We start from the raw sequence: 69,909 nt of genomic DNA, 5'->3' as shown, positions 1-69,909 counted from the left end.
GATATTTATTCTTCGAGAGAGTTCAATTTTTGCTAGAGTTATTTAAAGTTTTTGTATAACTGCCGGGTGTAATAGATAATAATTTATGGCTAATTAGGCATGTGTTTCTAATGACTCCAAGAACGAAATAAAGATCAGAGTTTTGATGTAAGAGGTACTGTTATCGTTCTTTCGACTCAGAACTGTTGATATAATGCTAGAGAGGATTTTCCGTCGAATCCTTGATTTTCTATACCTTTCAAGGTGAGCGAATAATTTGGAAGCGGCATCACCATTGTCATATGGGCTCTTTTGTGTAATTCCACTCCACATATCCAGCCTCGCATACTGAGTGAATGACGGGGCTTTCATTGAAAAAGGAGCCATGATGTTTTGGATTGAAATTTCGGGTACCTGTTTGCGCGTCTCAGCCGTAAATTGGAGGCTGAGTAGGGCATATTTTCAAGTTTCACATTCGGGTTTTCGAAAAACAATATCAACTTTTTTTTTTTTTTTTTTCTGCGGCTCTCTATAAGTCAAAATCTATACTGGGCAAGTTACGTATGTGTACTAGGTGTGTGTGTATGCAATATGACCTCATTGTGTGCCTTGATGCGTCTTGCAATATAATTTTAATACTTAAAGTGTTATTTTGAAGTGAGTAGCGTCTTCCTTTGATCAAGCGCTCAGTGCTATTACTTTGTTCCACTTTGTTCCACTTTGTCCTCTCTCATCTTAATTCCACGACACATAGGTCGAGCAACAAAGGCAATGCTTGGCGGAGATCATCGTACGCAAACTGTACTGGAATTGGTCTCGTGCTTGTTTTGTAAGGTTGTACACTATTTTAGTTCCTGATATTTGTACAGAGTCTTGAAATTATTTCTGGTATAATATTCTGCATTCTAGACTAAGCAGTCGTCCAAATGTCCAAATATGAAAGTGCCGAACACACAAATCACCTTTGATTGATCTTTATAGAATCCTGTTGGTATTTTTTAACCTAACCGGAGAGAACACATGTAATATTGTAATGTGTTCACCCAGTTTAATTATATTTCTTAATTGTACCACCAAATTGAATCTGACGATTCAACTCGCAATTTATAGTTTGCAATCTATTGACTAAACTGTTAGTTTAGCGTTAACTATTTCCAAAGTGAGTACGAAAAAAAAATAGACAAGACGAGACGACTTTGTGATTGGAATACAGGACTTTTTAGGGAGGTTGCGAGCTAGAGCTAACAATAGCTACAGTCGATGCAGACCATACTTTAACAAGCCCCACTCAGACTAAATAACTCAGACTAAATAAATTACGATAAGTGTTGATTGATTAGCGGTCAAAACTTTAAGGAGCCATGTCTGTGTTTTATGCAAAACTTCTAAAATTTCAAAGTTTTTTTCATTTGCAATCTCTGCCAATCTTCCCTATCAAGGCAAGTTCAAGGTCTTTTCGTACTCAGCTAGGTCATTTCGCACCCAGTCAGTTGAGTCGTTTACTCGACTTTAGTAACTAGTCGTGTGCAACAACAGACATCTGCGCGTGAGTTTTTTCGAAGACATGCATATTTGGACGAGTCAGAATCAATCGATGGTTTGGGTACAAACCATCTCAAACTTGGGTATGAACTGACTCAAATTTGGGCACGAAACAACTGAATTTGGGAATCATACGACTGGTTACGAAACGACCGGATACCCCTATCACTGGCCATTTTCCTCTGTTTTCAGTTCAGTTTCGATACTTTCTTGGTGTTTTAGCTTGGAAGGTAATTTTGCGCAGAGTTCTACTAAATCTGTCTATTTTATAAGTACATTATAATGGCCACCGAATATCGTCAAGTTTCAAAGTATTCGTGGAGCAGAGATTTCCAGTAGCGCTAGCCCACAACCTTTGCGTCCTGGGTTCGTTTCTCCGACCTAGCTTTACATGTGGGTTTTGTTTGTTGTTAGTTAGGCTCGTCCTTGCGCCGAGAGTTTTTGTCTGGGTTGTCCGATTTCTCTCCCTGTACAAAAACCAACACCCTAATTTACAATGTCCATTAGGAAAGACAGTGAATGAAGTGCCACCACCTAAAATCCAATTTGTTTATTCCGTTATATCCTTAATTTTAATTAGAGATAATTCACTGCTGAAATATTGCTTATCTTTCAAAAGAATTTGACGATGTAGGAGTTTCTGACTTGCTTTGCAATCAACCCAAATCTGTATCGACTGACAGATTGGATATCCAATGTTCAGTGACGGAGCCGATCCTAAAAAAAGCTGTTTACACTGGCTGAATGGAACCCGCTGGAAAAAAACCCTAGCTGGTATGATATTCATCACGGAAAATTTTCAAGGATTTCTGTTTAATACACGCAGGACGGCCATCAATTCATAAAGCAAAAATACAAGAACTAACTAACAAGGAAAAGAAACTGTTATCGACTCGAACTTGTCGGGACATGATCTTACTGGGATTATGTCCGAATCCTTCGGTGCTCATAGCGTAAATGAGAAAGTTAACGTTCATCCGGTATTTTTCGAGAAATATTGCAGCACATCTCAGCGAGGAGTAATCTCTTATTCTGTTTTCTGTTTGGGTTCGGCGATTCTTGAAACAACACTCTCAGTTGCGTGCTCCTGCGAAAAGGGCAACATTTTTGTTTTTCCATATTCCTTTCACGGCTCTACCAAACAAACTTTATTTACGATCGAAACCGCCGAACTGACTTAAGCTTCTGCAACGCGGAACACGACAAGTGCTTTGAAGACATTTGAGATTAGGCTTAGAAGTCACGTCAAAACATTTTTATTTTGATCCTGAAAAAGTCCACAGCAATATCAGAACTTTTTCGTTCTCTATTCACGGCCACAATCGCCACACCGAAACTTGAACAGGCTTCCCCAAAGCGAAATCCGACAAGAGCTTTGAAGACATTTGAGATTAGGCTTGACAGAAGTCCCGTCAAAATAGATCTTAATTTTGCTCCTTAAATAGTCCACAATACAAGTTCAAGACAACAGTCCGGCCCACCACTTGCTCTTAATCCAACCACAAACCTTTATCTAAAGGAATATGAGAGTCACCCTGAAATAATCCCCGACATAACATTACTCCTGGAGTACAGCTCTGCCCCCTACACGCCCTCTAATCGCATAGAACGCATATTTGTGGAAATTTAAGAATGAGCATGAACTAATCCCCTCTCTGTCTGCTTACTAACTCCTCACTATATCTAGTAGACGTACAGGCTTAGAAATATAAGTCTAATCATGCTATTGTTTAATCCTGTTATTAAAAGCTCGATCACGCACTCAGTACTATAATCTTCTTACGATATCCCTTGTTTTAATAACAGCAGACTTAGGAGGCTGTCAGTCAGATTTCTGATCACGCAAACTAATTTTTTGACCTGTTTTCGTCCTGATTTTGTGTGCGGAGAATTAGCCAAACAGTGAAGAACGCCATATGTTTATGCCTCACTCTTCTTTGAATTTTTTTGCGATGAACGATCGATAAAAACATCCCCCTCAACAGAAAGTAAAGAAATCGCGTAACCGGAGGAAGGTTTGCCCTTTTCAAGACTTCAAACCATCGAACTTCATACAGAGGCCTGGTTGCGGCCCACCAGATCGAAAAAAAAAGAAACTGGGATATGCTGTTGTATAAGATGGCATTTTGACGCGTGACTTCGAAAGACTTACCTTTACAGAGAATACGTATTTTGGCATATGTTTCACTACAAAAAGTATTTAATAGACAATACTGTATCAATACTGTATGATCGCCTTCCTTTCGGTAAACTATTTTCTGTAAATAAAAACTGAGAAGAATATTTAGATTTTAGAATTAAACGAGCGGCAAATGAAAGGCTAGAAGCAGTTAAATATATGCAATGCAACAAGAGTAACATTGTATAGTACAGAGAACCTAAACAAGTTGCATCAGGGATCCTAGCCAGCCATAATGAATTGCGCGCTTGTACCAATTTCTTCCAGTTTTATCTTCAATTCAGTTTATCTCCATTTTCTCTGTTATGGTTCTCAATCTTGGTGTATCCTTGCAGTTGTGCCCTATCCAAGACTTAAATTGTCATAATTGCCTCGTGAACATTTCCAAAGCTTTATCTTAATTCGCAGTTTAGGTTTGTGTCGATTATCAAAAGCAACTTTTGTAGTTCGCCATACTGAACGAAATCAGGGGCGCGTGTCGATCGACTAGCATTGTCCAGAAAGCGATTTGAATATCAAAACCGAACGAGCTGTTTTTGTCCTTCATGCCGGATTTCGACCTTGTACTGCATCAAGCAGTATATGCGGGTGTTACTTGGATACAGGTCAACATGAAGAGATTACTTATATCTCTCCAATTTATCTTGTATTTGACTACTATTTAACACAAATTTAATCGCCTCCGTAAATTAAACCAAGTTTATACTCGTGAGTCCAAGACGAAACCATTATTAATTTTTGAAAATAACTACACCTCAATTGTTTTTTTTTTTTTGTTTTTTTTAATTGTTTTTGGTTTTAGTTTGTAATTGAGATCACTGGGCTTCCGTCTGTTTCAGGTGGTGACAAGTGGAAAATATTGCTCGGTTGGGAGAAATATGGGTGTTCGGAAATTAACGGAAATGCATATTTTTGACCCAGTTGTACCAGAAAGGAATTGGCTTCAAATGTAATTAGTACAGATCCTCCCCGAAGCTAAAAAAATGAGGTGGTTTTCGCAATTTGGCGCGAGGGGCAAAATAAAAATAAAAATAAAAAACAACTCGGCAAGTCAGAGTGATTCAGGATTACCTAAGGGTGTACTCAGCGAAAAGCCATTAATAATACTGTAAAGTTTCTGAATCTTGGCTGTATTTCTATATATAAAATCTTGGCATGTTAATAACGTTGCATATCTTTAATTGCCTCTTCACATTTGGATACTCTTTCGAATTAATTTAAGTACTTTAATTTTCATTAAAATTCCCGGCACGTTTCTGATTCGAACTGAGTGCACTCTTCACTGATTTCAAGATATTCGATGAAAATTACACCGCGGATCGATCGCCCTTCACGCAAAGCTTCTGCTGGCTCAATTTCCTGTAATAGATGTTAGAAGGGCGGCATCTCCGACCGAAAAAAGATATCTCGTTCAGTTTGAGTGTTTCTCCGGAGCTTTATGCTAATTACCTTTACAAAATCTTTCTTGAGCTTTGTCGGTTGTTTTAATAGAACTGGTAAGCCAATCACATTTAAAGCAGTAGTATATCACTCTCAATTCACTCAACACAGACGTGACTTGGTTTTCCGGCGTTATGCTTGACTTGGGGTAAAAAAAAAACCAAGTTTGTTATTGTGGGTTTTCTTCTTGTCGTTACTCACTTGAGATTTGGACATTGGTTTCCTTTGGTTTCCCGAAATGCGAAAACCAGAAAATGCTGCTATTTTCGCTGCTGGGAATGTTTTGTTGTGATCGCTGTAAAGACGGATGACGGATTTTTCTGATTAAGTCATATTCACAGAAACGTTGTACGATTTTGCTCCAAAAGTAAACTTCAGGGAGTCTCGTTATTTAACATCTATTAATCTACAGTCCCTGCTCAACGCAGTGCGGAAAAAGTTCGGAGCAGAAATCCGGCAAGCGAAAATTGTCTGCTCACTTACGTTCTTCTGTTTCATTAATGCTCACTCAATGGATTCGATTCGAACGGAAAATCAGAAAGTTTTGGCCACTGCTCCACCTTATGGAGTTATATTTTCAATAACTTTTTAAGATAGTTGCTGTCTCCAGGTCTGACGAAAAGAAAAAGTCCTCATTATACTGCTGTCTACACTAGATTCATTCACTGATACAAACATAAGTTTATTCGAAGGTCGCTTCACAACGCGAGGCAGAAAATATTATTACCTATGAAAGGCGGAAATTACTGCTTCAATTTTTAATTTACTAAGGATTTTCTCAGCGTCGCCGGCGTTTGATAGATTAATCCCTACTGTTAAACTCTCAAAACTGAGCAAAAACTGACTGGCAGCTTTCTTTTGTCTGCAGATTTAAGCACAATTTAAATCATAACAGATGTCTCGGGATAGGTGCGAGCTCATAAAACTTCATCAAGGTGACTTCTGCCCTCGGACAATACTCCTCAAGAAGTGTAAAAGGATCAATATTCAGAGGGTGTTTCCTCCGCGGTTTTAACTCCCTTTTTATGTTCTTGTAGCTCTTAAGCTTCAGTGAGGTATTATGGTTTGATGGTAAATTTACGCGCTTTATCACAGCCCGAATGCAATCAAAAACGTAAATTTTTCGCTTCGCGTGACAAACTCGCTCCTGTTATATGACTGAGCCACTAAATGGGATTTTGGCGGTATTTTGAGATGACGCCAATAATTTCGACGCATCACGCATGCCGAGAAGAACTCGCTATGTCATCGTGATAAATTGGTTATTCTAAGTGCCGCGGTAACTCCTGATTGAAAATGCACATGTTTCATGTAAAAATATGCCGCTTTATAACTTCCTCCCACTAAAATTTCCACGGTTAATGCGAAAGCCAAGTTGCATTTGGCTAAGACGCTCTTTAGTTCTGACGTTTGTCTAATTTACGGAATAGATCCGTAGAGAACTTAAATACGAATATATATGTATATATAGCGAATATATTGCGTTCGTAGATTGTTCGTAGATTCGTAGATTGATCGCTTTTGACCGGCTCCTTTCGATTTACATATATGGCTTTTCGGTTTTTGAATGTCACGGACAGCTAAAATCAAAGCACTTTTGCAGCTGTTCAGAAATAAATAAAGGAATGAATTTAAAGGGATTTTTTTTAGCACCATTTATTTAGATGGTAAGTTCTACTGTAGTTTATTATGCATAGAGATTGAAAATTCATTCTGTTAGCCCATCTTCATTTAAATTCTTACAAGGGGTTTAGATCACAAAACATCATTAATAAATTGTGTTTTGATAATTACGGCATTTGTTTCAAGGAGAGAAAAAGATCAATATTGATTTCTATCGCCGGAGGCCTTACAAACTGTTAAACGGGTACGGCCAATACCTTTTTTTGCCGATGTTATTTACATATTAAACTTTAGTTCTCATCCTGTGTAACAATGAAATGTCTCAGAAGAATTCAATAAAATGGCGCGAATTTATTTTTTAATTAAAAGATTGCAGTCATTATTGCATAATTACAACTCACTTCCAAGGTAGTGCACGGTTTTATATAGAAAATCGCGATGGTCTTCAGAGCATAAACTTGTGAGTAAATAGTAAATATCAGATTAAATTTGCTGGTATCTTAATGCTCTACATGGGAAACCGAACATGCAATGTATCTAAATGTCATGAATGATGACTCTCTTCCAAACAAGGAACAGTTAGATAAAAAAATAAAGCGCTTATTTGCGTCCATATGTTGCCAAGGAGGTCAATTGGCCAAGAGAATTCAACATGTCGCGGTTACCTGTCGAGTTAGTTTTCACCTCGGAGCCCTCAGGCAATACACTCATATTTATGTTTTGGATTAGGTGGAATTTCCACGGTGAAATATCAAGTATCAGTTAACACAAAGCCCTCTTACCGAATTATTACCGAATGCTTTTCGATTTTTAACCGCAAGTGCACATGTAATTTGAATATTTACCCACCAACTTTGCTCACCTCTCTGTATTTCCTGTACATTCTTTCAACTGTTGTTAAGCAACAATGTAATTCATGATTCACATAGCCAATTAATCGATTTAAGGCCGTTGCAGCCAATAAGAGGCCTTGTTTTGACAGCTTTTGTTTTGTGATGCGTCAAGAATTTACCGAAATAAAAATAATTTTTTTGAGTGAGCTAATGGCCAACAATTATATATATCTGACAACGGGGTAACTCATTTCATAGAGTGGTTTGAAATTCTTCTTTCGTCAAGATATGTTTGGAAAGATGTACTTGTATTGTTAAACTACTCAATTGCTCTCTGTTCCATATTTATCCTGGCGGAAAAGCCATTAACATCTGTCATTCGTCGTGTTGTAACGGTCCTCTCTCTTGGGAATAGTGCTATTTTGCCTAGACAATCCAAACAGAAAATCAAGATCGCAGAATGAAGAAAGTTAAAAATTCCCAGCTGGAGGCTACACAGTGCCGCTTGTTCGCAAACTTGCCTGTTTTACGGCGGGCGATAATGTTTTCTTCACACTGACATTTCATATCCTAGAAAGCCACTGAAGTGTCGAACTATTTGGTTACAACTAATTCTATCACGTGACCTTTGCATTTCATACCGAACGCTGACCGAAGTTCTGAATATCATTTCAGTTGAATAATCAACGATTGAAGAGGGAAATTTGCAGCGTATTGTTATTTCAGGTTCACTCGGGCCGTTGTAAGGAACGTTTCTGTGAGGATTTGTTCGTGAACTTCAAATCTTCAAAGCTATTTTCGTCGTTCTAAGCGCCGAACGGTTTACTTTCCCGAGTCCATTGTTGGTGACTGGCGAATCGAGCTGCTAATGGCGTCGTTTAGTAAACTCAAGGCTTAGAATTCTACCCAAGGACCTATGGATGCGCCTAAAATGTTCCAGAAATCTTTAGAAATTCTACGCAGGATGTAAAGTGGCCTTCTTTTCCGGGTTTTGGGAGGAAATGCACCATGTATGATTCTCAAAGGACTTGTATTCTTCGGAATGCATGCCAATTTAAAACTGAACGATTGCGGTTTTACGTTGCGATATTATGGACAGCATGTGTGTTTGGTCTTCATCGTTGTTCCGTCAGTGCATCGATAACAAATTATAATAATTTCAATGTTACTGAAGGACTTCCAAAGGGAACGTTTGTCGGCAGTATAGCAAACCAGCAATACGACAATCTAATTCACGTTTATCCTCACGATGACTTGATTTTGGATCCAATCTCCAAGAACATTACTACAAAAATTGTTTTGGACCGCGAAAAGATTTCGGTGTACATTATTGATCTACTGATCCAGAACCCATTCGAAATAATAAGTATTTTTATAAATGTCACTGACATAAACGACAACATTCCAACCTTTCCAATGAGTGGTTACGATTTTAAATTTTACGAAGGAAACCCTGTTGTGGTGCGTGTCAGAGCAGCCGATGACGATCTTGGGTCATATGCGGTGCAGAACTATAGTATTGTCTCTGGAAATACAGACAACATGTTCGTTCTGACAGAATACATCGACACTGTCGGTCGTTTGAGAGCAAAAATAGAATTACAGCCTGGAAAACAGCTCGATAGAGAACAGCGCGATTTCTACAGTTTGACTGTGTCTGCTGCGGATGGCGGTACACCGCCACAAACTGGCTTCGGCTTAGTCAATATTACTGTACTGGACTTGAACGATAACGATCCTGTTTTTAACCCAAAAAAATACAAAGCTAACATCACCGAAAACTCCAAAGCGTTCACACCGATAGTGGAAGTGTACGCTACTGACAAAGATATTGGTAGGTACGGAAAAGTTGAGTATGCCATTATTCATGATTCCAGTTCAGACCCCGACTCTCATTTCATATTACAGACTACTGAGAGGGGGCTCATTTTAAATCATGCAATCCTCGATCGCGAGAAACAAGATAGTTATTCGGTTCGTGTGCTAGCACACAATCCAGGCTTACTTGGATATTACAAACAAGATTCTGCCTACGTTACAATCAATGTTCTGGATGAGAACGACAACTCGCCCGAGGTCACCTACACATTTTATCTAGACGATGCTTATCAAGTTTACGAGGATGCTAGCGTTGGAACCGAAGTGGCACGCGTTTGGGTCACTGATAAAGATGCTGGTAAGAATGGAGAAATCGAGTCTGTGACAATTCAAGGAGGAAATGGACATTTAAGAATTGCCTATGATGCACAAAATAAAGTCAACATTATTTCACTTGCTAAAGAATTGGATCGAGAAAAACAGCCAGCTTTTCCAGTTTATATTTATGCTAAAGACAAAGGTGATCCTCAACAAACCACACAGGATGGATTCATCTTAAATGTTGGAGACATCAATGATAACCCTCCAAAATTTGATCAAGATGTGTTTATTGCTGTTGTGTCAGAGAATGCTACCATCGGCACAAGTGTTGTGGTAGCTCATGCAACTGACAAAGACATACGCTTAAATGCAAAATTAGTTTATAATATCTCCTACACTCCACAAGCTGCTCCTTACAAAACTTGGTTCCAAATTGATCAAGCTACTGGAGAGATTCGCACAGGTGCAAGGCTGGATCGAGAAAAATTTCCTAGACTGGAGTTCCTTGTGACTGTCACAGACTCAGGTGTACCCCCTTTAGGTGCAAACTGTACAGTCATTGTGAACATTACTGATGCTAATGATAACAATCCAGTCTTTACAAAGGCTGTGTACTCTTCAACAGTTAATGAGAATTCAGCCAATAATACCTCTGTTGTACAAGTTTTAGCAAATGACATTGATAGTGGAATTAATGGTATAGTGCATTACTCCCTGGAGACTCAGCACAGGAGAGTTCCTTTTTCTATAAATCCAAACACTGGACTTCTTTCCACTTCAGGACAGATTGACTTTGAAGCTCAGTCGCTGTACATGTTTAATGTTGTGGCATCTGATGGTGGAGGACGTTTTGATAAATCTATTTTGAACATTTCTGTTGTGGATGAGAATGACAACTATCCAGTTATAAACCCGACAACATATGATGTGTCAGTCTATGAAAACCTGACAATTGATGATGTCATTGCTACAGTTATGGCCAAAGATAATGATAGTGGCATCCTCTCACAACTCAATTTTGCTTTTTCAAACAGGAACAATGATGGTCTCTTTTTCATCAATTCATCCACAGGAATAATTACTCTGATTAAACCCCTTGATCGAGAAACAAAGGACTTTCACCGACTTGAAGTCCAGGCTACGGATGGTGGTGGTTTGAAATCTAAAAACTCAGCAGTCATACAAGTCACAGTTTTGGATGTGAACGATGAACCTCCTGTATTTGAACCAAGTTCTTATAAATTCACCATTTATGAAAACTCTGATGTCAACACACTGTTAGGTTCTGTGTATGCTTCAAGTAAAGACTTGGGGACAAATGCTGACATTTACTATTCAATCAGTGGTGGTGACATCTACAATGTCTTTACAATTAACTCAACTGGAACAATATTCACCCAAAACAATATTGACCATGAAAGAAGTCCACAGTTGTTGCTTACTATTCAGGCAAAGGATGGTGGCACACCACCTCTCTATGGCTTTGCAAATGTTAGTGTAGCAGTGAATGATCTTAATGATAATGCCCCTTCATTTGAAAGCAGTGTTATTGATGTCAACATTTTGGAAGACACCAAAGTTGGAGAAGTCTTCTACAATGTTACTGCACAAGATCCTGACAGTGGTTTGTTTGGTCGTGTAAGGTACACTTTTCTGTCCAACCCTAACAGTACCTTTCAGGTGAATTCAAGCACAGGTGCATTGACAGTGACTCACTCTATCGACTTTGAAGGTCCAAGGTTGTATTTTATTAAAGTTTTGGCAGAAGATGGTGGATCCCCGCCTTTAAATTCAACAGCTACCTTTAGAGTAACTGTCGTAGACGTAAATGACCATACTCCCAAATTTTCCAACACGTCCTACTCTACACATGTCGACGAACTTACTTCAGCTGGGACTAACATCCTAAATGTGTCGGCCACTGATGCCGACTCGGGTAACAATGCACGAATCTCGTACAGCTTCCAGTCAGGTGTGGACACCAGTATGTTTGGCTTAAGGTCCAATGGATGGCTCTACATTACCAGACAGTTAGACAGAGAGCAACAAGAAGTTTATCGGTTTACAGTGGTCGCCACAGACAAAGGACATATTCCCAAAAGTTCAACAGCTGATGTGGTAGTGTACGTTGACGATATTAATGACAACAATCCCAAGTTTACTCAACAATCGTACATTTTCTCTGTGGATGAGAACCAACCAAACAGAACATTTGTCGGTCAGGTCCCTGCCTCAGACAAAGATGCTGGTGCCAATGCGAAAATTTCGTACACTTTCGAGCCTCCAAGCCTCGAGTTTGCAATTGATCACAACACAGGCATCATAAGAACTAACCAAGTTTTAAATCGAGAACAGCGTTCTTCGTACACTCTTACGGTGAAAGCGAACGACCACGGCGCGAGTCCAAGAACAGGTCATGCTAGCGTGACTGTCACGGTTCAAGATATAAACGATAACGCTCCCACCTTCAAGAAACCGTTTTACGAGAAAACTGTTTCAGAAGACATCCCTGTGAACTCCCCTGTCCTAACTGTGGAAGCCTCTGATCCGGACGCCGGCTCCAATGGTATGATTACCTATTTCTTTGCCAGTAATCCCGGTGTGTTTACCATAGATGCTAGAACTGGTGTTATCACTACTACAGCTCGGTTAGACCGTGAGAAACACGATCGTTATACTTTAAGCATCGGGGCTAAAGACCACGGAAATCCCAATCAATCCCACGTCGTGTTCGTCACGATTCATGTGCTCGATGTGAACGACAACCCACCTCGCTTTGTAAACAACAGCATCTTTGTAAATATACCCGAGAAACAGGCAATCGGGACTGTCGTGACAACCGTGACAGCTAAAGATAAGGATACCGGAAACAACGGCAAAGTGCGTTACACCATCGATCAAGGAAACGGGGGAAAGGTGTTCGAAATCAACGAAACTTCTGGTGTTATCACTCTTCGCAAACTACTGGACTTCGAGAAAAAGAGCAAGTATCAACTCAGGATTGTAGCACGTGATCGGGGTCAGAACAGTCAAAGCAGCTTCCTTTATGTGACAGTGTACGTGCTCGATTCGAACGACAACAGACCCACGTTTGAGATGAACCCTGTGACCGTGCAGTTACGGGAAGGCGTACCTCTAAACTCTAACGTCACCACCATTAAAGCTCATGACTACGACTCGGGTCAGAACAGCTGGATTCGATATTCAATCGATTCTCAGTCGCCAGGGCCCGCGAAGTTTAAAGTTGACCCGTCGACGGGCGTCGTTCAGACCATCGGAAGAATCGATCGTGAGGCTGTCGACGAGTATACTTTAAACATCCGAGCCACCGATCAAGCCTTTACGGAATCCGAGCGTTTATCGAGCACCTTGACGATTTTCATCATCGTGAGCGACGTCAATGATAACAAGCCCATTTTTGTGTCACCAAACGAGACGTTTGTGATGGAAGACGAAGGCTTTCGCTACCCCATCATCACAATCACCGCCATTGATGACGACCTAGGCAGCAATGGTAAAGTGAAATACAAAATAGAGCACGATGAGAATGGAGATAGCTTCAAAAAGTTTGCTCTGAATGCGGACACCGGGCTGCTCGAGTTATTGGGAACTTTGGACCACGAGACCATGCCTAAGTATGTTCTTAATATTTCTGTCACAGATGGAGGTACTCCTCCCCAGTCCTCCTTCCAGCTTCTGACTGTTTTCGTTGTCGATGTTAATGATAATGCACCGGAATTTAACCAGAGCTTGTTCCTTGGAAACGTGAGCGAAAACCAGCCCGTGGGTACCCCAGTGATGGCGGTCAGCGCCTACGACCTCGATAGTGGGGAAAACGGTGCTCTGACCTACAGCATTCCCAGGGGAAATGTGAATCAAAAGTTCGCAATCAATGGGAGCAGTGGAGTGATTTATACACATTCGACGCTGGATCGCGAGGAAAAAGACGAATACACCCTTACTGTTTACGCAATGGACAATGTGTATCCTCGTCGTGTAGGAACCTGCACAGTCAAGATTAAAGTTCTGGACGTGAACGACCACAGGCCCATTTTCATTCCCTCTCGTCTTAATTTGACTGTTTTGGAGCACAGTCCCCCTTTCGATTTTCACACCTTGAGAGCCCAAGACCCGGATATTGGACAGAATGGTCGCCTACGCTACATTATCCAGCACGGTAATGAAGATGCGAAGTTTTCAGTCGGAGAGTTTACAGGTGTACTTTCGACAACAGCTGGGCTCGATAGAGAAAGTAAATCCCGCTACGATTTAGTCATAGAGGCAAGAAATGTCGTCGTTCCGTTTTATAACGCCAGCATTTACGTGACAATTTTTGTTGGCGACAAAAATGACAACTCGCCAAAGTTTGTGAACAGTTCCTACAGCGTGAATATCCGGGAACTCACCAAAATCGGCACTTCTATTCTCCGCGTACAAGCCACTGACAGTGACTCAGGAAAGAATGGAGAAATCGCGTTTTCTCTAAGTAATGAAGCGCTGGGTATTTTTCGTATCGATTCCAAAACAGGAACTCTGTACACCTTGCAAGAATTTGACTACGATATTAAGGCAGTTTACAACTTTCTCTGCCGGGCAACGGATAAAGGAGTGGCACCCAGAGAGACATCAGTTGGAGTGACGGTGTCAATCATCGATGAGAATAACCACGCCCCTGTGTTTGATGTGATACCTTACGAAGCTACTATCTCATCGGGTTCCTCTCCTCCACAAAATGGCTTAGTGACAGTGCGCGCTAAAGACAAAGATTCTATCTCAATAACCCATATGACCTATAGGCTCGCTAACAGTTCGCACCCGTTCTTTCAACTGGAAAGTAACAGTGGAGTGGTGAGAGTTAAACAAGGTGTGTCTAGTATACCCGATAAAGTTTACGTTTTGAACATTATTGCTGATGACGGCGGCAACCTGACCGGAAGAGGTATTGTGGAGATTACAGTTGGAAGCGTCTCGCCCAACCAACCAATGTTCGTAAACAATACGCCAGCGTTCGTTTCCCTCCCCGAGAACAGCCCGAAGAGTCGCGAAGTGGCCCGAGTACTGGCAAATCGATCGAACGATGTGGTGTACAGCATTGTCGATGGTAATAGCGGTAACGCTTTCCTTATCAACTCCCAGACCGGCATTGTGACAGTGCAGAACCCGGCCCAGCTCGACTTCGAAAGATTGCGTGATTTCCGCCTTCGCATCATTGTGTCACGAAAGAGTCAACCGTCAAGAAATGATTACTTAACACTTTACGTGAACCTAACAGATGTAAACGACAACAAGCCAGTCTTTTATCCCGCAAATATTTCGGTTCAATTGTTAGAGGATGATGGATTACAGTCCAGCAGTTTTACATCAAGGTCTGTTGCTAGCCTTACTACAACAGACAAGGATTCTGGGAAAAACCAGGAAGTGACCTACAAGATCATTTTTGGGAACGTGGATGATAAGTTTGGCATTGATGCACAGCTTGGTGTACTTACTACCAAAGGCTTTCTTGATCGCGAAAAGCACGCAGTTTACGATTTGGTTGTCAACGCGACAGACAAGGGAACTCCCTCTAGATCCAGCGTAAGCCACGTGGTTGTCAACATTGTCGATGTCAACGATAACATCCCAGCATTCTCAGGGCCATATTTAGTGGATGTTAAAGAAGACCTAAGGGTCGGGTCCCTCGTGAAGCGCGTGGTTGCCACTGACAAGGACAAACATCCAAAGTTGATGTATTCTTTTGGCAACGACAAGACTAGTTATGATGTGTTTCGCATCGATCAGCTAACAGGAGATATTACCTTGTTGGAGTCCCTAGATTATGAGCGTAACACATCATACGAGCTCAATGTGACTTGCAGCGATGGCCGTTACAAGTCCCACACCACAGTGACTGTTAATGTAAAAGATGTGAACGACAATGCTCCTAAGTTCTTAGAAAGCTCCTATCAAGCGACATTGTCGGAGGAAACAGCTCAAGGTACGTCCATCTTAAAAGTCAGCGCTGAAGACAGAGACGATGGCTCCAACAGAGAACTTACATACGCGTTCGTGACCTCTCTCGACGTGTTCCGTCTAAACGCCACCTCCGGTGTTATCTACACGGCGAAAAAGATCGAAACTAGTAATCGAGATTCGCTTTACTTCGTCGTGGTTTCAGCCACAGACCGAGGGGTGCCTCAACAGCGTGCTTTCGTAACGGTGCAGATCCGAATCAACCGAAAACCAATATTCAAGGAGCCGGTCTATAGGGCGAGCATTGCCGAAGGCACTTCACCGGGCACTACGGTTCTGACAGTCTCTGCCGCCGATGATTCAGGAATGAATGTGGCCAAGATAAGTTACAAGTTTAAATTTGGAAACTCGGAAGGGCTCTTCCGGATCGGACTCCGAAATGGAATCATCAAAGTGAACAAATTTGGCTTGGATTATGAATCGGAAAAGAATTACTTAATGGGTGTTGAAGCGCTGGATGAAAGCACAAATAAGAGTGTCGTGGTGGAGGTGAACATTACTATCACTGATGTTAATGACAATCCGCCAGTCTTTGATCCGACGGAATATGTTAAAGAAGTCTACGAAAATATATCGATTGGAACGACTATTCTTCGAGTAAATGCGACGGATAAAGACTCTGGAACCAATGGACGGCTGGTGTTTTCCATCCTTTCAGGAAACGACAAGCAGTCCTTTAGAATTAACAGTAGGACTGGCGAAATTGTTACGATTAAAAGTTTGGACCACGAGAGCATCAAGGAACATATGCTGTCGATACAAGCCAGTGATGAAGGTAAGAATGTCGAAATCATCCAATTTTTTTAGGTTTGAATGATAAGTCTCGTAGGAGAGATCAAATTTGTAACTTCACCTGGCCATTAAAGAAAAAAAACGCGCTGGAAGTAAAACCTTGCCAATTATTTGGCCTAGTTTATTAAAGGTGATCAGTTGAGCAAAAAGAGGCCAAAGCTAAGATCTAATTAACTCCCTTTCTACTAATTGTCTTACAATTCTTGTGAGGTTATCACGGAGAATTTGGTATTAGATCAGCCAATAATCCCTTAATATATATTTTTCTTTATTCTTATCATTTGTCTGCGTGATATTGTAAGGAGAAATTCTGTCTTGGTAACGTACCGTAGTGAAAGTGTTGAATTAGCTTTAAACAATCACTTTGAAAGATCTTAATTCCAAAGCCAAACAAGTGACAAATTCGCGAGACACAAAAAAAGACTCAACTGAGAAAAACAAGAGTACACGAAAGTGTTTACATCAACTTCCAATACCAAGTTCAAAATCTGTGGACGTGATTGGCCAAATTATCACATCACGCGCTCCGCGCGTATATAGAGAAGAACGCGCTATAGAAAGAGGAAGGGGGAGGGGAGGGAGGAGGGTGGAGGGACGGGAAGGGGAGGGGAGAGGGAGGGGGGAAGAGAAGATTGGTGAAATATAACAGTCACAATACTTAAAGAAAATTTTAAGCTCGGATATATATCTCACGGTTGAGAGAGTCTCAAACCACTTTGTTTTGTATTTTGTTTTTGAACTTTTTTAGGTTCCAAACCAGAGACAATGCTTGCATCTGTGCGTATCAAGGTAGGCGACGTGAACGATAATAAACCCGAATTCCACATACTGCATCCCGAAGAAGTCGGAGTGGAAGAAAATTCCCCCGTCGGAACATTAGTTTACGAACTTATTGCGAGAGACAGAGATTCAGGTAACAACAAAGTCGTTGTTTACAGCATCATTGGAGGGAGTGGACAAGGCCTGTTTATCATCGATAGTGGCAGTGGGGAGCTTAGAACTAACGCCACTTTTGATTACGAAGCTCGTAATCTTTACTGGCTACTGGTCAAAGCTGTGGATAAAGGAAAACCTCCTCTGGATAATACGGTAAACTTAACAGTGAACATCAAGAGCATGGACGAATTTGAACCCATATTTGAAAATTCGAGCTATGAGTTCGAAGAAGTTCCTGGAAACGCTAAAATTGGTTACGTTGTGGGCCAGGTTGCAGCATCAGACGAAGATGGCGGTGAAGATGGGCGCCTGCGTTACTCCTTCGACTTCGTCAGTGAAGATGGGTTTGCGATCAATGAAACCACTGGAATTATCTTCGTCAACAAGTCGCTTAGTGAAGTGAGCAGCAAACGGAGAAAACGAAAGAGTGTTGAAGAAACCGATGACGTATCGATCGAGTCACGGAGGGTTCGTAGAGAGATCGACGTGACAAAGGTTAAGCTTCGCGTGCAAGCAGATAGTGGCCAGCCAAAGTCGTTCAAGGGGCTCGCATCGGTAGAGTTCGGAATTGATTTTGCTTGCGCCGGATGTGCATCTACGGGACAAAGAGGTAATGGCGATGACGAGGGAATCTCCAAAAATACCTACATTATTATTGGCTTAGCAATCTTGGTATTGGTAATTTTGATTGCTTTCATCGTCATGGCTGCCATTATTTTACGGAAAAGGAAGAATAAAAGAGGTCGTCAGCATCCTCCGTTGCGTTATGATGGTTCATTCGATGAGATTACGGTATATTCAGCTCCAAATGGAAATATCAACCACGTGGATTCATCCATAGAAAATGTTTCAACGCCTCGCGGTGTCTCTCAGGAAGGTTCGCCACTGAACGGCCCGAGTGACTCGCCGGCTTGTGGAACCGACTCTTCGGATACGCCAAATAGCGCGTCGAGCGGCCGAGGGTCTTCCGAAGGCGTTGATTTTGAAGACAGGCGTCACCCGGTGATCGTAAACGGAGATATTGGAAGTCTGCACTCCGAAAATTATGTCAAAACTGTTGTGGGACCTGACTCGGGAATTCAACAGGATTCTGATCAAGTTTCTCAACTCACGATCAGCGACGCAAGTAGCATGATGCAAGGGGAAGGTCTGACGATCGACAAACACTCGGACAAGATCGAAAAGTTGCTGGCGCGGCTCGGAAGTCAAGAAAGTCTCCACGTTTTTGGCGAGGAAGGAGGCGGAGAGGCCGACGGCGGAGTTGATGTCAGCAATTTGCTTTACGCAAAGCTGGCAGAAGTTGATGCCGACGAAGATGAATCGATTATTGACGGGATGCGACCGTTTGTTGAAGAAGGACACGATCATCCTTCCTACGGTGGATCGTTGAGCTCGATTGTGGGCAGTCGGGAAGAGTTGACAGGAAGCTACAACTGGGATTACCTCCTGGACTGGGGCCCGCAGTTCCAGCCGTTGGCGGATGTTTTTCTTGAAATTGGAAAAATGAAGGACGATGCGCCTCCAAAGAAAACTTTGAGTTTAAGCTTGCCTTCGAGTCGTGATTCCAGAAACCCACAAGCAGGAGTGGTTACAACAGACATGCTTTCTTCGGTGTCTTCACTCCCACGTTCACCCATTAGTCCTCCTTCCACACGGTACACTTCCCCTGCATTCTCGCCGAACTTTACTCCAGCTATTACACCCCTAGTAACTCGTTCTCCTTCAGTTTCGCCTTTGGACACAGGAGCATCAACCCCGGCGTTTTCTCCCACGGGGACCACGCCTAAGTCCGGGTCGCGGCCGTCTTCGATGCACGTACCTGTACTGCACTTACGCAGAGACTCGCACGATGGATCGAACTCAGACTTAACTCATTCGCCGTCCATATCAGACAATGAATCTAATTTAGAAATCGATGTATAACGAATATATTTTGTAAAGATGGCGCATTATAACCTTGCGCTCTAAAAGGCTTCTCTTCCAATTTGGTCGTCTTATGTTTTTTTTTACAGTGAAGGAAATTCAAATTAATATCCTCGTTTTTATTCTTATGGAGAACTTTTTATGATTGAACCTGACAGTGATTTAAAGAGCTGTTTGATGCGAGAAATCGTTGTGTGTTTAAAAGTTTCAGCAGACATTTACTTCTGTAGGTTTTGCGGTAGATTCACCCTACAAAAGATTTCATATCGTATAATATATCATGCAGAGTTTTTTCTATTTTTGTACAGAAGACATTCTGCGCAGTTTTTTTTTAAAGAAAATTTCCTTTAATGTCTATAATTATGGAGCGATTCAGAGTACTATAAATTTAAGGAAACAACGCGTGCAAGTAAGAGGTTGTTTTAACTTTAGCCTCCTAAAATAGGAAGGTTTATCCATGAATAATAGAACGATTTTGTACAAGGAAATGGCGTACTTTTTTCATTTAACACCCCACTGATGGTCAGGAACGTGTGATCTCGGGATCTCGCGAGATATCCACGGGAGAGGGTAAGCCAGGGGAAGTACTTCTCTGCCATCTTTTCCAACTCCTCAACCATTTTCTATCGCGAAGAAAACCGCAACTGTCGATAACTTTCGATAAATGACGTGCAAAGAAGATGAAAGAACAGGAGAATCGGAAGTAAGCACTATTATAGTAGAGTGCTTAAAGACTCCTCGCATCCGTTACCTCGGGAGATTTAAGCAGGCAAAGATGGGCAACATTGGGGAATGTGGACGCACTAACCCACCCTCAAAGCTCGAGAACCATTACTTTATTAGCTCTGTGTTGGCCAACATTTCAAAAAAATTTAAATTTTTTGACTTGCGCAGTTAGCGGAGGAGTCGCCACATGTTAGCGACGAGGCTTCCTCTTTATGATCTTAGCCAAATGTAACCACCCCAGTAAAGGCTAACACTGGTATCTGTGATACAGCTTCAGTGTGTGAGGGCCGAAGGAACGGCTGTTAAGACAAATGGTAACCGAGAGACACTAAAGGAAATTGTGACTTCAAAATGCCCTCATTTGAGGAGGTACGCGCGACGTTTCCGCGCTGGAAACTCACTTGTTCAAATGTATTTCTGTGGTAGCTGTTCTCATATTGATATTTTTATGTTTTTTCTTTTTCAAATAGTAGTCCACCCTCCTTTGGGAGAGCGTTACTCAAAAAAGCTGCGGCAGTACGTTTCGCAATCCCGAGCTCGTAGTTGCCGTCAATATTAGTTGGAAATAAGGGAATACACTTCAAAAAACATCGACGACTCGGCGCGGTCTCGCATTGCGCGCGCGTCTTTTGCGTGTTGTTATCTGGCCTGGTCACTCAGTTTTGTTTTGCCGCCATATTTGATTTGTGTGAGACTTGTGTTAGTTTCTCACCGCCCATTCTTTGAAAATGGGCTCTCTCTCATGTAAACCTTTTTGAGATCCTTGGGCATCGTTCGTTCTCCAGTTCCTCATGCTCAGAGGTAAGAAGTAAATTAGGCTTAAATCGTTTGTAAAAAGTGTACATGGTTCCAATACTGCGAAATGGACAGTATTTATATTTGAACGTTAATTGTTATCTTTCACTGAAGAAACAAACGACAAAATGAAATCTTTCTGTAATTATATATAATGACCAATGAAGAAAAAAAGGTATTTTTAATGTTTGTTTGCAAGGCTGGTGTTAAAAATGATCATGATGACACAAATTTCCTTAATTCGTTCCTCTTATCCAGTCGTTAACATATGTTATTATGATACATTCAGAATGGATGGCTTGTTCTCTCCTGCAGATGAGAAACCCGGTCCTCCCTCCCCAGACCAAAATCTTTTCACTCCACCCCACTCTGCCGGGGATGCAACCTCTGGTATCTCAAGTTCCGAGAGGAGGCAGTACAATAAAGCTCTGAAAGCTATGTATGAAATTGTGCGTTTGGGCTCCAAACAACTGGAGCGTTCATTAGCTGAGGGTGGGGATGTGGTACCTGAGACTGTGACGGAAACTTCTGAAACTGAAGATGATGTGGATGGTTTGTGGCTTGCATTATATATACTATAATCTTCAATGAGGAAACCAACGTCACAAAAGTGGTTTACAGGAGGGTCCTCTTAAGTTAAATACTAATACAAAGATAAATTACAAATAGCAACGAATAACTAAAGCTAAATCTGAATCTAAGAACTAATTAAAAATACTTATCACAAAGTATTAACTAAAAGTAATACTAGCAAAGTAATACTAGCAAAGTAATACTAGCGAGTACTACAGTACGAGCTAGTACTACTAGCTCACTACAAATACTGCATTCTAATATTTATTCTACTATTTATTCGTGACTTTTGGTATAGATGAAATGAATTGTGCAAGTACTAGCTAGTACTACAATACGAGCTAGTACTACTAGCTCGCTACAAATACTGCATTCTAATATTTATTCTACTATTTATTCGTGACTTTTGGTATAGATGAAATGAATTGTTGCAAGAACTTTGATTAGCTTTTGTGATAAGTTGACTGAATTCTAAATACTTTTTCATAGCTTTTCACCTATGATCTGTCAAAGGACAGGTGCATAAATGACATCACCATTACCAAAATTTTACTTTTCTATTACATTTAACAAATATTCCACGAGCGTGCATTGGATATGAGATGATAGATAGCCAACGAGGTGCGTAGCGCCGAGTTGGCTATAATCATCTCATATCCAACAAGAGCGAGTGGAATAATTGTTTTATTAAAAACGTTATATTAAGTTATTAAATTTTATTAAATTTTTAGCTCCCATTTAATTTTAAGCTGACACGTACGCTTGCCATATTTGTAGATTATGGTATATTGGCTGATATACCATAATGGCTAAGCCAATAAAAAGTCTTGAATTGCATTATCACAGAAGAATATTATAAGAGTATCAGTGACACACTTGTCTACGCTTTGTGTGGCACTCTCTTGTTCTTGCCCCTTTCTGACATCATTTGTGATCTACTGAAAAGACACACAGCAATGTGGAATTTTTTTAAAACAGATATTAAAAAAATAAGCACAAAAATGATGTAAAATGCATCAAAGCTTGAATTTATTATTCTTTAAATCAATAAATTAAAATTTGATGTTTTTATGAATAACATACTAGTTCTTACTAACAGTTCTAGGAGAGATAAACTATGTTGAAACAGATACATTATGTTACAACAGGGAAGGTTTCGTGGCCAACAAATAATTGCTGACTGCTTGTTTTACTTTAGACTTGGCCGGTTTTTGCGTCCTCAACAAAGAGAGACTCGCACACACTGTAGTCCTGATTACATCTAGCTAAATCAAAGTGCTTATGTACACATTGGTGGCTAGTTTTTACATGATTAGATATATGAGGGAAGGCACATAGTTTCCTTTCTAGTGAACGCCTTAATTCGAATGTGAGCATAATGCTTTGTTCTACCCTATTTACCTATGTAAATCCTGCTTTCTTAAGATTAAACTTTGCACATTTTTGCATGCTACAAGGATCATATTTCTGCTTTACAATAACCTTGTAATTGATCTATTCTTAAACATAGGATGACAGGTCATGTTTCAATGTGCAGGGGGTCATGCTTTCTTTAGTTTTACTTAAATTGTGTTTATTTATTTACTGTGTTGATTTTGAGGTAATCAAGAAGTCTGACCTTACAACTTTTGTGAGGAGTTATCATCTTCATGTTCTGATCAATGAAGTGTACTTGCACTCTCAGCATTAATTTTCCCAACAGAATAACATCGCATTGGCTTTGATTTTTTAAACATTAGACAATGAAGATTATTCATCAGCTCACATGAAGTCTCCAAGTTCTAATGCAAGACAAAGACTAACGTCGACATCATATGATAAAGATGTAAGTTGTATGCGCAGTTGACTTTGTAATACCTTACGCAACCTATGATCCAGAATTTTAATTTTTATTAGAATCACATCATTGAATAAAATCTGGCACTCTGATTGGTTAATGAAGTGAGGTATTTAGCATGGAATTGTGAGCTGAAAACGAGGCCAAGTGATTTTGTTTGATATCTACATATACAGAACAACTAAAAATAATGCTGTTTTCTTTTCTTTTTCTTATTTTTATTCAATTATGTGATTCAAGGAAAATCCATTATTTAACTCATGAATCCCTCATTAAATTGCACTTGAAAACTTATATGGCACAAATTGTGAAGCGATTCATACATGCAATTTAATGCGACATTCCTGAAGCAAGTAATGAATTTTCCCATAAAGTCAGTACTTTTGGAATCTCTAACTTGCAACTGATCTTGGATGGCAGATACTTTAGATGGTTATTAACAGAAATTATTTTACTTAAGGTACAGCATCATTTAGAGACAGAAAATGCGAGGAGGGTTCACAGAGAACTGAACAAGATTAACTTAATGCTGCAGGTTGGTACAAACCAGTTTTTACAAAGATGGGAATTACTAAATTAAAAATCATACTTCTCCTTGAAATCTTGAGTGTAGACGCATGCCTGGCAGCAAACTTGCACAATTACATGTATTTCTATCCTAGTTTGTTACCATTAACCCTTTACAACCAATCATCAGCAGGGGTTTCATTAAGGGCCTGGGCACCGGGCAAATTGACCAGTTGTGAGGACGGTTTTGCCCACCTGGTTTGATGATCTGTAGGAAAGTTTATCATATAAAGAAGTTCAGGTCAAAAAGTTTTGCCCACCTGTGAAAACCAGTTGCCCTACTGCTGAAAACAGTATGCTTTTTCTCCATACTTTTATCTGTACATTTCCCATGGTACTGAAAGGACAATTTGTATATCAATCAAGAGCTTTTTTAAGTTGGTGATCAATTCCTTTATTCTCATGACATTAATGTGACTGATTCAAGAGTGATATTGTTAGGAGAATTAGAAGGTACAGTGTACAGCTGTAGTCACTCTTGGGTGTGAACCCTTTCATTTCCCAAGATCTTCTTAGCAATTCTCCTTACTGTCTGCTATACAATTCTTATGATGCAAGTTTGGAGAAGTTGGTACGGGATCAACTAATAATCCCAAGGCTGTAGTTTAGCAGCACCCAGTGGCCCCTGGTGCCTTAGTTTTGTTCTTGGGTGATTCAGGAATTTTAGTTTTTTCATAAAAAGCATATGCTGGGCACCCTGAATTTCACAGTTTCAGAGCACTGGACTCCATTCAATTTTCCTTAGAGCACAGCCTTGAATCCCCTAATTGATATTTTTCTTTATTCTCAACACTTGTCTGCTTTATATTATATTGATATTGTAAAGAGAAAATCTGTCTTGGTCATTCATGGGAGTTAAAGGGGTTCAGGAAGAACATTTACGATGGGATGAGCAGGTTAAGCTCGTCTGTTGAAACATTTTGCAGGGTTTCCCTTGAAATGTTACAACCAGGGCTCAACACTAACTTTTCAACTTAGTAGCCAAGTGGTTAATAGTGACAATTTAGATGTTACAACAATTTCAGTTTGTTTACTGGCCAAACTGGCTAGTGGAAATAAAAAACCACTAGCCAAAACTGAATTTCTACTAGTCTGTGGCTAGTTGGCTACCGTTAGTGTTGAGCTCTGGCAGCACTCATATATGATTCTTCAGGGAGAAAAACTCTGAATGTGTCCGGGGTTTATGGACTGGGGCCAATCTTTTAAAAATGGGGCTTCAGTATGTATGTTTTGTCTTGTGCTTTCAGGGCTTTGTGTTTGTGATCTAACCTTTTTTCAAGATATTAGTTAACAAGCAAAGCAAGAGTGTTGTGTGACAACACAAGTCATGGTAGAGTGTTTGAAGTACTCAGTGGAAAGTCATCAGTTCCACTCCTAGTGGAAGCACTCACTTTTTTCTCTGAGTACATGTGCATTGTAAGTCTGTGAAGTTCACTGAATAATGTCATCTTTTACTTAATAGAATATTTTTTTCATTTTTTTGTGAACAGAAAGAAAGTGAAGCTCTCCATAAGCGTGAAGTTCAGTTGCGTGAAAGGGAGAGGGCCTTACGAGATGCAGAAAAACTCAGCCACACAACTGACATTATTATTGACAAAGTGGTGACTCAGGAAGTAGAGAATCGCTGCCAAGCTATAGTTGAGGTGAGGTCTTCATGCTGTGTCAATGGCTGGTTTGAGTGTCATCTTTGATTAGACAGTGTGATAAGCATTTTGACTGGTTCATGCTTATGGTCTATTGGAGGACAGGTGCATACATTACATTGATCACCATTTCATGACATAAAACAAATGAATTCCATGCTGCGATGGGTCTGTTAAGTAATACGTCACAGAAGACATCATACTGTGGTAAGATTGTCACTCAGCGACACAGGCACCTGCACCATTTGTTTTTGTTCGTACCACATTTTGTTATCATCAGCTGTGTTCTACAGCTATGTTGAACAGATGCACGGCAATATGAAATCTATTTGTTGATTGCTTTAAAAATAAGAAAAATTATAGGAGCTTAATCAAGGAAGTGCAGTTCTTCAATATTGATGTGAGAAGAAAAAATTTTGTTATGTAAAACAATCTCTAGGAATATGAACAAAAGCTTGGGGAGCTTGAAGAAATTATCCACAAGAAAACAAAGGAACTCAAGAGGATTAAAGAGTCATTTGATACAATAAAAAGTGCAAATGACTCACTAAAGAAACAGGTAATTAAAAAGATGAAAATTATAAATTAGGAATAATTTAAAAATTTCTTGAAATATGAAGAGAAGCTGTTGAAGAATTGGTAAAAGAACAGAATGTTTAAAAGCTGGAAACAAAATTATGCACAAGAAATTTTGATGTTTGAATTTCCTGAGTATTCCATTTTTGGACAGTTTAACGTGCGAACACAGTTGCTACTATTATCATCGATCAAGTGCTGTTTTGTTTGCAGGAGTTTCAAGGGGGTTATGCAGACAATATTCCTTTGGCAATTGCAACATGTAAGGCAATCCAATATGACAACATGCACAAAATTCCAGTAACATGTTGTTTTATCCCATGATACATGTGCATATTTCATACCCATTTACACCAACAAATTTTAAATTGGTGGACTGTTTTTGACAATTTAACCCCAATTTGTTCCACTGGTGGTGGTTTTATTCCCATTACTCTGGCTGCTGTGCAAGAATCCTGCGTTCAACTGTCATTATTTCCTGTTATTGCATCAACCTAGATTTCTGACCTCGAAATACAAAACAAAAAGCTTGAGACACAAGCTCTGAGTGTCCAACACAGACTGGCTAATCTGCAGGTAAATAGCAATTATTTTTACATTAATTAGTTCCTTTTGGGGAAATCTGAGCTGAGACTATTTGATTAGGAAGTCTTTTTTTGCCCATTGTCAATGAAAATGTATATTTATATAATTGTTATATATTTTTCTTAATCTTGCATTTAGAGAAAGAATGAATTTTTGCAGAGGAATTCTAAGCCAGAGGATAGAGAGATGGAAAAAGAAAGAAATAACAAACTCACTTTGCATGGAAAAAATGGTACATTCCTACAATACCCATATTCAAGCAGTCTTGTATAAGTTATGGTAGAAAATTTTTTAACATTTCCTAACAATGAATCGCCGCCCTCAAAGCAGGATACTGGAATAAGAAATCCACATCAAAATATAAACATGAAATACATCCTTATCTCTGATAGCTGCATTTTCTTCTACCAGTGCCAGTGTATGTTCTTTTTTCTATTTCCCAATTTTATGAATATTCCAAAATACATGCAGGAGATAGTCCATAAATGGGTTTTCGTGAAAATTTTACTTTGCAATGATTCTCCCTTTCTAGTACCCAGTATTTTTCCTGGAGATGAGATGCAAGTGACATACTAGCATCAGTCTATAGATAAAAAAAAAAGTCTGTACTTGGGGCAAGTGGCCCACCCAGCCATAGGTTATTCCAGCTTCCTTAGCATGGAGCAACTAGGACTATCACCCCTGGATTGGATGCCAGTCCATTGCAGGGTTACCTGCAAGAATTTCATTGGGCTTTCCTGACAATTTGCCAGTATCCATTTTCACCCCTGGGTGGAGAGAGGCGCTGTGAAAATAAAGTGTTTTGTTCAAGAGCACAACCTATTGACCCAGCCAAGTCATGATCCTAGACCTGTTGACCTGGAGTCCAACACACTAATTATTATGCCACCACACCTTCCACCAGCATTAGTTAATGACATCTCTTGGTTTTCCTTTTCTTATAACAAATAGTTTAAATCAATGATCTGTATTTATTTATTTATTTATTTCAGAGACAGTGACCAAGTCAGTGTCTTTTTCTCAAAACAAGGTGAAAAGTTATGATGTCAATTTTAAATAATAATCTCGTCGTTTTTCCTTGTACTTACCACAAGGCCTGATTTTTTTTAAAACGATCATTTTGTTTCAAAATTCTTTTTGAATGAATAAGTAAATCTTATCTGGAAAGTGGAAAGGATTCATTTTTTTATTTTCAGGTTAATTTTTCTGGTATATTTGAAGTGCTGGCTGTATTGTTGGATTGGACTTCAGAAGTTCATCTTCAGAAGATGCCAACTTTTCAGGACTCACCCCAAGGAAGGCTACAAGAACAGCAACTGGACTTTCCATCGTCTCTGGTTCATGAAAAATGTTTGAAAGTAAGTCAGCTTGATTGATTTTCATTGGCTTCGGTCCACAGGAAGAAGATGGGAGTCCACAGGTCTTTGCAGGGAAGAATTTAAAAAAATCTTAACTTAACGCGTGTGTTCGAAACTTGTAGAATTTTGGTTTCCTTGTTACAAAACTTTCAAAAGATTGTTTCTTTACCCAGACGTCCTTCTCAATTAACGTCAAATTCACAGAACGAACTAGTTATTATAATTGTTATTTTTTCGTTTTTTTTTTTTTTTTTTTGCAATGCAGATTTTACCTGGCATGTCTGACATTCTTAGTATGCTGCCAAGTGTTAATCCACGTCTACAACAGCCCTGCTTACAGTTCACCTACTGGAGTGTTGTGTACATGGAGCAGACAGTGCAAGGCTCGCAGGTACCTACAAACGCATCAAACACAATGGCGTGTTTTAATATAAAATTGAAGACTTTAAGTTGCTTTCTCTAAATTTACTTAAACCATGTGTGGTCTGGCTTACCAACAAAAATCTTTGTGGACGCAGTCGTAGACCATCGGATCGCGAAATCTGAAGGGACGACGTCAATTTTTCCTTGGTTCTATCTTAATTCATTGGATTATTACATGCTCCGAAAAGGATTTTTTTCGTCTCGTTCTCTTCGTTGAATAGATGTATTGGACTAGCACCTTATACCTTAAATGTGTATCCACTTTTTCCATTTTAATTGTTCTTTTGTTTAATTTTTGCAGAGAACAGCATTGGCGTCCACACTGCGGCACATTGGCGAAGAACTTTACAAACCTCAGGTAGAGAAAATCCCCATTTGAATGGTCTCTTTTTGATGTGTTCCTTGCTTGGGTCGTAAGAATAATCAATGAATGAATAACGATAAAGTTGAATTTGGTTGCGTCCTATTTTGGACGGCTTCTCCCTTCCGGTTCCGGTTCCAATCTGTTTGACGAGATAGTCCGTAACGCCACCCATAGACTCCACAGCCTCCTCCCCCAAAGGAAGAGTTGTAGATACGCACTGAGGCGCAAAAGTGATTTCACTCTCCCCATATGCAAAACCGAGCGCTTAAAGAACAGTTTTATTTTTAGCCATATTTATAAGATGTAGATAATTTTACTTCTTTCTTAATGACGAAGTTGTAATATATTCAGTATACTTCTTTCTTTACCATCTGCATTTGTAAATATTCCGTAACTCAGCCTATGGCTGCAAGGTGTTTATAATAAAGTATCTATCTATCTATCCGTCCAATTTCGGACAGTTCTGTCTAATTTCGGACGGTTTTGTCTACTTTCAGACGGCTGCGTTCGAGTCTAATTTTGGACAGTCAGTGTGGACGTAGTTCGACAGAAATTTATGTCGCCCGAAATGGAGTGAACTGTTCTTTTAGAGATTATTTTAAAAACAATGGCTATTTTTCAGGTGTCAAAAATTTCAGAGGAAGGAGTTGGTTTGAAAAGCGATAAGCAGAAAGTTGACATTTACTTTCATAGCCCAAATATTGCTATCAGAATTCTTTCGTCTCTTACCATCCTCAAGACACTCGCTAGAGGTGAGAAATCGGCTTCAATTTTTACCTAGTTTTGTGTGTTCGTTTGTATTTTTTTTCTTTCATCGCAATTTGGTTTTATACACGAAGGCGCACTATAAAAGGAGCGTTAGGTCCCACTGGACCATTTGTCAGTCAACCGTCGTGTAATGTAGAACTCTTAAGGCTGGTTTTCATTAGCGTCGGAGTCGTAAGAGCGCTTATGACCCAGGGAAAATCGAAAAACGGAGTCGTAAGCGGAGTCATAAGCTCCACGGAATCGGAGTCGGAAGAATCAGAACGTTTCCATTTTCTTCCGATTCCGCTTATGACTTCGTCGCTTACGATCTAGTGAAAACTGCATTGTCGGAAGCGGTAGAATAAACCAATCACAATGCTCAATTCCAGGCCCGCGAAAGTACAAATTTTGGCGCCAAAGACAACATGGCGGACGAAGAACATTTTTGGCTCTTATTAATCATTATTTTGCGCAGGCAGAGACAATACAGGAATGACATCGTTCGAAAAAGAAAGAGAGTTTGGGTTCGTGATATCTATCGACGTGGAGCAGCTTAGGAAGAGTATGTTAACCTCGTCAGCGAACTACGACTTGGTGATCGTGAATTGTACTTTCGTTAGGTTTCGAGTATTTTAACTTTTGATTTCGTAATTTTACAGTCAAGCTCACACGTTTAAATTTGTTACGGCTGTTTGGGCATTTTGGAAAGATGGAATCGAGCATTGTGATCGGTTTATTCTTCCGCTTCCGACTCCGACAATGCAGTTTTCACTAGATCGTAAGCGACGGAGTCACAGGCAGAATCGGTGTTCTGCTTCCAACTCTGTCGGTTTGATTTTCACTAGATCGTATCGCTCCACGCTTCTGATTACGAGTCCGACTACGACTCCGTCGCAAGTGAAAACCAGCCTTTAAGGCTGGTTTTCACTTGCGACGGAGTCGTAGTCTTTAAGGCTGGTTTTCACTTGTGACGGAGTCGTAGTCTTTAAGGCGACGGAGTCGTAGTCTTCAAGGCGACGGAGTCGTAGTCTTTAAGGCTGGTTTTCACTTGTGACGGAGTCGTAGTCTTTAAGGCGACGGAGTCGTAGTCTTCAAGGCGACGGAGTCGTAGTCTTTAAGGCTGGTTTTCACTTGTGACGGAGTCGTAGTCTTTAAGGCGACGGAGTCGTAAGGCGACGGAGTCGTAGTCTTCAAGGCGACGGAGTCGTAGTCTTTAAGGCTGGTTTTCACTTGGGATGGAGTCGTAGTCGGAGTCGTAATCAGAAGCGTGGAGCGATACGATGTAATGAAAATCAAACCGACGGAGTCGGAAGCAGAACACCGATTCTGCCTATGACTCCTTCGTCGCTTACGATCTAGTGAAAACTGCATTGTCAGAGTCGGAAGCGGAAGCGGAAGAATAAACCAATCACAATCCTCGATTCCATCTTTCCAAAATGCACAAATAGCCGTAACAAAGTAAAACGTGCGAGCTTGACGGTAAAATTACGAAATTAAAAGTTAAAATACTCGAACTGAACCTACCGAAAGTACGATTCACGATCACCAAGTCGTAGTTCGCTGACAAGGTTAGCATACTCTTCCTAGGCTGCTCGACGTCGATAGATATCACGAACCCAAATTTGCTTTCTTTTTCGAACGAGATTATTCCTGCATTGTCTCTGCCTGCGCAAAATAATGATTAATAAGAGCCAAAGTTGCTCTTCGTCCGCCATGTAGTCTTTGGCGCCAAAATTTGTACTTTCGCGGGCCTGGAATCGAGGATTGTGATTGATTTATTCTTCCGCTTTCGACTCTGACAATGCAGTTTTCACTAGATCGTAAGCGACGGAGTCATAAGCGGAATCGGAAGAAAATGGGAACGTTCTGATTCTTCCGACTCCGATTCCGTCGAGCTTGTGACTCCGCTTACGACTCCGTTTTTCGATTTTCACTGGGTCATAAGTGCTCTTACGACTCCGACTCCGACTCCGTCGCTAATGAAAACCAGCCTTTAGAGTCAAGTCAGCTTGAGCTACAGCTACTCCAAAGCAGTGAACAGCGGGCGAATTCCTCAAAATTGTTTCATGTCTTCATCACAATACTAGAAGTTTTGAAATTTGTATTTCCTTTCTCCAATGGAAACTGTCTATATTTGTAGCGGTAAATTTGAGATCGAAGTAGGTGATTCGCAGGTTACCTCATGCCCCCATGCTGGTGGAAGTAAACAATAGATATCTCATTAGCTCCATTTGTTCGTCTACCAACATTTAAATTTGACCCGCACATGTCAACGGTGAGTGACAAATGAGCCTAGGTCTTCCTAGGGAAGACTTCCTAATATAGCGCGCCTTCGTGTTTAAGATCAGTTTGTCACACCCCAGATTAGGGTCTTTGACTTCAATCAATTCTTCTTGAGTCAATTTTTAATGGAACTGCGAAGTAATGCTTCTTTCAACTTTTTGTGGATAATTAAATTTAAGTGCGAGTTGCGATTGTATTTAGAAGGCAAGGATTTTGAAACACTGTCTTTTGGTCCTGTTGCTTTCTTGTAGTCGATTACCTGGCTCACGTCTTTGATGTCTTGAAAACTGACTTGAAAGACGATGTGGTGAGTTGGCCTTCGAAGCAAGCGATCTGATTTATGGGCGTACTTACAGCTGAGATTTAACATCCAGCTGGAAGGTTTACGAACTCGAGGGAACCATGATAATTTTTGTGATAATGATAATCATGTCCATGGTGATGATAATGATGATGACGGCAAAGGAGGTGACGACAAGTCGCAATTTACAACGTTTCAGGGGGGAGCACTGCGTGACAGCATGAACAACGGCTGTTAAGGGATCGTTGTCTTTTGCCTGGAAGAGGCTGGGGGGTGGTGGAGGATTTTGGTTGTGTCTCGATAGAAATGTACCTGATATCCCTTTAGGCTCTGTCTTATTCTTATGTTCCTCCTCATTGGAAATTAATTGGGAGCCAATTTTTCTGTCTTCCCCCCCCCCCCCCCTTTGCTCTCGGCGACGACTGATTTCCCCCGTTCCCCCTGAAAACCATGTGATCCCAAAAATCCTCCGGACCCCCCACCCCCTCCCCCTGCCGGCTAGAAAAAATGACTGGTCCTTAATTAAGGAGACAGTTTGGCCGCCTACCTTTCCGTTCATATGACGGAAAAATTCTCAATCTGACACAGCTTACTTTAACCTTTAATTGCTAGTTTTTTTATGTGTTAATTTGCATTTCTTTTCCATGTCAGGGCAAGCAGATGTTTCTAACTTACGAGGGAGTCTACGTGGTGCTATCATATATGAAACCTGTACATAAGGTGAACGGGTTTGAATTCACTTACCGCAGGGAGTAAATGATAATTATGTCCATAGATATACTCTAGAAAGGACTTTCTTCAAATATCCGAATACTTTGTAGGATAGGTACCCTAGACATTTACAAAGTATCGACTTATTTTGTAGAAAAGTGTAGGGAAATATAGAAATGTTTTGAACTGTTTTTGCGGATTTCTGTCTTCCCTCCTTACTTTGTTGTGTAGTATCGCTGAGTATTTTTACGAGTTGTGCCGTATTCTGGCGAGCCCGTAGGGGAAGTCAAAATACAGGTAACTAGTGTGGGCGAATTTCGCGGAAAATTATATATTGAAGAGCGGATTCTCTGGAGTACAAATACCGCGAGATATTTGTACTCGTATTGAGCGTAGTCTTTACTCTACCAAGCACAGTCGGATAATAAATTGTGTTGTGACTCGAATCGTGCAAATCTGTTTTAAATTTGTGGGAGGGGAGGGAAGGGAAGGAAGTGTCGTTAGACGAGCCCCTTTATAATTTTGAAGTCTTCTTTCGAAGGTGGTCGTTAGAGGTGGAGCATGTGGAGAAGATGGGATACGGTCTTTTTATAGAATTTGTTGTACTTACTTATCTGCAAAATAATTACTACATAAAATGGTTGGATCCAGACCCTTTTGAAGAAAATTGGCATATTTAGCTAAAAGCTCTGTATTTTCTCCTTACCAGGCTCTCCTCGGAAGTGCTGTCGATGTGATGCTTCTTTTGTCTGTTGATTCACGTAAGTTTGAGCATGTGTGGCAAACAGATGCGGTGTATAGACTCCTGCCCCTTTTCCAACGAATCATTTTCAACAGCCTACGGACTTATTTATTCGCTCGTCGTAAAGGGGAGGTTTTGTCGCTCTTTTAACTTCGAAAACGCGGTTTTTTGAAATGTCGGCTAAAGGGGTGCGGCTATCGAAAGGATGACACTTCATCAAGGGAAGGAAAGAAAAGAAAGTAGAAGCTTTTCCTCCGAAGTTTACAACATTGTAAACAAGAGTAGCTTTGGTAAAGCTCACTCCAGCATTGTCCACTTTAAGCAAAATCAAACATGACGGGTCTACGAACCATTGCTGTAGTTTGTAACTGTAATTTGCCTTCCTTAAGTAGCCACGGTCTCAGAAAGCTTTTGTCTATTTACTTCTTCTTCTTTTTTTTTTTAACGTTTTTACGTTCGATATCGAGATATTAATGTTTTTGATTTGAAACAATTGAGAGATCAAGAAACGAGTCAATGGACTGGTGTTTGAGCTGACTTGCTAGTTAGATTTGCTTCGTGCTAGGCATTCGAGAGATGTGCCCCCGCCGCCTGCAATACAGGCTTTAAAGATTTTTTTCCGAAAAGACACTAATTCCCCTCATAAATACACTCTCAGCATTTACCGCGGTGTTTCTGGATAGCTGTTCAAACGAGCTCTGGTTTAGGACGGCCTTGAATCTGCTGCAACACAAGGGACTAGATCCTAAAATACTGGAAAAGTTGAGCATTGTTCTTCAAAGACTCTCGAAAATCAAGTAAGTAAAATAATATGTAATCTTCCTCCTTAAGCAAAAATCTTGTTTGTTAATGAATCATTCAGATGTATTCCGCTCCACAATTTCGGGCTGTTTTCTCAGTAACTCGATTTTTTCAGGTCTAATCGCCGATACTTCGAAGCCTTCCAGATATCCGCCATTGTGCAAGAAATGTTACGAACTTGTGATCCACAGAATGCCTTCTTAGCGCTGAATCTGCGATCTATTATATTTAACCTTGGTAAAGGAAAGGGGTAATTTTGGCTTCAAAACTACAACACCACTGGACAAGGGGAATGCAGTGGCGGATCTAGGGAATGGCCCGTCCCTCCTCCCCCTTATTTTGGATAAAAAAAATAAACTCTTTTGGAAAAGAAGCCGGCAAGTATACAAGCACAAAAATACCGGACCCCCTCCCCCTCTCCCTCTCCCCCTCCCCCTCCCCCCCCTTTGCTCAAGGTCTGGACCCGCCACTGGAATTTTATTGGGCTGGTATTCACGAACAACGACGGTATGAGGTCGGGTGATCGGCTATGGACTCTCGAACTCTCAAGACCGAAGTAGAAATTCTCCCCTTTAGCTGCAGTACTCTTTCAGGTAAATAAGTGGAGAGAATTGGGTATTGAATCTAAATAGCATCTTGTAGCTGAAAGGTCAGTCTATTCTCCTCATCTGGCACTGGATGAAACTAGATTACAATTGTTTACCTTGCAACTGTAAGTGTTCTCATTACTTGTTCGCTGGTTAATGTATGGCTATTGTAGCGAGAAGTTGCAAGTTAATCACTTTTGGATTGGAAAGAAAACGTTGTCCAAAGTGTGCGTGATAGAGACAAGCTATGCATGTATGAAGTGTACATCACAAGTAGATAATTTTTTATTAGATGATTTAGATACGTAAAATTGGTTAGCGCCTCTTATTTCCTCATTAATAGGGAATAAAGAATTTCTTTTTTTTTTTTTTTTTTGGTAAAAAGCTGTATCTCTTTCTCTTTTCTCTGATATGTTGTGGGTTGAGGGAGTGTCCGTATTGAAGTTTGCATTTCAATCTTCCCGTTCTGAGGTCGATCATAAGGTAGAAACCTCTTTTTCGTATTTCATCAATTTCATAATCTAAACATTACCAATCCAGTAATCCAAACATTTGGTTTTGTTTTATCATGTCTACAAAAGATAAAAACTCGCTGAGCCTCGCTTACAATAATGAATTCAATCGAATGATAGTTTCGTTTGGCCACTTCTTTGATGAACATTTGATCGTTTAATGTAACCTGCGGGAGTTTGTTGAACTGTTTGTTTTCTAGGAAACACGAATTTGGCCATGAGCTACACATCCCTAAACTAGATGATGCCCGAAATTGCTCGAGGCCTCATCGGACTTTAAGCTCAAAATAGACGGCGCCATAAACTAGTCGGCGTCTAAAAGTAATTGGTGTCTACAATGGAACTCAACCCTGAATTGGGTGACGCCTTTAAATTCGACATCGCCATAAAGCTGATTGCTTTAAAAATTGGGGGAGGCATCACTGATAATTGTACGGCGCCCATACCTAGAGGATAGCACCCAAAATAAAGAAGTGCTTAAAATTGGGTGGTGTCTAATTCTTACAGGATTATTGACCGGATATGCACGCATTGTCTTCGTTTAAAAAACTATGTTGTACCTAATATAATGTGAACTACCCGATTTGCGATCGCTATGTTCCTCCTCGAATTATCACTTTGCGAATTTATTTGGTGATTTTCTTTTAAGTTGATCTCTTCTTTAATACGCAAAGTACAATCACGTTAAAAGTGCAAAGTCTCGTTCATACTAACATAAGTACCTTATGAGATGCATGCTCAAATTAATGAAAGTTAGGAATATTTGGGCAAATAAACGGGAAAAACTAGGAATTCACTGAAATCTTCAATCCAGCCACCCCCTGGTACGTTAGAATATCGCGATCATTTGCTGTTTCAACTAAGCGGGGCTATTGCCGGATCTTTCGTGTAGAGACTTTGTAAAGCTCATAATCCCCTCGTGTTAAAAGGAACTTAAAACAAAGATTTAGTAAATCTGATGAACATTAACCACGGATTTCAGCTATCAGTTACCTTATAAACGCCTGAGTGCGGTACGAAATTTTCATGTTTTCTTTCGAACTTTTCCTTTTGCCATGAAATTACTCTTAGCTCAGGTACTTAAATGCAGCTTAAGAGTAAAGTAAAGCCTTACCAGTAAAGGCAAACGAAAAACCATGAAAGTTTGTCACTGTTGAAAACTTTAAGAAATCAGATATCGGCGATGCGTGTAGCTCTCTTCATGGCAGACTGTGACATGAAGGAAGGATATCGAAATTTTGTATTTTTCTATAAAATATCATCAATAACTGTGGTGCATTTTTCTCTGCAATTTCTTAGGATACATTTGCATCGTTGTTTCTTGAACTGGTTTAGCTGATTGCCCTCACGAATTGATTTTCTTTGCTCTGTTCTTTCTTGTGGCGGTATGAATTTTCACGAAACTTCTCCACACAGTACAGTTTACTCGAGGGCTATTCAAGTGAGGAACCCTAATCACACAGCTCCGAGGGATTTCCCATGTTTAGATAAGAGTGCAATTGCATATTTCAGTCCATTGTGTTTCTAAAAATCAATCAATTCGAGTTTTAAAGATATTAAAGTGTTCGGACACGCACGGAAAGATTTGAGCCCCCGTTTGTTTCGTTTTGCAGATTCTTCAGCAACCATTTTTGTCTTCTGTTAGGAGGCTATTTGGTCAGTTTGACTATCTTATCTTCATTTTCATCTATTTCCTCACTACATCAAGTCGTTCGTGCAACAATCAGGAATTTGATGAAACATGAGTGAGATCTAGCCTTGAGACACCCTCTCACTCCGAATCTGACAGGACAAGGCTGCTTTTTATTGATTCATTCCTAACTTGTGCATGCTGAGAGACTCAAACGGGTTTTTGGAAGACAAGAAAACGCTGTTCATTTGAGGCTGGCTGAGCTTGCCTCCCCCCGGCGCGCGAGTGACATTTCATCCGCTTATCATTTGCCTATCATCTCTCGCATGCCTGTTACTTTGCATTTCGGCCGACAGCCTGTCACCCAGGCGCGCGAGTGGGATTTCATCGGCTCTCTTGCGCGCGTGTTACTTTGCATCTTTTGCCGCGCGCTCGGCACAAAGACGCGTGAGTAAGATTTCATCTGCTCCTCATCTCTCTCGCGCGCATGTTATCTTGCACTCTTGTCGAGAGCATGTCATCCAAGCTGGCGAGAGGGATTGCGCGCATTTTACTTTGCATTATCGCCGAGATGTTGCCATGCATTCGCAGGACTAAGATTTCACGCTTTCTTGCGCTCATGTTACTTTGCCGAGAGCTTGGCATACAGACGCGCGAGTGAGGTTTCATCAACTTATCATCGCCTCTCTTACGTTTCTTACTTTTGCATTGTCTCCCAAGTAGTTGCTAGCAGTCGCGAGAGTGATACTTATCCACTTATCGTCTGCTCTCTTACGCGCGTGTACTTCGCATTCTCGTCGAGAGCTCACCCTGCAAGGCATAGCTGACGTTGCCTCGCATACAGTTTTTGAGGTAACTTGTGCTTGTCATATGCTTGAGAAATGACGAAGTTTCGTTGCCAGACAACACAATGAACCCGTCGACTTCAGTATCTGCTTAGTAATGCTCCCTTTTAACAGCAACACATATCTTGTACTTTACTTTACTTAAAGGAACTTGGGATTTACATCATCTGTTGCTGGAAACTGTATTAAAATGGTCTGATAAAGTTACTTATGTATTACTCCTTGAATGTTAAAGATTACAAAATGAATAGGCCCACCTAAGCAGAACTTTAAGTAGACCGATATTGGTCTCTTTCTTAACCCAAACTTGCCATAACGTTTGAAGCTGTCATACCACAATATTATTTGCATCTCAAAAACTGATTTTCCCTTGTAGGCTCGAGATCATAGTTATTTTCTTGGTGTCGGACAATTCCATTGTCTTTCATTTTCTCGAAATTCCTACTTATATGTTCCGTTTATGTTTGTTCATGCCATGAAAACATATGTGGCAGTTTCTCTCAGTGCAATTGTCAGTTCAACTCGTGCTATAATAAACTCGGTATCCGTGAGAGTCGCCACGGAACATAACTTTGATTTTCCAGTCAGACCTGTGTTATGGCTCCGTCAATGAAAGGCTCTTGAGAATATATCATTTTTCACAACCAATTAAACTAAAGAACTTTGTCAGTTCTTTTATTTGTCTTCTTTACCGACACGTCAATCGAGTTTCTTATCATTGCACAAAGCAAATTCCTGTTTTTAGGTTTTTAGATAAACATGTGTTCGCCCGAAAAAAAAAAAAATCAGGAAGTTTTCTTCCGTCCAGCGCTGTTTTTCCGTTTATAGAGCAATCCTTTTTAATCTTAATGGTACAATGATTCACCCGATGGCTTTAAGAATCCCATAACAAATAATTTGGAGCCAGCTACCACGAAACTAACATATTTTGACTGCAAGTATCGATCGAGGCTTTTGTGAATCACCCGAACCAAATATTTTAATCTACGTTTTGGGGCTCTGCTATAAGCCAAGAAAGGCGCTCTTTTGAGGATCCGGTTGAACGTAACGCAGCTTTGGGAAAGCTGTTTGGCATGGTTTTCTTCAAACCAACAAGATCATGGCCGTTGAAGCGAAAGTTTAGGCGCTCGGTTACCATGTAGTGAGCCACCGCTAGGATGAATTTCTGTCTTTCCCATGTATATTTTAACTACTTTTACGACGTTTTTGCGTTTGGAGAATCAGGGAAAAATCCTCGATATCCGGTACTTAGGATCTACATATTTCCGGAAACCGTGTTTTTATCGACCCGCGTATGTGTAAAGGAATGGATTTGAAAGATTACAAACCGATAGAGGCTTTAGCCTACTGAACATCGGCAGGATTTACTTGCCCTGCGGCGTTACTTTTAAGACAGCCTGAATTGGGAATATGACTGATCATTTAGCTGACCTTAGCTGAAACTGTTTAATGGTACACTTCATTTTGTGCAATGAAACGTTGACTGTTCGCGATTGCCATGCCGTTGGACACAATGTTTGCTAAGAATTTTAGTCTGATTATTTTTCTTTTCGCTTAAAATGTACAGAGCTTTTTACTATTTCTCAACAGATAACGTGAATTTGCTTCGGAGCATTTTAAAATGGAATACCACAAGCGTTTTTTGAATAAAACTATCGGGCAATTAAATGATATTAGCTTGACAACAAAGGTAATGACTTCAATATGTATGCCAAGAAACATCATCCTGTTTAAGTTAAGATCATTGCTTTATTAAAACTTCGGGTTTTTTGTTTGTTTTCTAGAAGCGCGTTTGCCTGTGGGGTTTTGAGTTCAGAGCAGGCTTTTGTTCAAATCAGCAAATAAGCCCTGCATTGAAATTACCGTGACAAAAGGGTAGCCGGCAATTGTGTTATCATGCTGGAAATCACAGAATACAAAACAATAATAACATTGGCGCTGAGTGAATATGTATTGTAAAAATATCACATTTCGACCAACAGGATTCTTAGAATTTGCTTAGCTAAATGTTTGAACAGAAAACAATTAATGCCGAGTAAAGTTTGCCGCTTTTTAATTTAGAAATTACAAGAGCCAGAACTGTTTAGAAGAATTTAAAGCTCTTCGTGCCCAGCTTTCAAAATAATTGAGGCTTTTCTCCTCAAGTTTCATTCCTCAGAATGTTTCTGATTTATTAAAAACGGCGACTGAGTTATTTCACGTTAATTGAAATTCTGACACCTCAGTCTCTCATTGTGTAATGTGGTTTTACAATGCTAAGCACGGTTCAAGAACGTATTTATGTCTCGCTTTTTGCCACCACACAAAGATGCCCAATGAATTTACAAAGTTAGGTCCTGTTTCTTTCAAATTGATTGATACTCGATGTGATCTGCCAAGCGAAAATTAGTCGAGCTTCTGATAGACTACTAATGGTAGAAAACGGATCAATCAGATTTGATTTTGACGTATTCCTGTTCAATGTCGCTGAATTCTGTTATCATCAAAATCATACGACGTGAGAGAGGAATTCACAAATAATACACAGAATTGACTTAACAAATCAAGTTCACAACCAAAACATTCTATTTTTAACTATTAATCTATGATATTGATCAAATATCGTCTGCAGAAGCACACATTCAGACCAACGCGTAAAAAATACCTGTGTCCAAGTCTGCAAATCTGTCAAAATCATTCATATTCCATTTGCAAATGCTAGCTCAGATTATCATGAAAACAATACACTGTTACAGATCTTGGCGTTTCCGGGAGCGAGCTATTTGCCAAATGACCCATTTTCCTGATGCGTAATTATGTAAGTCAATTGAATTTTGTCTTGGAATGTCCATAAAAATCTGCCAAACACACGAAAGCTTTATGATTCGCTTTACGTCAGCCAATAGCTAACCATGCCACACTGGTAAACATCAAAACTGAAAATTGATTCCCGGGTGCGATTGTTAGTGTAAGGAAAAACTCTCCTTCCCAGCAGAAGAAAACATCACAAATCTAACTTCTGACTGATTGATGACAGTCTCGCTAATTTCCACCAATCACCTTTCAGCGGCGTGTGATTTTGGGGCGTGGTTATTTTCTAACGCATGAGCATTGCGGGATTTTTTAGTTTACCCACGTGGTTAGACATTGTCAAAATTTAACAGTTGTTGATTCTTGAAGTTTACTATTAGTACTTTTGCATGCGCTGAGCTGGTTACACAATTGCGCACTGCGGCGATCAGCGACTCCGGCAAAAAAACCATGGAGCCGCCAGTTTATTCTCCTCAGGCTCCAAACCATTACGAGTCGATTGAAGTGGAAACTCCAATGCTACCATATGGGAGCGATTACAAATTGAAAATGGTAAATTTGAACGGGGAAGAAATCGCCGCCTTCAACGTTGAGGGAGAAGATTTGCTTTGCTTTCCGCAAGTGTATGAGTATTTTTTGAAGGATCTTGTTTCTGGAATGCACACTGTGTACACAAAACTCAAAAGGATGAATATTCAAGGAAAGAACTGCAACGTGGAGCAAGTCCGCATGATGCGAAGTGTTGGAGCCATAGGTCAAGTCGTAAATCGCTGCAAGTTGATCTCGCGCGAAGATTTCAACAGACTTTACGAAGATTGTTTGCTTTACAGGTAAGAAATTATCAGGCACAATAACAGCGGTCGTTGCAATAATTTAGAAACATCTAGCTCCGCTTGTTTATAATTCGATATAAGTTAAGTTGAAATTCTTAAACGAAGTACCGAATTTTTCATGAAGAGTTTGTCGTAATTAATCATTTCACAAGCATAAATGTGCGTACTCGTTTGGAAACCCCACAATGTGTAATTACACTTTTTGAATAAGCCATTGTTGGCTATTAAATGACTCATTTTCTATTGTGTTTAGGGAGGATACAACTCATTCCGCGGCGTAAATTAGGACTTAATTTGGATTTTGTAACTGCCCTGGACAAACAGTTTTATCCCACAGTGGGAAAAAGTAGATTTTGTTTTGGGTGGATGCGAAGGCACTTTGTTTACTTTTCGCAATAGGAAAACTTGGGTCGAAAACAAAGTGTTTATGTTAATTTACTCAAAGTTTTTAATGGGTCATTTGGTGTTTAACAGATAGCTTTGAATTAGCATTATGTTTACCGAAAATGTTCATCAAAGTTTTCCATTCTATTTAATTCCATTCTAATTTAAATTTCAAAAAGCGTCGACAATTCAAAATCTATGTGACGTTTCAAACTAAAAACATAAAGTAATGCGGATTTTCGGGTTTTTGAACTCATGAGGGATCTTGAAATGAGCGAAGTCGTATTTTTCACGTTTAGCCTTCGATACTTTGGTTTTTAAAATCATCTTTTCAGGCTATGAAAACTTTTTTTGTCTTCCGCCATCTCACTCATCAATTATTTTTTTGCCCCCCTTAAGCAAAAGATAGACACGGGAAAATCAGAAGAGAAAAAAAAGGAACGATCCAATCCATCTAGTGTCAATCTCATGAAATTGTGTTTTGGTGCCCGGCTCTTTAAGAGCCCCGTGGGTGCATCTCACCTCGTGAAGGAAATTGTGCCTAAACAAACAGCCATATATAAACAAAGCAAGGAGATGTCAGGAGCAAAGATAGAAAGAAAAAAAAAAAACAGGTTTGAAGCCCCACCTTTGATTGAAATTTATTTTTTAAACATTAGACATGCGCAACTCCTCTTTGAATCCTGGAAACGTTAGCAGCACTTCTCCGGAGTTTTCTCAAAAAGTCGAGACACGAAAACGGTATTTTCCCCTCGTAAATTGAATGATTAAGCGGCAGTTGCAACGTGGTCAGCTTAAAATTACTGCTTGTAGGCTGTTCCCTCTTAATTCCAAATGGTAAAGAACACGCCTTATTATTTTTCTTTTCTTAGTTTTCTCCTGTGTCGCACCATGTCATGGCGAGGTAAATCGAGTTACTTCTTTCTGATACAATTCCAAAGATGATACAGTAATTTTCAAGTTTTGCCGGTCAAACCCTAAAAAGTTATTGAAAACGAAGAATGCAAGTTTGTGGTTTTTTAAGGAATCGATTTCGTGGCTGAAAGACAAACATTTGTTCAAATGTCAGTTAAGGGTTTTGTTGGAATGTTTTCGTCGATTTTTTCACTAAAATGGTTTCACTGTGAAATGGCACTGTTCCCTGTGCGAATGGCAGTTTGGCCGAGCCATGAAACCACACGCCAAACGTTTCGTGATAAAAATAAAAAACAAGTCATTCGAAGCGCGATGCTATATAAATGTTGTGGTTTAGCTGATGCGTGCCATTTGCCGAATTAATATAGCTTTCAAGGGTTTGACATTTTGTTTAATCTCTAAAAATGCGAACTGGAACTCTGAGAGAGTTATCCGGAGCGGGCAATATCGCCCAGCTGAGAACACAGATCTTCATTTTAGTTAATTTCTTGCGTGATAATATTGTTTCCGAAAATTCCAATCAGTTGTAGATCAAAATGTTTAATTCCAGCGGCTCATTAGTTTGTTCCACAGCGCTATCGAATTCAAATCTTTTGAGTAGAAGAGAGATGAATGAAAGCAAAAGAATGGATCCGAAAATAGAATCACGCAAATTTTCCAACCGAAATGTATTACTCGCTGTGTTTCCTTTAGGACATACTCAGAAATTGAGATTGCAAATGCTGCTTGCCCAATTCAATTTTTCTCCTCCAGAATATCGCCTTTCTTATTTTTAAATTTCTCTATTTTCAAGGGATTTTGCGTGAAGTTTAGGTACAAATTGTTGGTTAATTTGATTTCGATGCGAGAGACGGAAATACTCATGTGCAAATCCACTTTGTACTTGCCCGCTGATTAAACAGATCAGTTTAATGACATCTCAAGCTCCATTTAAAACTAGTAGATTAAAGTACATAGCTTCAACATGGAAAGGAAGGAGTTGAACACTTTTGAATAATGTGAAGATTTTAGTTATCGCAAATTCAGTTCAAAATTATATAAACCTCACGAAAGTGAATTCAGTGTAGTTTTGACTTTATTCAGAATGTCAAGCCGGGGTTGTAAATTTGTGCGCCCTGACTATTTAAGAGTTGTGCATTTCATGCGCTTTGGTTGTAAGAGTACAATTCCTTTTTGTTTTTTAGCCGAATATTGGACCCTCCTTAGATTCTCATTTCAAAGAACAATTATTAGTTCTTCAGTAAACCCAAAACGACTTTGCTCCGAACGGTTTGCTTCAACAACAATATTAGACTTTACAGTTCCCATCTCCTGTCCATTCGCGGTGTGATTCGGCGTGTTTGTCCAAAACAGGATAAAAAATTTCAGCAAAACGAATAGAATTACTAGTCAAGAATAACGTTCATTTTGTAGTTTCACGACTCGGCGTGTTTGTCCAAAACAGGATAAAAAATTTCAGCAAAAGGAATAGAATTACTAGTCAAGAATAACGTTCATTTTGTAGTTTAACGATATCTTTCACGGCAGTTTCCTTGCGGCTAACATTTTATAATGTGGTAGAGGAGAGACTTTAAAAAAGAGGTTGGAAGCTAGTGAACAGAATCGTCGGAGTAAATACTAGTGTAAGGCATTTGAAGTTCGCACAGAAATGCATGCAGATGATAGATCAGAAACTCCAGGCAATGAGAACGGAGATATTATTTAAAGGGACTTAAACATGATAATTACCTGGGTGCTTTCTCGATGCATTTTATTTATTTCTTCGAAGGAGAATGTTTCTATACGGATTAAGGAGAAAAATTTGCAAAAATTGTTTGACATTCCACGCGCAGGGAAGGAGAGAAATATTTAAAAATATCACTCACTTGTGGTCTGGCTAGCAACGGACGTGGTATTTGTAAATAACATCCTAAAACACTTAAATCTCCAAAACGCTTTAATGCAAAAATACTTTGTTCGGAATTTTTTCAAAGAGGCCGAAAGATGACCTCTAAACATTAAGAATGTAATGGAAATATTGCAGCTTGAATTAGGTGGATCTTAATGAGTAGGTTTTGGATTATTTTTCGCTTTTCGGTTCTTCAAAAATTTCTCTGACATGTCCCGTTCAACTGTTAAATTGAAAATATGCTATGGGATGTTGGCATTTTTACCATAAAGGTGGCGAACATAATGAAACAGCCATTTATAATCATTTAGTGAGATGTATTTGTTTAATCAGGAACGAGAGAAGATTCCAAACAGTCGAGCAAGACGAAAAAGAATATTGTACAAGTGTGCTTTAATATTGTTTCTTCTGAAAGTCGTAATGAAATTCGGTGGGATCGATAACCTAATGGAAAGGTGAACGTAATATCATGATTCAGACTACATGCGAACGTTTTAAAAAGACAATTTTAAAACAAATCCATCGTAGGTGGAAGTGTGAATTTTTAGTATTATTCTAGGACATTTTCAAACCCCAAGCTATCCTTAGCTCTTTTAGTGAGGTTTATAAAACGGTTTTGAAGTTGGAAATTTTATGATTTCTTTCCTCAGACGGAATGTGAATTATCTGCAAAAAGAAAAATGATGGTTAACCTTATATTTTAGCTTAAACCACAGCAGAGTTGTATTGTTTCCTGAAAATAACTCTAGACCTTCAGTTCGGCCTCGCTTTGTTTGTGTAGCCACTGATCGTATCGTATCATGATCCCCAACTACTAATTAAGCTGACAATTGACTGAGCATTATTTACTTCACCCCTAGAAAATAACTTAAACTTTTACCTCATCGATAACCTGAACATAGTAAATTATGATCCGAGTATATCAGTTCCACCTAAAAAACAGCAATCCGGGTTTTCCAGTTTCCATAGTATTTCATGAGACAGCAATGAGCAAAAAGACATTCTCCATCTTTTCTGCTCGGTCTGACGGTCAAGTGAGTCGAATTCCTTAATGGCAGACAACTTGTCAAAGAAAGGGGCGGAGGTTTAAGAAAGAGTAGTTTTTTCGGAGGGAAGGTATTCATCAGAGGAAGGTGTATTTCTTATCCGATTTAATTTTTTTGCCTCAGGGGCCCAGGCCGACGCAAAAAGAATCCCGATATTCCTCCCGAGCTGCTAAACAATCCGTTCAAGCATTTTAAAGTTGATCATCACGCTGACAGACCTGTCAGCGTGTCAAACGGAGAACCAATGAAAACAGACGATATGAACAAGTCCATTTCAGGTGATTCGTCGCCCAACGCTGGCGGAGCTATGACGTTCGAAGGGTCACGTGATGCCAACAACAATTCAACTGAGGCTGAAAGGAAAGACTTGCAGTTCAGGACGCCCATTTCCCGACCGCCTGAGCGCACTCTGAATATGACGCCATCCAATCTCGCGTCGCCTCGTCTTCATGGGAGCCCGCGATATTCCACCACGCATGTAATTCACTCTCCAACGAACGCTCCACCATCACGGATCATTAGCCCGCCCAGCGGTGTTGCTGTGGCGCCCAATTCTCAGTCGTGTGCGTTCAACTTTCCACCTCGTCCTCAAGCGTCTTTGAGCCCGCAAGGAAATGGGTTGAGTCCAGTAATGAACGGCGCTCCACCCAACACTGGCACGTCAGCAATGCCGGCTAATCGCAGCCCAGGGAGATCTCCTAGTGTGGGAGAGGCAGTGAATGTTGAAGCCTCGGTACCTCATGTCAGCAGCACTGGCACATCTGAGCATGTGGAGTTCAGGAGTGCCGCTGCTAATGATACAGGTTCTGAAAAATCAGCCTCCTCGCCACATGTGCTATCTCGAGAGGTTTGTAACTGAGACAAAAGAGAGATTTAGCACCGCGATTACGTAAAGCGTGAACACCAAGAGTGACCACGTGACTTTGTTTTTCCAGCTATTTTTTCACGTTTGCTCGTTGCGCTTTGCCGTTTCTACTTGAAAGTGACCTGTTTCACGTTTGCCGTGTACATAACATTTTTTTCACACTTACTTCCACAGAGTAAGAGTTAATTGCTGGAAAAGGACACCAAAACTATTTCTTGTGAGTCATACAAGGGCGCAAATACACCATGACGTAAGCTCATGCGAAGCTAAAGCAGCAGGGTTCACGCCATTTTACGTGAAACGTGAAAGAGCAAACTGACGTTTGCCGTTTCACGTAAACACGGTGCTAAATCTCTCTAGTAAGAGATTTATCGATACTCAGTTACAATTAATTAGATGCCATTATCAATTTATTTTACTTTTCTTTCTCAGCCTGAATTCAGAGAACCTGGATCCACAGGTTAGTTTTAGCTGTGATTTTCAGAACGTAACTTCAATAGAACTATAAACGAATTTTTCACTACAAGATGGTCATTTGATTCATTGCTTATATTGTCACTGACTTTGTCCTTTTGCAGAAAGTCTTCTGTTGAACATACAGGGTCTACTGAAGGTGGCTGCAGAAAACACGAGACAGAACGAGAGACAAGCTGTTTACGAAAGAAGTTAGTAACGTCATTTATGAAATACGGTGCGGTTCCTATTCTAGCTCAATGTCGTCTCATCGAGTATGCCAATTTTTTTGTTTTGTTTTGTCGCTTTCTTCTCAGACGAACTTCGCCGATATATTCATCGCGAGCGTGAGGCTAAAGAGAAAGCGGAAAGACAATCCGCTGCAATGCAGAGAGGGAAAGGTAAACATAAATCTTCCTTTGGACCATCATTCATCATCCCCAAACCTACTCATGGCCAAAATGTCACTGTTTATTTCATTACCAAACTGCCACACAGTTTCCATTATGGTAGTTTTCAGAAGTGAGAGTTATATTAAGGAAAGACTCCGGTAAATTTTTATTTCCATCCTCTGTTCGTGGTAAGGTGTATCGATTTTGCCAGAGGGAAGGTAGTGAAAACTTCAAAGAATGGAAGGATTGCTTTGAGTTGAACTTCAGGTTATTTTGAATTACCGTCTCCCTCATCAAACACGAGAAATTACATTCACTCACGAAAATTGACGACAGTGTACTTAAATTCAAACTTGTCATATTCCTCTTGAAGTCCAGGCTAAATCAATCCCGTTAGGCGTAATTCGGCGCCAGTGCTTGCACACTCAATCTCGGTCTAAAAGTTCCGACCCCAGCTCTCGCATCCTTTTGCTAAGTCAGTCTAATTAATGCGTGGTGAGCCGCATGGGGCTTTAGTTCGTGATTATTTTCATTGCTATTACTCGATATTAAATGAGCTACTTGCTAGAATATTAACTCTTTCGCAAACTTAACTCCATACTTGCAAATCTTGCGATTCTACTCCCACACGTGTGCGCGTTGCAGACTTTTTTCAAGATGCATGAACCGTGACGTAGCAACGTAAACGCGAGCAGGATTGTGCACGTCATTGCCACCGGCTGTTTTGAAACACTATAATTTCAATATATCAACAAAGTTGAAATGGTAAATTGGCCACCATTACGATTATAAAAGCTGACGTTTCGAGCGTTAGCCCTTCGCTCCGACGAAGGGCTGACGTTTCGAGCGTTAGCCCTTCGCTCCGACAAAGGGCTAACGCTCGAAACGTCAGCTTTTATAATCGTAACGGTGACCAATTTACCATTTCAACTTTGTTGATATTTAACAATTATTCCACGAGCGCGCGTTGGATATGAGATGATAGATAGACAACGAGGCGCGTAGCGCCGAGTTGGCTATAATCATCTCATATCCAACTCAAGCGCGAGTGGAATAATTGTTTTATTAAAAACGCCCCCCAAAAAATTATTATTTTGTAAGAAGAAACCGGATTTTTTCGCTCCCTCTTGATTTTAAGCAGACGCGTACGCTTACCATATTTGTAGATTATGGTAATTGGCTCATATACCATAATGGCTAAGCCAATAAAAAGTCTTGAATTGCATTATCCAATGATCCAGTTTTTAATAAATTGAAATTATTTCGTTACCCCCACCGACGCAGCCCCAAACACTTTCTTTAGAAACTATCAGCCTTTATGTTTTGAAACTCTGTCTGTTGAGCACAGCATGGGTGTCTACGTTTCAGTTTGAAGAGAAAAGCATGCATTAATGAAGTAATTAATGAATTTGTTAAGACTTGTGTGGCTGATTACAGCTTTAACACTTACATTCCTGCTCTTTTCCTCAGCTTTTCTTCAAAAGAAACTCAAGAAAGAAAAGAGAGCGAGGCGCAAGCTCGCTGAACAACTTCTTGGTAAGTTAATGTTTCTGAGTTCTCCGTTCAATTCTTGCAAATCAGCGACTGTTTTATTTGTGAGAAATTAATTGAATAGGTTAATTGACGGTTGAAGTATTTTTTTCATACTAAAGTAGTGAGCAGCACTCTGCGAACAATAGTTCTAAAACCTCTTTATTCTTTGATGCGTTTCGTCTTACTTTCATAGACTTCTTCAAAGAGTTTAACAGGTTAACATTAAACCCCTGTGTTTATAAGCCATAGTTAGCGGTTATTACGGGGGCCAATGACCATGAAGGCATGGCCGGACCTGTGAATAGGAACATCGAAGTTATTAAAAATTTAGAAATTTTTCAGACAAGGTGCGAAAAATATCTTGGGGGGCCACCGTTTTAACTAAAAGTTAAGCCACTGAAAACGAAAGAATAAAAGTTCACTTGGTCTTTTGAATTGGTACGAAATCATGATAAGCCCTTTTCTTTTACACTTTTGTTAACGACTGGGAAAGTTAATATTCCTTGTTCTGTCTTCATCTCTCTCATTAGAAGATTATAATATTTGCTTTATTTCTCTCTCACATCTCTTAACACTTGAAAGGGATGAGTGTCTAACTTCTCCCAACGCGATCACTCCAGAATCAAACATTAAGGTCAGGAGAATAAAGGAGTTAATCCGCGGTCAAGAAGCCCAGAATGTTAAGGAAATTCTCCTTGTAAGCTTTATAGGAAACGTATAGTATGGAGATTTTGCAAAGTGATGGTAGGATATTAGAGTTTAACGAAGTTTAGGTGGAACGTTGAGTCTGATTCTTTTCCTTCAAATTTTACCAGAGGAGCAACAACGATGTGAACTGCTTGAAGAACAGCTGAGACAAACGACCCAAGATGCACTTAAACAGCGAAACGGTAAGCTAGCCAAACACGCAGAGTTCGTGAAAGAAGTTCACCCAACTGCCTAGTGATTTACCAACAGTACGTGCGCGCTGCATTGTAGAATTCCTTGTGTTAAGGAAGAAGGGGGGGGGGGGGGGGGAGAGAAATGAGCGGAGGGTTACGAGTTAAGAAATATATATATATTGTTAGACGTTTTGTTGTGTAGTATCGCTGAGTATTTTTACGAGTTGTGCCGTATTTTGACGAGCCCGTAAGGCGAGTCAAAATACAAATAACGAGTAAAAATACTCAGCGATACTACACAACAAAACGTCTAATAAGTTATTTATTATCCAACACGCCAAACTGTTATTTCAGTGCTGGCGAATTCCGCGGATGTTTATTTACGGGGAGTGCGTGACAGAAGTATGCGATGGGGTCATGGGGTCATGTTCCGTGCATGCTAGAAGGGAGAGAGGGAGACTGGGGTGGAGTGATACCAAGGTGGGCTTAAGACCCACACTCAGTTTTAATGAGCCTTCAAATCCCACGTCTGATTACTTGAGGGTAACATACATAGTTCACTTCTCTTCGGTTTTCTTTAATCGATTTTTGCCGGCTTTCCTTTCTGTCGCTTTTTGTAGATGAGTTACTTCAAGAGCTGGAGAAAGAACGATGCGCTAAGATTGAAGCTGAGAGGAAGCTCAAAGGTAAGCTAGGTGCGTGACACGCGCAAGTTTTTCTTTGTACATTGTCAGCGAGTTTTCCCTTAAAAAAAAAAGATCCAATTTAGATGAAGCAAGACGACAAGTCCAAAAGCTCACTCGCCATTTTGTTATTAAGATGAAATCCTGTAAAGGAAAACCTGTGTAGGATGAAGTTTTCTGTTGTGGATGACATGAAAAGAATCATCTCGAGAAAATTGTTAGAGGCTCGAGGAAAAAAAAAATTCTTCTAACAGGGTATTCTTAACCTTTTAAACTCTTAAGTGACAAGGATGTTGTTTCTCTGTACTTTTCTTCTCTTTAATATAACATTACGGCCATTAGAATAAAGGAAATGATAAAAAAACAAAGGATCTGTCAATGATAAACAAATTCTCCTAGTCAGCACTAGAGGAATAATATACAACATTATAGAGAATATGCATACTGATGTTCGGGTGTGGATGGTTTACAAATGTCTTTGGAAAAGTTTCTTCGCCAAAGTTTACAGCGACCATGTTTTCATGTATTTGTAATGACAGCGTTAGCAATTGGTGCATTTTACTCAGTGATCTTTTTTCCGTGACAGAAGCTAGAGGGGAAATCCAAAACTTCGTTCATAACTTCCTTGAAAATCCGAGTCAAGATGGATCTGGGCACCACCAATCGGAAATGGAGGCGGATGAGCTAAACGTGGTCGAGGTGGTAAAGGAAGAACACATCGTTTCAACATAGGTCTGCAATGCGTCTGTACTTTGTCACCTACTTAAGACGGTGGTTTGAATGAAAGCCACAGGTAGCGAGTGATGGTAAAATAGAAATAATCTGGTTTATGAGAAATGCAAAAGAGGCCAGGAGAAATTTAAGAGAGTACTTTTCGTTGTTGTAATGAAGTTGTTTGTTCTAGTTGAAACTGCCACGTTGTAATTCATATTGTTATTCGTGGCGAAATCAGATTTGACCATGAAACTCGGGAAGGAGCGACAGACAGAAGTTAGGTCCTTCGACTATTTTCTCGTTGGAGATATTGTCAGAAAATACACACTGTTTAAAGTTGCTCTTTCCGTGTTGCATGTTTGCTTCAAAAACAACTCGCTAAGGTTCTGTTCCATGGTAATAATATAATTGATTAGAACAACAATTATTGCTATTGTTCTCGTATCGTTACAAGTGGATATTTTTATACTTTGGAAATTTCAACGAGAGTAATTCGTTCGCGGCATTCATTTGAGATTTGATGATTATTTATTTTTGTAACACGACAAGAACTTTTTTATATATATATAGCGCAGTATGTTTGTACATAAATTTCTTTCAATAAATAAAGTTTTGTTTCGCTTTCGCTTTATTTAAATTTTAAGTCACGGTAGTACATCTACAGACTCAGTTGAGCACAACAAGCTGACGTTAATATATTCCATCGTTACAATTAGAGCAATTTCTCTTCCTCACTCTCCTTTTGAGGAGAAGCAAGAGTGAACTACGAAAGTCCCTGCTTTTCGACAAAATCCGTCGCGCGATTCCCAAAAAAAAAAAAAAAAAAAAACACTGAAAAAATGAATTGGAATTTTGGGAATGAGGCGCGGCGCGCTAGCATTGATTTGCTTCGCTGAATTTTTTGACTCGCGCGACGGACTCCAAAAAGGAAGGACTGCAGTTAGCAAATAATAACTTATGAACAGCTCTCATGACTTCGTCATCTTCTATATATAACTTACAGTAATGATTTTACAGCGACAACTACTATATTCTCAAAACTGAAGACTCTGCTGAAGCTCGTTCATTGTGCGCGCGCAGGTCTGAAGTTGCTTTGTCTCGTTTTCGTCCAAAGTCTGTTTGATCACGTACATGACACCATGGGAGCCGAGGACGCAAGGAAGGCTGAGAAACACGTCATCTTCGATTCCGTGAAAACCCTGAAACGAAACAGCTTTGGATGAGATTTAGTCGATTAATAGAGCAAATTTTCAGAGATCATTAACCAAGAGTACTTGTCTCGAGACACACATATCTCGCTTGTGGAATAACACGTTACTCTCACATTGCCCCTCTCCGCCAAATAGTAAGAATGTGCGAAGGCGAATATAATCAGGGAAGCCTTATGACCTACCGGGGCAGGGGGGTAACCTTAAAGCGGACTAGCATCCCATCCAGGGGAGAGTAATTTCTTGATGTTTCAGCTTTACTCTTCGTGTTATAGCTTACCTTAGCTAGGGTGGAAATAGCATGTACGTTCTTCTGGTTCCTTAGCAACGCTTGAGTCATGGTGGAAACACTCAAACCAATGGCCCAGGATGTATAACCCTTCAGTTTGATCACCTCGTAGGCACTAAATGGAAAAATAACCATACTATCACGGACCGAGTCAAGGTCTCACTAAAACAGGAGCAAGAACAACGCATTGCGTTTCGCTTCCCTCCAAGACTTCTTACAAATGTCACAGTAGAATTACAGCAGCTATAGCGCTTGACTCTGGCACCACTGGAAAAGTCACACCACAATAGCTTATTGCAATGATTTCAATATCTGAACTCGTTAAATCACAATGAAATGAGCCCCTTAGATCAAACACCTCACAACAACAAACGCCTTTTCTCACCCCATTAATAGTTATTCGCATTAAGACGACCTAATCCCAGGATAATGCATCCTTGTGAAAACAGACAAATATTAAAAAAAAAAAAAAAAAAAAAAAAAAAACGACATATCAACGACAGTGCACACACAAGGTCGAAAAGCCCGTCGATTAAAGAACTGACGTCTCGAATTCCTTCGTAGACTAGAGAGAGAATTAAATTTGGGCTCACCCAAGCGATTTCGCCCCCCCCCCCCCCCCCCCCCGCCTTGCCCCGTCTTGCCTCTTCATTACCCAAAGCCATTGCACTGGGAAATTTGATTGATGAAACACTGAAACGGAGAAACGCAAGCAGACAGACCTGGCCCATCAAACATCCGTTCACGCGGTGTTGCCGAAACGTTGTACAAATTAAAGAAAAAACAAACAAACAAATAACTTACCTGTTCACGACCTTCTTATGTACTTCATTCCATTTTTCTAGGTCGCCATCAGATCCTATGTCTGGGTGGAGATCCTTGAGATTCACTCCAGCTATGTTCACACCACTCCAAACTGGCACTAAGAGTGAGAAAACACGAAAAAAAACAGCAACCATTTGACAAATAAGCCGATAAACCTGAAGTTTTCCGACTGCTACTTTGCAAAACATTAAGTTCGACAGAAAAGGCGTTATGAAGGTTTAATTTCGAACGCTTTTTCCAGAAGTAAGATGCGCTCACAGACTAAGGTTTGGTAACCAGGTAACGGGTTGCAGCGACAATTCGTTTCGGGTGGCATAAAGGATAGGCTTGTTAACCTGCCGCTATTCGGGAAAAAAGCCCAACGCTCGTGCGCAGAGGAGCAAAGACTAGACTCTTCAGAACGGCAGAAACCGAGTATAAAAGGAAAATTTTAGTCACGATCTGCGCACCGAACTTTGTCGTCGAAACAAGTTATTCAAATTGTATCAGGTTTTAAGACAGAAATCACTGCTTCCTAAACCAAATTAGACCTACTTCCTATGATTTCGATCAGTGGTCCCACCCTGTGAAGAGCTAATAAAGGAATATTGATAACGTACCACTAGCATCGCCATGCTCCCCAATGATCCATCCATGTACATTGTTCGGTGCGATGTTAAGTTTTTCACTGATAAGAAAATGGAACCGGGCCGTGTCTAGGTTTGTTCCGCTTCCAATCACGCGCTCATGGGGAAGTCCGCTGATTTTCCAAGCCACATAAGTTAAAATGTCCACTAAAATAATAACGGAATTGGTGAAAAATTCGTATTCATGTTTAATTGAAGATTGGAGAGATTCAATACCGCGTTTACGTGAAACGTGAACGGCAACAGTGACCACGTTACCCTGTGTTTCCCATCATCTTTTTACGTTTGCCGGTTGCGCTTTGCCGTTTCTACGTGAAAGTAAACGGTTTCACGTCTTCCGTGTACTTAAGATTTTCTTCTCTTTTTCTCTCACAGAGTAGGAGTTAACTGTCGGGAAAAGGGCACCAAAATTATTCCATGTAAATCATACGAGGGCGCCTTCGAATCCTCCATGACGTGAGCTTACGCAATGCTAAAGCCGCAAGGTTCACGCCATTTTACGTGAGACGTGAGGGGGCAAGCTGGCGTTTGCCGTTTCACGTAAACGCGGTGCTAAATCTCTCTGCTAAATTGTTTTACCTGGGTTTGAGACAATCATCAGAATGGTGTTCGGGCTGTGTTTCACCAGCTGTGGAATGATTGCTGCAAAAAAGAAAATGCATTTACAAATTGCATGAGCATTCGGAATGTTTTCGTCAAGCATTTGCTTTCATTGCACGAGTCGTTCTGCAGAAAGGTTCGAGCCAAAGACATCACTATTTACCTTTAAAGATGTTGACGTTTCTCTGTACCAGATCCCTTCTGCTTTCGCCCTCTTTCTGACGTGAGCCCGCTGTCACAATACACAAGTTGGAGTTTGCGCTAACAGCGTAATCTGAGTGAAAAGGAAATGGGAGTGATACGCAGGTAAACACACACAAATCTGGTCCTTAATCAGACCGCAAAGAGCAAGTAGTGAAAGATAATTTATACCAGTGCTCGCATGAATGCTGACGTTCTTGACAAACCGCTGACAATGCTGCAAGTCCAACATCTCCCCTTTCAGCTTATCTTCAATCATATCAATCAAAGCCAGTTCGCGGCAAATACCCTGTCACGTGATAAAAATTACTTGTTATAAACCAAGCAAAACCAAGTAGAGCAGCACGTCTATAAAGATTTTACAGCATATCCCTCCCACCCCGATTAGCAATATTAGCGTATCCTGTACATCATTTAAACCCTCAAACTCTGAAGATATTGAAAACTCATCGCTACTGACTGTTAAGGAAGGATTTGTTTAAATATCACTCGTTTTCCCGCTAGGGACCGCGGGCTTCGGTACTCTCGTTTCTTCCTGTAGCAGCCATCTTGGTTTTGTTATGTTTTGAGCTCAAAATGAATTATTTTCTTTGACGACTTATTCGTGCTCATTCAACTGGTCGGGTATCGAGAACACTTACTACCACACATTTCTTCGTTAATAAGACCAGAGAATTTGGTCTTACACCAAAATATCACTGAGGGTGATATTATTAACTTTTGGGGTTAAAAAGATTAGATAAATTTGACCTGCAGGAAAAAAAAGACAGAAAAATTGAAGGGACAAAGAAAGGGCTTGTAAAAGGACAATACTTGACAATACTCAGTGGATGACTACAATATGGTGTTATGTTCAACCTGCTGCATAATGCTGTAAGCACAAGCCATCCCCACTTGTCCGACACCAACAACTGTCACTTTAGATGGGGCTGCACGCTCCTCTTCATAGACTTTCGTCATTAATTTCTCTTGGACAGTTGCCATGACAACCAGCAGTTAGAATCACCTCTGATAATACTTGGCTGTTAAAAGAAAAGTGGGTGTGATTACATCTTAGGCCTGGCCTAGGGCTTCTTTACCTGTCCATGTCTTTTCTTATCAAGTACCAATGAATGCTGGGGTGTATTCAGGACTTTTCTTAAGAGGGGGTGCACCATTAACTGACAGCTGGTGTAAACAAATTCAAGAGGTGAACAACAAAGAAGAAACTACAGTACCATGTGACAACTTTTACAGCCTTGTTCCACTGGTCTCTCTTCTTTCAAAGGAAGGGTAGAAGAGAGACCCTGGGAACAAGGCTGCCATTTTTCAGCATGGTCTAATGTTTTACTTCCACACCAATATCCCTCTTACTTTTTTTTTTTTTTTTTTTTGCAGAATAATACTAGTTATATAAGAAAGCTGTAGGTCATCTCAAGGGGGCTGGGGTGTGCATCCCCCTACAGCCCTCCCCTAGATCTGCCCCTGATATGGAACCCAGGATTCCAAATTTCAGGCAAACATTAGGGATTTCATTATCGGTTTGGTCTTTTTGATATTTTGTGTCTTACAGCATATTTATTTTGACCTGCTACAAGTGGCTTACTTTTCACAAGACTATACTTTGTACATACTGGTCAATTTTGTTAGTTAAATACAGATTTCATAATATTTACTTGCTTATAATCCTCAACAGTCTGCATTTTGTGATTACAAATGTAATTGGGTTAGTCTTAAATGCTTGTTTAGTTGTTTGTTTGATTTGAAAAGATCTTCCACTGAGTCTTTTAACTTCATCGATTAGAGAGTTATAGTTCAACATACTGTGAGCAACACAATAAGGAAACTTCAAAGATTATTTCAGTAAACCTTTTCACCATCAGAATCAGTCCAGCCTCTTAAAATTTCCTGTTATATTGGTATTAAGAATTTAAATTCAATTTGATTTCACTAAAACACCCCATCATTAACTTGTCACCAGTAATAATGTAAGAAGAAGCACTATGTACTTAAGCAATTCACATATCTTATTAACCAAGCGCGAGGGCTGTACTGGGAGAATATCGGCCCGAGGTTTTGACAGTACGGACCGAGCGCAGCGAGGTCCGTACAAAAAAGACCGAGGGCCAATATTCTTCCAGTACTGTCCCAAGCAAGCTTGGTTAATAAGAGATTTATTATACGACTGAAGTTCAAAGGGACACAGGTGCAGTATCATTCGGGACCATTCGGGACAGTGCCTGGTCCAGTACTGGAGAATATTGGACCGGCAATAGGGCATTTTGATTGCTTGATTTTAGTTATTGGCCCTCTGACTACCCGAGTCGTGCCATAAAAAGAGTTAATATTACTTCCAGTAAGGACCTTATTGTATCCTGGATAACATCCGACAAAGAGATTTTGCACAGCAATTGTCAAAAGGTTAAGTTTTTCAACACTTAAATGCTTCCTTATCATTAGAACGTAACTCAGTTTCAGACCTGCAGCCACATTAAATTATCTTTAAATATTCCTTTATTCTTTTTTTTTTATTCCTTTATTCTAATGGCGTTAAACTTAACTTAACATAATCAACCACTACCCACAAATAGCATAGCTAGTCTCAGCGGGCAGTGTGTGAACGCTAAAACATCTTACATAAATTTTGGTTCAACAAAAGATTCAATAAATATACAAGAAACAGAAACAGTATGAGATAAAAATACAGAAATAGAAACACATGACAACAAATACAGGAATACATAAGTTATACACCACTATTAACTGGATTTAAATTTTGACACATCATTGATTATTCGTTCTACATTCTTTTGCTACTCTTTGTGGATGGGATGCTGGTCCAGATCACCACAGGTGACTAAGGTTCCCTGCAGTTCTCCCAAATCCTCATCACATTTTGCTGAAACATCCCTCTCTCTTTCCTGTCACCAAGTTTGACAAGGAGGGTAGGGGATATGTTTCAACTAGTGTGATGGGGATTGTAGTTTTCCAGGAAAGTTTTCTGACATCTATTTATACTCCCAGTTGAAGAGAGGCACAGCGTGTGTGTCTGAGACACTAACCTCTCAGAGCTGAGGCCAGACCAACACTTTTGGATGAAGATTCCAACCTGCCAATGTATTTCCCCCAGAGAGCAGTAGTGGGACCAAACAATTAACCATTTGACCCCTAAGAGTGATTAGCATCTAATTTCTCCTTACATTATCCCCCCCTGAATCACCCATTAAGGTAACAAGAATAAAGGAAATGATCACCAAATCTCTTACTTGCCAAGTGTTCAACAAATCCTCCTTGACAGCACCTTAGGAAATGTTTAGACTAAGAACAGTATGGAAAATATACATACTGGTTTTGAAATGTAAAGAGTTAGTACAGAAGAGGGAAGAAAACTTCCAAAGAAGCTGCTACCTCACTTTGTCCCATTTAACAATGCATGAGTGTACATTCTAAAGATGTTGACCTGTTAGTAAACAATCAGGAAATTCCCAGAGAAATGAATGGCAGAGTCCTACATTCTTTTAGAAATTCCAGTTTCTTTTATAATTTCCTTTGATCCTTAAACTGTAGGTTCCAAATGGACATTTTATGATTTTAACATGACCCATGTCTAGTTGTTACCAGGCCGAGCGAGTGATCTTGTTCGGCCATGTGTATGATGAATTTTGTTCTGAAGATTGCGAATGTGAATCGTTTTCATCCTATCGATTTTGACGAACATTTTTCAGTTATTTTGAGAAGGAACCCTCAGATTGTTTGTAAGTGTTCGACATTTCGATTTATTTGAGCTTTGTATATTTTCATTTTGCTTTATTTTGCTTCGCGTTTGCAAGTTTCGATTGTGTAATTCTACTTTCAGAAACATATTTGTATGCCGTTTATTTGATGAACCTGGATTAAGACTCTAAAATTAACCGATCGATTCAGCGGCTATATAAACTATCAATCTCTGAATGGTTAATTCTCCCTCCTGGTTGCTGTATAATTTGGTTAAGACTATTCTGTGTTTCATCAACAAACAAAAATACTAGCTGGCAAGTTATTATATCCTTTTATTATATGGCTGTGTCTCACAAGGACTGGGAACTACCGAATTCATGAATTTGATTGGCTGAAATCAATATTGAAAGCGGTCTAGATTTCCCCATCTAGACCAGTCTAGAAAAAAAAATTTGGATATATCAACAAAGTTGAAATGGTAAATTGGCCACCGTAATGATTACAAAAGCTGACGTTTCGAGCGTTAGCCCTTCGTCGGAGGGGGAAGAAGAATATAACAAATTGGCATATAAGACAGCCATATAATAAACATCTTATTAACCGAGCTAGGTCAGTCTGTATGGGAGAATCTTGACCTCGGTCACTGGTACAGACTTCACTGCGTTTGGTCTGTACTGGCGACCTCGGTCAAGATTCTCCCATACAGACCTCCTGCTCAGTTAATAAGAACTAAGTAACTTTTGTGTGATTTTGTAATGTCATTGTGGACTTGTGGGTAGCTGTTACCTGCTAATAACCTTTGAAGGTTTAAAGTTAAAAACAAATGGCTTGTAATCCCCTCACCACACCTTCCCCCTCCCCCTCCCCTCCCTCCTATCCCTCCCCCTCCCTGCTCCTACCCCTCCCCCTCTCCCCCCCTCCTACCCATCATCATTCTTCATTTCAGAATGCCCACTGCGAGCAAGTTCTCCTTTTGCGGTTTCACCTCACGCTCCCTGCCTGTGGAAAAAGGCATTAAAGCCCCTGGTATATTTATTTTAGTTTTAGTCAGTTTGTTCGGCGTTCGTGTATTACGCCGAATGAGTAGTGAAAAGCACGTGTTCTCACGCTACCAATATTTCCGCTGCATTGCGTGACTGGTTTGTTTACGTTCGAACTAAAATAAATTAGTATTTACGTTTTTTTCTACGTTTTCGAATGCAACTGTTCTGTAAGGGATTGGAGCAGAAAATTTCAGTCGCACAAATTTACGACCATTGAATTGTACATGTCCTCAGATGGCCGGGCACCTCATAAATATATACTTGTTTCATGAAACACTCGAGTTTGACGAATGAGAAACAGTTGCAAGTAAATAAACAGAATCTAATTGTGGTTCCAAAGTTTACCTAGGGCGGATCATTGTAATCATTACGCCCATTTAGCGAAGCTAAATAAAAGTGATTCGGCGACAAATTTCAGAGAGAAAAATTTCCTTTCTTTCAATTTCCCTCTAGAATCTATCATGTCGAGAATCGAAAGTCTGGATTCAAGATTAGAACAATTTTTACAAACTGTTATGTAATTCTAAGCGACGATTACTTTCCTTTGAATTCAAATTTTTCGTCAAATCAAGGCGTAGGTTTTAGGTCTAGTTGGTCGTTAGCAATTATACAATTTCATTCGGAGTTTATTTGGGTAAACAGGAGAAAACAGCTTTATGGCAGAATCGAAAATTGAAGTTGTTCAAATGAGGTGGTCCATGCAAATTGATCTGCGCATTTAAGTATGACATAAATACAACTTACCTACCAAAATATTGATACACAGACGTTCTCCTTTAGTTTCTCCTTCGACAGACGTCTTAAGGTGGGTTTCTCGTATGATATTGTGTGCTGAATCACCTGAGGAAGACCTCGCCAAAATATGTCAACTATCGTCGTCGCGTGTAGCATAAAAAAAATCGTCGGATAGACGTGATAACACTCACGATTAAGATTAAATAACTTTTATACAACTCACCTAGCATAGAATTAATTTAATAGCCGGTCTCCTTTAGGTCATCCTTTGAGAGACGGTTTAACGTGTGGTTTTCCGTAAGATTTCAAGATGCAAATGTTATGCCTGCTTATCACCTGAGCAAGAGGCCGGCAAAACATGTCAACTGAGGTCACGTGTACGATTCTACCTGAATGTACGTGCGCGTAGTCACGAGCACTGTTCGCTTTCATGACAGATAAATCACGAGGATCAAACTAGAAATTATCATTTCGATATACCAAAGGGTCTTTCGACAGGTTTTCAGACGGTGCGTGTTTCCCAGAGGTTCTCCTTTGTAGTCGTTCTCCAGGATATCACGCAACGTTTTCCGCGTGACATCCAAGAGGGGAAAGACAGAGTACGAACGACCTTTTAGCCCACAACGAAGTCTGCCGAAATTTACCCGATGTTCCTCGTTCTTGGCTTTTGTTTGTTTCGGAACAGTTTCGGTCGCTCAACGCTTGGTGACGATTTTTTCGGATCGCTCCAAATGTTACTCAGAATTAGCACGTTATCACACTGTTTCCCAATAGGCCCTTTTCAGCGGCATATGGTATTTCGAGGACTGGACTGGACTGGACTGGCCTGGACTAGTAAAACGTGGACTAGTAAAGCGCGGACTAGTAAAACGAGGACTAGTAAAACGCGGACTAGTAAAACGCGGACTAGTAAAACGCGGACTAGTAAAACGCGGACTAGTAAAACGCGGACTAGTAAAACGAGGACTAGTAAAACGCGGACTAGTAAAACGTGGACTAGTAAAACGCGGACTAGTAAAACGCGGACTAGTAAAACGTGGACTAGTAAAACGAGGACTAGCAAAACGCGGACTAGTAAAACGCGGACTAGTAAAACGACAACAACAAAAAAAACATTTTCATACGAAGTCGATCATAAGACTTAATGGCAAGCCAATTTAGTAAGTGACAATACCTGTTTGACTTTTAAGCTGCAAATGGGTTTGACATGCGCCAGATACAAACGAATTTATAAGTTTAGCCTAAGAATGAATTTATTCAGCACCAGTTCAAAATCCTAAAATACACTTTCGTCGTAAATTTCACGGCAGAAACGCAGGAATTCGATGAATAAAAGTCGCATTAAATCTCCTTGTGTCTAGGTAGAAAGAGTCTCATTGACTTCAGCTTTTCGGTGGAAGAAACACCGATTTACACACGCCATTACAGAAAACAAACAAGCTGACTGACAACTCCCGGCCAAAACACATATTTGCATTCACTTACAATTTGACTTTCCGTGAAATTTTAAAACGGAACAGAGGTAAATCTTCGAAGATTAATCGTCGTCGGAAATAAAAAATACTTTCCGTAAGATCTCTAACTGTTTTTCTTTTTACGAGAAAGTCGTCGCATGATAATTTAACTCGTGTGTGTTTGTCATACCAGTACTGCTGTTTCTTCAAAAGCGTATGCTTCTTTCTTCTTCAATTGACAGGTGTCACATCGTCACAGTTGCTTATCAAAAAAATGTTTCGGCGAAAACATCCTCTTTAACTTGAATAACGCTTGTTTTCTTTATAACTCACTCGCCATCAAATTGTGAAGTTCAAGGAGGATTTTCCCGTAATTAAACTCGTAATTGTAGCCCTAAATCATTCGGGTTCTTTTAGCAATCATTCTTTTTATGCGTTAGAAAAAGATAAAAGTGTTATTCACCAGCATAGGTCGGTCCGTAATGGGAACTTCTGAACTGTTCGTATATTTCTGAACTGTTCAAAAATTGGTGTAGCATCCTGGATTCTTTAAGGCTCGGGTCGCATTACGACCGAATTGTTTACTCTAGGGATTAAACTCTGTCAACACAAGCATTTTCTAATGCGACCCAATTTTTGCGGTTTCCTAAAAGTTTCAAAATTCTAAAAATCATCAAAGACGCCGGTGTGCCTGGGTGGGGCTGACCGATTTTGCCAATTTTTTTGAAACGAAAGGACCCGCGTCCGTTGCGGACAAAGTTGTTATTTGTGCGTGCGTGTGAAAAAAGATAAAAACCAAAAAGAGCGGGAAACACATATTTGCATTCACTTACAATTTCACTTTCCGTGACATTTTAAAACGGAACAGAGGTAAATCTTCGAAGATTAATCGTCGTTGGAAATAAAAAATACTTTTCGTAAGATCTCTGTTTTTCTCTTTACGAGAAAATCGTCGCATGATCAGTTAACACGTGTGTGTTTGTCACACAAGTACTGCTGTTTCTTCAAAAGCGTATGCTTCAATATTGACAGGTGTCACATCGTGACAGTTACTTTTCAAAAAAATGTTTGAAAATTTGTTCGGAAGCCTTTTAACTATCTTTACACTGACAAATAAAAATATTTCGGCGAAAGCTTTCTCTTTAATTTGAATAACGTTTGTTTTCTTTATAACTCACTCGCTATAAAATTGTTCAGTTCAAGGAGGATTTTCCCGTAAATAATCTCGTAATTGTAGCCCTAAAATCATTCGGGTTCCTCAAATTAAAGAGAAAACTTTCAACGAAAGATTTTTATTTGTAAAGGTAGTTAAAAGGCGTCCGAGCAAATTTTCAAACAGTTTTTGGAAAAGTAACTGTCACGATGTGACACCTGTCAATTGAAGCATACGCTTTTGAAGACACAGCAGTACTTGTGTGACAAACACACACGAGTTAATTAATCATGCGACGATTTTCTCGTAAAGAGAAAAACAGAGATCTTACGAAAAGTATTTTTTATTTCCAACGACGATTAATCTTCGAAGATTTACCTCTGTTCCGTTTTAAAATGTCACGGAAAGTGAAATTGTAAGTGAATGCAAATTGTGTTTTGGAGTCGTCAGTCTGCTTGTTTGTTTTCTGTAACGGCGTGTGTAAATCGGTTATTCTTCCACCGAAAAGCTGAAGTCAATGAGACTCTTTCTACCTAGACACAAGGAGATTTAATGCGACTTTTATTCATCGAATTCCTGCGTTTCTGCCGTGAAATTTACGACCAAAGTGTATTTTAGAATTTTGAACTGGTGCTGAATAAAATTCTTTCTTGGCCTAAACTTATAAATTCGTTTGTATCTGGCGCATGTCAAACCCATTTGCAGCTTAAAAGTCAAACAGGGATTGTCACTAACTAAATTGGCTTGCCATTAAGTCTTATGATCGCCTTCGTATGAAATTGTTTTTTTTGTTGTTGTCGTTTTACTAGTCCCCGTTTTACTAGTCCTCGTTTTACTAGTCCTCGTTTTACTAGTCCACGTTTTACTAGTCCGCGTTTTACTAGTCCGCGTTTTACGAGTCCACGTTTTACTAGTCCGCGTTTTACTAGTCCTCGTTTTACTAGTCCACGTTTTACTAGTCCGCGTTTTACTAGTCCTCGTTTTACTAGTCCACGCTTTACTAGTCCGCGCTTTACTAGTCCACGTTTTACTAGTCCAGTCCAGTCCAGTCCAGTCCAGTCCACGGAATTCCATATGCCCTTTGCAGCTAGATTCGGAGTACTACAGAAGACGATAAGTATCTCAAAATTATTTCAGGATGGCGGGTAAAAATCCAAAACTTTACCTTACAGAAATGTAGTCGTGTGGAACGTGTAGTCGGTGCATCATGAAAACTTAAAGAGAAAATTTTTCCTTTGAAGAGAGAGCATTTCACCGTTTGAATCAGGGAATTATGCCCAGTAGATGCGAAGATATAATTTTTTCAGTTCTTGCTGTAACTCCACAAAAGATGATAATCATCTCAAAATAATTTCACAGTGGCGTCTCCGGCACGTAATTGAAAAAGGACTTTTCTCTTCAGAAATAACTAGATAGGTTTGATCTACACATCGTGGAAGCATTGAAGAAAAATTTTACTTTTTCGGAAAGAGAACATTTTACCATTTCAAAAGGTGACAAATGATTATGAAAGCCACTAAATTTGCGAAGCAATCAAATGTCCGAACTGATACGATACCTTGATTTAAACAATGACCCTATAAAATGGTGGAATTGCGGAACGGCGGAATATTATACAACGTGGAATTCTTTGTTGTATGAAAAAAACGTCTCACAAAAATGGTATTGCAATTAAATAAGAAAATAATTTATGATTGACCGGAAAAATTAAAGTTAAACTGAAAAAAGCCTAGCTTAATCATTATTGGAGCCTAGAGAATAGAGGAAAAGTGAGGTTCTTGAGCTCACCCTTAAAAGTTATCATTACTGTTATCATCATCATTATTGTTTTCAATATGATTATTTGTTACCATTATTATTGGTGGTTGAATGTCACTTAGTCATTATATTCACGATATCCTCGAATCATCTTTCTCTTGTGGAACTGGGTGCTCATAAATATGTGGGGTGAGATGCGGCAGTATTAGCCGCATGCAGTCTTAGCAGCCTATTTTTTATGTTGCCTTGCGTCTGATCAGTAATGGTCGGTAATAGATCAACCTCGTTTCCAGGGCCTTTTCCCGCCCCACCCACTCCCAACAGAGGGAAAAGGCCCTGGGAAAGAGGTTGAGTAATAGATCACAAATGACGTCAAAATGTTTAAGAACAAAAAAGTGTCAGTGATGTTCTAACGTCTTCTGTGATATATTAGCGAACAGACACGACAACTTAAAATCTTTTTTCATATAATAAAGAAGCAAAATTTTGTTAATGGTTACGTCATCTTTGCGTCTATCATTTGGTAGATCATGGGTAGAAACCAATCAAATGCATACATAATTCAGCTTAGTACATAATAGATCACCACCAAATAGTGCGAAGAAAACAAACTTTTGAGCTACCTCTGCCAAACACAGACCGACTCCGTAATTTAACTAGTTACAACTCACTAACCTTGTGAAAGAATATGGACACCATCTGGCATGTTAGTTTGTTTTAAAACGTACAACTACCCGAAGTCTTTTGTTTTATCAGCATGACTGATCAATCAAGTGTAAGCTGGGCAATATGACTACGCACTGAGAGGGTTTAAAGGGGTTATCCGTTAACCATAAAACGGCCAAAAAAAAGTAAGTTGTTGGGCGTAAAATCGACAGATTTTAACCTTAAGTCTTTACAAAACTTAGCCACAAAATTGTTTTCTTTCTAAAATGCCATTTTGCGTCAGTTTGGGTTAACCGTGGCCGGAAAATGGCCAAAATTTTGACCGTCTGCCGAAGAAGCCATCAGTCCATGAAGACCCTCCGTTAAGTGTCATGTTTGGGTTCGTTAAGTGTCATGAAGTGTTATGTTTGGGTTCGTTAAGTGTCATGAAGTGTTATGTTTGGGTTTGTTAAGTGTCATGAAGTTAGGTCTACTAACCGCTAAACTTGGTCGAGCGCTAAACTTGGCCATGATATTTAATTTAAATATCATGGCAAACCCCTCTACAAACAAATGAAACAAAGCAAGAAAAAATGATAATGAAGACTCGTAGTTAAACGTAAGGTTCAGTCAAATAAATATAACGGATCATTCATTCCAAAAATGGATTTTTAACTATTAATTTGTGGAAAAGGCGCTAATGTAATGTTCAGTCTGCCGTCATATGCACCAGTATTCTCCTCTCTTCCGTGAAGGCCATTCGTCCATGCTGAACGTTCAGATTATTAAGCGCTATTAAGTCGCCCTTCTTCCACCGAAATCCAACCGCGCATGACCATGAAACTGCTCTGATGTTTTGCAACACTTCCGGTTCGATGTCACTTCCGTCTCCATAATAGGTGTGACAGGGATATTTATAATCCGGGAGATCAGAACCTTTGTACTGTGGCAGTGCTTTCGAGTAAGTATAATGGTGAGCTCCAGCTTGGTTGACCAGATATTTTCTCCTGTCACTGGGTGAGAAAGAAAGGCCGGCGCGCTGTAAGTCAGGTACATATCACCGTTATCGTCCCATCTTACAGCACAGCCTCGCTGCTGTGCTCTTATTTCTGCTTCCTAAAAGATTAAATGAGAGTAACCTTGCTTCTGTGCTCTTATTTCTGCTTCCTAAAAGATTAAATGAGAGTAACCTTGCTTCTGTGCTCTTATTTCTGCTTCCTAAAGGATTAAATGAGGTCAATAATGCAAATTAAATGCAAGAGTTTGAGATTAAAATCATCATTTCAGTTTTAAATCTTTACAATTCTTTTTTGTCTTCAAAAGAAAATCGGACTCCTAATATGAACCAAGTTGTATTACCTTCTTGTCGTCAGTGTATAACTGATGCTGCCAGGGAATGTATTCTGATCGTGATTTGTCCGGCAGATGTCGTGCATATATGATTCCTTTCTCTTCGAACTTTTTCACGACTTCGGGATCAAGTTTGGATACAATGTCGCTGCATTTAGCCAGTGGTGTCTCGCCACCACAACTCTCGCCAGGCTCTTTTAGGCAGAAAAAGAATACCTAGAGAAGAAGATAAATGAATTAATAAAATAGAGGGCAAAATTACTGAATGCTGATCGGTCACTGAAGAGGGTATTTTTTCTTAATTTTGCTTGAGAAGAGGGCAAAATTACTAGCTCATGATTGGTACTCAGGTTGCCTAGCAACAGCTTGTGCTATCGAAAAGTTGTTGCCGAAGATTTTCTGTAACAATGGCGTCTCGTTTTGAGATAGTTGACGAGGAATATATCGAAGAATTAAAAGACAAGAGTGAAAACGAAAACACGAGGAAAAGCACCGAGTACTGGAAGAACCTTTTTAAAAAGTGGGCGAATGAAAGAAACTTCCAAGCAAATTTAGAAGAGTACGAAAGCGATGTCTTCGACCGAACACTGGAGCAGTTTTATGCCGAGTTACGAAAAGAAAACGGGGATGAATATCAGCCCGACTTCCTGAAAGTAATGCAGGCATCACTGGAGAGATATCTAAAATCAAAAGCGTATCCAAAGTCCTGGTATCTTTGTGCAAAAATAAAATTTCATTCAGCTCATTCGTGCGTTTGTGGCCATTGATTCTCTTTCAACTTTAAATGGCTTCCTATGACTGATTACTGAAGAGCGCTTTCAGAAATTCAGAAATTTTCCCCTCAATTTCATTAACAAGTAATCGCAATGGGTCCTCGTAAAATTAAGGATTAATATTACTTGTGTTTCCAGAAGTTGCTGAAATTGCCCTCGTCGCTTTGCGAGTCGGGCAATTTCAGCAACTAGTGAAAACACGCGTGATATAATCCTTAATTTTACTCGACCCCATGCGATTAACTATACGAATGGAAAAACATGAATGAACGGATCAAAGAATGGACGAATGAAAAAATCAAGGAATTGGCGAATGAGTGCATGAACGAATGAACACATGAAAACACGAACGGATGAACACGTGACTGCAAAACCAATAAAGCAATGAAGCAATGGGTGAATGAACAAATGAACGAACGAAAGAACGAACGAATAGCCAAACGAAAGAATTTACGGATGGACGTATGGGGGAGGATTCTGTACTAAAATGCAATACGTTCGTAGCCTTCATTTTGTTATATCGTTTGCTTCGTGGCATTGGATTGCACTATCTTACCATTAGATCGTTCCTCCATTCCATTGAGTCACTGATACCTCCATGCTATCAGATCGTATCTCCATGCCATTGGATCATATTTGCATGCTATTAAATCGTATCTCCATGTCATTCTACTGAAACTGTTTACCATTAGATTGTACTTCCATGTCATTGGATCATATGTGCATGCCATTAGATCGTATCTTTATGCTATTAGTCTGTGACTGTTGCCACAATGCCAGTGCTAATGGAAAGAGCCCAGAAAGATGGATGGATCAACACCCAAATCCAGAAAGGAACTCTTGTTAAGGAGGATAGCCAATCTAAGAGAAGTTTTAAGAGACTGAGTTCCTCTCAAACAAAAACAACTATGTTGGAAAATTTTAGGTTATTCACATCCGCAGGGTTTGTATAAACTGGCTTGGCTTGCACAGTCTTTATTGTCGCCAGTTGTTGCAAAAAACATCCTTTAAACTGGCAAATATGGTCATGGAAGACCTTGAAGAAAGAGCATTAACTACTCTTATCAATCAACCTCTGTTTTGGAAACTATTTGTGGCCGACGTGAATACAACTACGAAACCTGATAGTACTCAGACTTTTCTCGAACATTTGAACTCAATTAAACCCTACATTAAGTTCACGATTGAACGCGAAGGCGAGGGGAAAATTGCCTTCATTGACTCCATGGTTCACCACCAGGAAGACGGAAGATTAACCACCACCGTCTACCGGAAACCTACCCACACTGATCGCTATCTGTCTTTTTCATCGCACCATCCCCAGTATACATAATCGAGCTGTGGTTAAGTCATTGATGGATCGGGCCGAAAAAATGCCTACAACAAAATCCGACCAAATGAAGGAAAAACAACGAGTAATATTGACATTGCAGTCCAATGGATACCCCAAGCATTTCATCTTGGGTGCCAGCAAGCCTAAACCATCGTTGAAAGACATAACCACAGTTGCAGAATCTGCACGGGGGCACAGTACAATTCCATACATATGGGGGACCTCTGAGCCAATAAAGAGAGTTCTGAAAAAACTACGGCATTAAAGTGACATTTAAAGCCTATCAGACAATAAGCCAGATGTTTCCAAAACCGAAAGACCAAATAGACAAAGAAGAAACCCGTAACCCCGTTTACGACATTTCTTGCGCTGATTGCAGCAAGAGTTACCTCGGCGAAACAGAAAAAAATTCATAACAAGAAAAGGTGAGCACCAAAAGGATGTCGCGCAGCGACAAGGCGAAAGGTGATAAAGCAAGGTTGAATTGCTAAGCTTTTGCTTGACGCGATATTAAAATCAACTTTTTGATGTTACCGTAGTTTCGAATTGTTTGTGCGAGAAAGTCTGGTAACTAATTATGAGCACCAAGTCGAGGCTGAGGAGAGATCGGGATGGGGAGTTACTACATCACCTACATCACGGGCGACGAGCCAGGCAAGAAAAATAGTCCGAAATATGAGTGGTCAGCGGTGTAAAAGCCTTAATAACTCATATGTAGAGACAAATCATTTGTAGTTACAAAAACTAATCGTGTTATCGATCCCGAAATGTTAACAATTAACTTTGCTAAAGAACAACTTAAGCAATTTTGTTCATAAGCGTCGATTATACAAATATTT

At 40.0% G+C, this 69,909-nt stretch overlaps 5 protein-coding genes, 2 long non-coding RNA genes and 1 pseudogene across 17 annotated transcripts in view; 4 read left to right on the top strand and 4 right to left on the bottom strand.

Annotated features, from left to right (window-relative positions):
* The window catches only part of LOC111336420 (WD repeat-containing protein 17), a 25,485-nt gene extending 25,334 nt beyond the window's left edge, over window positions 1-151 (top strand). For both annotated transcript variants that reach the window (XM_088734231.1, XM_088734230.1), the window contains one exon: window positions 1-151. This exon is cut by the window's left edge. The gene's annotated coding sequence lies outside the window, so the exon portion shown is untranslated.
* A 6,943-nt stretch (window positions 152-7,094) lies between these two features.
* Window positions 7,095-8,212, bottom strand: LOC148724010 (uncharacterized). Its single transcript, XR_015992005.1, has 2 exons — window positions 8,118-8,212; window positions 7,095-8,022 (listed from the first exon to the last, which is right to left on the bottom strand). It is a non-coding gene; the product is annotated as an uncharacterized LOC148724010 (long non-coding RNA).
* Window positions 8,213-8,287: 75 nt separating this feature from the next.
* Window positions 8,288-19,886, top strand: LOC111336419 (protein dachsous). Its single transcript, XM_022942523.2, has 2 exons — window positions 8,288-16,522; window positions 17,288-19,886. Exons 1-2 carry the CDS (start codon window positions 8,605-8,607, stop codon window positions 19,396-19,398), a joined length of 10,029 nt encoding a protein of 3,342 aa, XP_022798258.2. The 5' UTR covers window positions 8,288-8,604; the 3' UTR covers window positions 19,399-19,886.
* An 886-nt stretch (window positions 19,887-20,772) lies between these two features.
* On the top strand, window positions 20,773-35,384 carry LOC111336413 (coiled-coil domain-containing protein 138). 2 transcript variants are annotated; one of them, XM_088734233.1, is made up of 18 exons: window positions 20,773-20,925; window positions 21,235-21,471; window positions 23,232-23,317; window positions 23,790-23,864; window positions 25,387-25,539; window positions 25,979-26,098; window positions 26,614-26,691; window positions 26,839-26,932; window positions 27,693-27,730; window positions 27,897-28,058; window positions 28,324-28,449; window positions 28,783-28,839; window positions 29,468-29,597; window positions 32,127-32,182; window positions 32,828-32,896; window positions 33,597-33,648; window positions 34,288-34,426; window positions 34,546-35,384. In XM_088734233.1, exons 1-18 carry the CDS (start codon window positions 20,916-20,918, stop codon window positions 34,682-34,684), a joined length of 1,821 nt encoding a protein of 606 aa, XP_088590359.1. In that variant the 5' UTR covers window positions 20,773-20,915; the 3' UTR covers window positions 34,685-35,384. The 2 variants fall into 2 exon arrangements, with proteins under 2 accessions (XP_088590359.1, XP_088590358.1); XM_088734232.1 differs by having other exon boundaries at window positions 20,774-20,925; window positions 21,209-21,471.
* Window positions 35,385-41,141: 5,757 nt separating this feature from the next.
* LOC111336406 (uncharacterized) lies at window positions 41,142-52,012 on the top strand. 2 transcript variants are annotated; one of them, XM_022942500.2, is made up of 9 exons: window positions 41,142-41,624; window positions 45,984-46,707; window positions 47,158-47,185; window positions 47,304-47,390; window positions 47,496-47,579; window positions 49,041-49,106; window positions 49,919-49,993; window positions 50,605-50,679; window positions 51,254-52,012. In XM_022942500.2, exons 1-9 carry the CDS (start codon window positions 41,245-41,247, stop codon window positions 51,397-51,399), a joined length of 1,665 nt encoding a protein of 554 aa, XP_022798235.2. In that variant the 5' UTR covers window positions 41,142-41,244; the 3' UTR covers window positions 51,400-52,012. The 2 variants fall into 2 exon arrangements, with proteins under 2 accessions (XP_022798235.2, XP_022798236.2); XM_022942501.2 differs by having other exon boundaries at window positions 41,147-41,624; window positions 50,605-50,670.
* On the bottom strand, window positions 45,121-45,993 carry LOC148724009 (uncharacterized). The gene is made up of 2 exons (XR_015992004.1): window positions 45,695-45,993; window positions 45,121-45,480 (listed from the first exon to the last, which is right to left on the bottom strand). It is a non-coding gene; the product is annotated as an uncharacterized LOC148724009 (long non-coding RNA).
* Window positions 51,987-60,983, bottom strand: LOC111336407 (L-lactate dehydrogenase). 7 transcript variants are annotated; one of them, XM_022942506.2, is made up of 11 exons: window positions 60,828-60,983; window positions 60,614-60,709; window positions 58,376-58,410; window positions 55,989-56,152; window positions 55,302-55,419; window positions 55,093-55,203; window positions 54,909-54,971; window positions 54,303-54,476; window positions 53,683-53,800; window positions 52,870-52,993; window positions 51,987-52,580 (listed from the first exon to the last, which is right to left on the bottom strand). In XM_022942506.2, the coding sequence occupies exons 4-11, from the start codon at window positions 56,112-56,114 to the stop codon at window positions 52,416-52,418; spliced, it is 999 nt and encodes a 332-aa protein (XP_022798241.1). In that variant the 5' UTR covers window positions 56,115-56,152; window positions 58,376-58,410; window positions 60,614-60,709; window positions 60,828-60,983; the 3' UTR covers window positions 51,987-52,415. The 7 variants fall into 7 exon arrangements, with proteins under 7 accessions (XP_022798241.1, XP_022798240.1, XP_022798239.1 ...); XM_022942505.2 differs by having other exon boundaries at window positions 60,618-60,709; XM_022942504.2 differs by lacking the exon at window positions 58,376-58,410.
* Window positions 60,984-64,908: 3,925 nt separating this feature from the next.
* Window positions 64,909-68,337, bottom strand: LOC148724008 (uncharacterized; annotated as a pseudogene). The gene is made up of 3 exons (XR_015992078.1): window positions 68,332-68,337; window positions 66,974-67,180; window positions 64,909-66,730 (listed from the first exon to the last, which is right to left on the bottom strand). The product of XR_015992078.1 is annotated as an uncharacterized LOC148724008 (transcript).
* Window positions 68,338-69,909: the final 1,572 nt, after the last annotated feature.

This window comes from Stylophora pistillata, chromosome 9, assembly GCF_964205215.1.
Source record: "Stylophora pistillata chromosome 9, jaStyPist1.2, whole genome shotgun sequence".
Taxonomy (NCBI): Eukaryota; Metazoa; Cnidaria; class Anthozoa; order Scleractinia; family Pocilloporidae; genus Stylophora; species Stylophora pistillata.
This window is presented reverse-complemented; position numbering and strand designations above follow the sequence as displayed.

Excerpts from the sequence above, each read along its gene's own strand:
- LOC111336419 (XM_022942523.2), top strand. The coding sequence starts at position 8,605 with ATGTATGATTCTCAAAGGACTTGTATTCTTCGGAATGCATGCCAATTT. Across the intron at positions 16,523-17,287 it reads GATACAAGCCAGTGATGAAG|GTTCCAAACCAGAGACAATG; the intron begins GTAAGAATGTCG and ends GAACTTTTTTAG.
- LOC111336413 (XM_088734232.1), top strand. The coding sequence starts at position 21,210 with ATGGATGGCTTGTTCTCTCCTGCAGATGAGAAACCCGGTCCTCCCTCC. Across the intron at positions 26,099-26,613 it reads ATGACTCACTAAAGAAACAG|ATTTCTGACCTCGAAATACA; the intron begins GTAATTAAAAAG and ends GCATCAACCTAG. Across the intron at positions 29,598-32,126 it reads CCTCAAGACACTCGCTAGAG|TCGATTACCTGGCTCACGTC; the intron begins GTGAGAAATCGG and ends GCTTTCTTGTAG.
- LOC111336406 (XM_022942500.2), top strand. The coding sequence starts at position 41,245 with ATGGAGCCGCCAGTTTATTCTCCTCAGGCTCCAAACCATTACGAGTCG. Across the intron at positions 46,708-47,157 it reads CACATGTGCTATCTCGAGAG|CCTGAATTCAGAGAACCTGG; the intron begins GTTTGTAACTGA and ends TTTCTTTCTCAG. Across the intron at positions 47,580-49,040 it reads TGCAATGCAGAGAGGGAAAG|CTTTTCTTCAAAAGAAACTC; the intron begins GTAAACATAAAT and ends TCTTTTCCTCAG.
- LOC111336407 (XM_022942506.2), bottom strand. The coding sequence starts at position 56,114 with ATGGCAACTGTCCAAGAGAAATTAATGACGAAAGTCTATGAAGAGGAG. Across the intron at positions 55,420-55,988 it reads CTTACAGCATTATGCAGCAG|GGTATTTGCCGCGAACTGGC; the intron begins GTTGAACATAAC and ends ATCACGTGACAG. Across the intron at positions 53,801-54,302 it reads GGAGCATGGCGATGCTAGTG|TGCCAGTTTGGAGTGGTGTG; the intron begins GTACGTTATCAA and ends TCTCACTCTTAG.